The sequence below is a fragment of the Triticum aestivum genome, chromosome 2B (assembly GCF_018294505.1).
Source record: "Triticum aestivum cultivar Chinese Spring chromosome 2B, IWGSC CS RefSeq v2.1, whole genome shotgun sequence".
Lineage (NCBI taxonomy): Eukaryota > Viridiplantae > Streptophyta > Magnoliopsida > Poales > Poaceae > Triticum > Triticum aestivum.
This window is the reverse complement of record NC_057798.1, coordinates 255,812,103-255,883,889: the sequence shown is the minus strand read 5'-3', so window position 1 is coordinate 255,883,889 and position 71,787 is coordinate 255,812,103. Positions and strand designations below refer to the sequence as shown.

The 71,787-nt window shown below is 44.8% G+C and overlaps 3 protein-coding genes across 4 annotated transcripts; 2 read left to right on the top strand and 1 right to left on the bottom strand.

The window, feature by feature from the left end:
* Positions 1–24,454: 24,454 nt before the first annotated feature.
* On the top strand, positions 24,455–25,402 carry LOC123041179 (NDR1/HIN1-like protein 26). Its single transcript, XM_044463866.1, has one exon. It carries the CDS (start codon positions 24,539–24,541, stop codon positions 25,133–25,135), a length of 597 nt encoding a protein of 198 aa, XP_044319801.1. The 5' UTR covers positions 24,455–24,538; the 3' UTR covers positions 25,136–25,402.
* Positions 25,403–26,086: 684 nt separating this feature from the next.
* LOC123044639 (glycerol-3-phosphate acyltransferase 9) lies at positions 26,087–35,966 on the bottom strand. 2 transcript variants are annotated; one of them, XM_044467439.1, is made up of 13 exons: positions 35,736–35,966; positions 35,573–35,630; positions 32,364–32,482; positions 30,355–30,454; positions 28,477–28,572; positions 28,019–28,115; positions 27,840–27,927; positions 27,671–27,767; positions 27,224–27,309; positions 27,012–27,131; positions 26,825–26,923; positions 26,458–26,535; positions 26,087–26,348 (listed from the first exon to the last, which is right to left on the bottom strand). In XM_044467439.1, exons 1-12 carry the CDS (start codon positions 35,819–35,821, stop codon positions 26,487–26,489), a joined length of 1,095 nt encoding a protein of 364 aa, XP_044323374.1. In that variant the 5' UTR covers positions 35,822–35,966; the 3' UTR covers positions 26,087–26,348; positions 26,458–26,486. The 2 variants fall into 2 exon arrangements, with proteins under 2 accessions (XP_044323374.1, XP_044323373.1); XM_044467438.1 differs by having other exon boundaries at positions 26,282–26,535.
* A 158-nt stretch (positions 35,967–36,124) lies between these two features.
* LOC123044638 (pre-rRNA-processing protein ESF1) lies at positions 36,125–43,455 on the top strand. The gene is made up of 7 exons (XM_044467437.1): positions 36,125–36,839; positions 37,506–37,622; positions 40,358–40,725; positions 41,043–41,205; positions 41,384–41,512; positions 42,109–42,821; positions 42,930–43,455. The coding sequence occupies exons 1-7, from the start codon at positions 36,204–36,206 to the stop codon at positions 43,174–43,176; spliced, it is 2,373 nt and encodes a 790-aa protein (XP_044323372.1). The 5' UTR covers positions 36,125–36,203; the 3' UTR covers positions 43,177–43,455.
* The last annotated feature ends 28,332 nt before the right edge of the window (positions 43,456–71,787 follow it).

The following is a 71,787-nucleotide window of genomic DNA, read 5'->3' as shown; positions in this document are numbered from 1 at the left end:
TTACTTCGTCAGTGAAGCATAGTGGGTGTGCGGCGCCTCTGTATTGAGCAATATCGCGACGTAGCTCGAGAGAGCGTTGTCTGCTGTGTTCGGCCCGGCCGGAGTAGTTGTATCCGGCGCGACAGTATTCATCGTGGGTCTTGTGGTGCCCACGTGATCCATAGATAGATCTGGATTGTCTCGCCTTGTCCTCCAATATATCCTGCAAGTCTGGCGTGTTCCCCCGTGTCTTCATGCTTTTTGAGCGATGCCGGGGTACGGTTTTGGTGGAGGGCTTGCATGCCTCTCTGTCGCGGCCATGAGGTGGTCGGTCTGCCGTATTATGCGCTGGTGATGCAGGTTTGTACGCTTCCTCCTCTAGTCGGGGGAGCAACTTGCGTTTTGGGTAACTTTTGGAGGGGCGTTCGAGTTCATACTCTTCGGCCGCGAGGACCTCGGTCCATCTGTCGGCCAGTAGGTCTTGATCAGCTTGAAGCTGTTGCTGCTTTTTCTTTAGGCTGTTTGCCGTGGCCATTAGCCTGCGTCTGAAACGCTCTTGTTCGACGGGATCCTCAGGCACGACAAATTCGTCGTCGTCGAGGCTTGCCTCGTCTCCGGAGGGAGGTAAGTAATTATCATCCTCGACCTCTTCGTCTGCCGCCCTCTCGTGAGGGCTTGCTTCTGGTTCCTCCTCCGCTTGATCGTGCTGGAGGGGGTTGTCTTCGGCACTTTCTGGGGTGTTATTGTCTCCTGTGCCGGAATCTCTATTCTTGCTGTGGCGGGATTTAGAGCGGCGCCGCTGATGCCGGTGCTTGGGCTGTTTCTTTAAGGAATCGGCCTCCGTTGCTTCTTCGCCGTCCCCATCTTTTGGGGTGTCCACCATATATATGTCGTATGACGAGGTGGTCTTCCAGTGTCCTGTAGGCACTGGTTCTTGATAGTCTCCGGTATCGTCATCCATACCGTCGATGTCTTCGGAGTCGTAGTCGAGTATGTCGGTTAGATCGTCGACGGTGGCTACGAAGTGGGTGGTGGGTGGGCCCTGAATTTCTTCATCGTCCGCATCCCAACCATCCTGGCCGTAGTTCGGCCAGGGCTCTCCGGATAGCGAGAGATGCTTCAGCGAATTTAAGATATCGCCGAAGGTTGAGTGCTGAAAGATGTCCGCAGCGGTGAATTCCATGATCGGCGCCCAGTCGAATTCGACCGGCAGGGGCGCAGGAGGTTCGGAGTCCGACAGAGAGTCCGGCACCTCGGAGTCATGAGCTTTATGCGGGACAAGGTAAGTGTTCGGCTCCATTGCCGTAGAAGTTGCAGCTCCCGAGGCGGTGTCCAGCCATCCGTCCTCGATCTTAGTGATCGGCTCCGGACTATGGGTCGGAGCGGATTCATGTGCGGCCTCCAAGGTGTTGTCCGGTGGTAGAGTTAGGTCGTGCCCATCGTGACAGTGCGGCACGCTCGGCTGTGGCTCAGATCCATCGAAGATCAAGTCCCCGCGGATATCGGCCGTGAAGTTTAGGCTTCCAAACCTGACCTGACGGCCAGGGGCGTAGCTTTCGATCTGCTCCAGATGGCCAAGTGAGTTGGCCCGCAGTGCGAAGCCGCCGAATACGAAGATCTGTCCGGGGAGAAAAGTCTCACCCAGGACTGCATCGTTGTCGATTGAAGAGGCCATCAAGCCTATCGGTGACGACACAGAGGAACTCTCAATGAAAGCACCAATGTCGGTGTCAAAACCGGTGGATCTCGGGTAGGGGGTCCCGAACTGTGCATCTAGGCGGATGGTAACAGGAGACAAGGGACACTATGTTTTACCCAGGTTTGGGCCCTCTTGATGGAGGTAAAACCCTACGTCCTGCTTGATTGATATTGATATTGTGGATGTTTACAAGAGTGGATCTACCACGAGATCAAGGAGGCTAAACCCTAGAAGCTAGCCTATGGTATGATTGTAATGGTTGTTGTTGTTGTCTTACGGACTAGAGCCATCCGGTTTATATAGACACAGGAGAGGGCTAGGGTTACATAGAGTCGATTACAATAGTAGGAGATCTACATATCCGTATCGCCAAGCTTGCCTTCCACGCCAAGGAAAGTCCTATCCGGACACGGGGCGAAGTCTTCAATCTTGTATCTTCATAGTCTTGGAGTCCGGTCGATGATGATAGTCCGGCTGATGATAGTTCGGCTGATGATGGTAATCCGGCTATCCGGACACCCCCTAATCCAAGACTCCCTCAGTACCCAAGAGGAGCAAATTTCAAGCTTGAAGGTTTCACGGATTCCGATTGGGTGGGGGACAAAGTGGATAGGAAGTCCACTTCCAGAGGGTGCCAATTTCTTGGTTGCTCTTTGGTAAGTTGGTCTTCCAAGAAGCAAAGTTGTGTGTCTCTCTCGTCCACCGAAGCGGAGTATGTGGCGGCCGGTAGTTGTTGTGCTCAACTCCTATGGATGAGGCAAACTCTAAAGGAGTACGGTGTCATTTGTGACAAAGTGCCTCTTTGGTGTGATAATGAAAGTGCCATCAAGATTTCTCTCAACCCGGTACAACACTTCAAGACAAAGCACATTGAGATTCGGTATCACTTCATCCGGGATCACATTAGGCGAGGGGAGATCGAGCTCAAGTATGTCAACACTCATGATAACCTTGCAGATATTTTCACGAAGCCCTTGGATGAAGCAAGGTTTCACGAGTTAAGGCATGAGCTAAATATCATTGATTTGAGCAATGTGACTTGAACCCGTACACCCCCCCACACCCAACGTGTTGTCTAGTTTAGGTGTAGGCATGGACATAGGGGGAGTGTTGTTCTCTCAATGAACACTCCCTCCCCCCATCATGCATAAATCGATCACCTCTTTCACATTAGCCATTTTTGATGGTACTTGTGCTTCAAAGACGAGTTTTGGTCATGGGCCCAAGGATAATTCTTTGCGGCGCCATACCATCCAACTCAAACATAGGTGGCTTCGGCCACCGCCCTCTCTCCTCGAGAGGTTTTGTCTCTTGGTGGTTTCTTGTTGTCTCTCTGCCTCTGGTTTGTGCTTGTTCTTGAGGTTTGTTGTGTGTGATCAGTTTCCGTGCAAAGGCTTTTTCCTCGTGTTGAAACTTGCGGTGACTTGAGTTCATGGTACTACCGTGGCCAGCTACGGTTCTACCGCAGCCTGCCACGGTACTACCGCTTGCGGGAGCACGGTACTACCGTCACCATGCGGCAGTAATTTTTTACTACCACCTGGTTGAGCGGTAATACCGCCTCGGTGTGGTACTTCCGCTCGAGCGGTACTACCGCGATGATACGCGGTACTACCGCGTCGGTTTGGGACCGTGGGGATAAGGACGGGCAGGGGGAGTTCTAACTCCCCATACCCATTCGCAGTTCTTCCCCCACATCGCCTCTTTCTCTCCCTCGCTCAAGAACGGAGCCGGCGTTCGTCGCCGGATCTCCTCCACCGGCTACCCTCCCGTGATTCCGCCCGGTGGGATCGTTCCCCACCTCGTGCTCTTGCTATGGACCAAGGTTTTTCCCCAACTCCCTTTCCTGTTCTTTGGGTTTGGTGTTTCTAGGTTTTGGGGAGGCTTGTGAGTTCTTGAGATTCTTAGGCTTAATCTCTGCAAGAGTAGGATGAAGGAGCGTGGTATTGCGTAGGATTTATACTTGTATTGTTGTCTTGCGCTCGATTTGATCACCGTAGCACCGCCATTGTTTCGCGGTTCTTTTCAGATTCAAACCGCCGGTTGGATCTGACGCGACGCGGTACTACCGCCCGTATTGCGTGGTACTACCGCTTGCACGGTACTACCGCCCTTCGGGAGCGGTACTACCGCGCTCTGTGCGGTACTAAAATTTTACTTTCGCTCCAACCACGGTACTACCGTGACCTCGCACGGTACTACCGCGTTTGGAGCGGTACTAATATTTTAGTACCGCAGGCAGTGGCAGTTCTACCGTGGCTCACATCTATCGCATGCCAACTTTCTCGTATGCCTTCTATGTGTTTCATGTGCTTTTTCGTGGCCTTTGCATTGATCTTCTTCGCGTCCTTGGTGTTTTGCGTGTGTGTCTCAGGTGGTGGCTCTCGCCGGTCCAATCCCAGTCGTGACACTGGCTCCAAACGTCTGCGCAACCCAGGTGATGTACCAGAGGGCTCGTCTGCCTACAAGCGCAATGTCAAGACCTCAGCTAGCAAGCACAAGGAGCCCGCTAAGGGCATGGATGAGATTGCCCCAGCTGATTATGTTCGTCTCAGGAAGCTTCACCCTTATGTGCACCCGCGTTCCACTGTCAGAGGCTGTGAGTTGTTCTGGAACAAGCAACAGACCAACATCTATCTGGATGTCATCAAGAACAAGCAGAATACCTACGTGGAGGTGAAGTGGATTGATATGCATCACATGAGGAAGGACAAGTTCCGTGACTACTTTGGAGAGGCTCTGGACTTGGTGGAGCAGTTTGGCATTGAGCATGTGTTATGCTTCCACCTTGACTATGACCCTGAGATTATCTGTCAGTTCTTTGCCTCAGTCTACTTTCACTCCAATGAGGAATGGAGGATGACCTGGATGACCAATGGCCGTCAGCTGTCTGCTACCTGTAAGGAGTTCATGGATCTTCTCCAGGTTCCTGATGTTGGGCTCAACACTCTAGTGGGTGTTCTCCCCCATGCCAATGCTGAGTCTGCTAACAAGGACAGGCTTGCACCATTCATGGTTGAGAAGGTTCTCGCCAATGGCAAGACAACTTTGGTGCTCAACTCTTTTCTGGATATCATGTACCGCATCTTCCGCAACTCCTTGTTCCCTCGCATCGGTGACAAAGACAAGGTTCATGCCTATATGGTGGATATGATGCTCATTTGCGAGGAGGCTCGTTCGACTCAGTCTCAGCCACTTGATGTCTCACACATCATGTGGTGTGAGCTCCGGTTTGCAGTGTTCAATCGCAAGGTGCCTATCTATGGGCCCTATCTGTTTCTGCTGATTTCGAAGACTTGGGAGAAGATGTTCCCTGATGAGGAGTTCCTTGCTCCAGACTGGATTCGCCATGAGCCCATCTGTCTGCGTATCAAATCCAACTGGGCCAACACCACTACTCGTGCCGAGGCGACTACTACTAGGGCTGCTGCTGATGAGGAAGATGCTGGCGCCGAGGATGTTGCTGAGGGCCGTGCTGCTAGGCCTTCCCAAAGTGCCACTATGCCATCATGGGCCAAGAAGCTGAAGGACAAGATGAAGACTCTTTTCTGCATGCAAGCCAAGGGGCAGTACAGGACTCACGTGGCGTCCAAGGAGATTCGTCGCCGGGACAGCAAGATCATGCAGCTCTACGGTGAGGCAGTGTCTGGCGGGTCTGAGGAGCGCATCACTCCAGAGGCCGAGTGGATGGAGAAGCATGGCTACAGGTGGACTGATTCTGAGGAGGATGTCGAGGAGACCATCCCTGCTGCCGAGGAGACCGACGGAGAGGGTTGGGACGAGTTCCCTGCTTGAGCCACCTCTTGTGTGTAGGTGTCCTCTCTGCCTTTTTGGCGTCTCGATGCCAAAGGGGGAGAGAGTGTAGGGATTTGCGAGTGTGTCGTGTGTTTGCTGCTTCCTCGGTTGAACTATTTGCTGCTTTCTCGTTTGAACCTCGGTGGCTTTACTTCGTCTGGTGTAAGACGTTTGCACTCTATCTATCCTAGCGAGCTTGTGTTATATTGTGCTATATTTATGCTTTGCTATGTTATTTATCGTCCCTTGGTCTCTAAAATATAGGGGGAGTGTTGATCCTAGTCTGTGTGCTATGCAGTCCAAAGCATTCATCTAGAGTGCACACATCTAGGGGGAGCCCGTCTATATTTTAGAGAGGTGGGGTTTGCCCTTGCTCTAAATCATCTTATCTTTGTGCAAATCCCGTGTTGTCATCAATCCACCAAAAAGGGGGAGATTGTAAGGTCATTTTTATCCCTTAGGTGTTTTGGTGATCGATGACAATGCTTTTGCGGACTAATCGTGTGCCTTGAGTTTCTCGGATACTTCTTCACTAGGCACGAGACGATTCGGTGTCCCTCGGAGACTATTGAAGTCGGCATTGTTCTGCGTTTCTCTTTGGTGGATTTGAGTCGTAGGAGAGCCGTACTATTAAGAAGGGGTCCGCGTCGGAAAGGTTTGGGTGGAATCAACACGTACACTTGTCCTACCTTTCCTTGCACTTTGGAGCTTCCCTTCGTTATCTTGGTTGTGCTGAAATCTGACGACTACTGATGTACTTGCGGTAGTACCGCAAGTACCAGCGGTAGTACCGCAAGTAACAGCGGTAGTACCGCTGTGGGTCACGGTAGTACCGCTCCTCTTGAGCTGTAGTACCGCGGCTCCCAGGCCTAGTGCCACTTCGGTATGGTAGTAGGGGCGGATGTAATTTTTTACATCCGCGCCACCCACGGTAGTACCGCTCGTCTAGCGCGGTAGTACCGCGGGGACACACGGTAATACCGCTCCCCAGGAGTCGTAGTACCGTGGCCCTCCTACCTAGTACCGCAGCGTCACGGTAGTAGGCGCGGATGTAATTTTTTACACCCGCACCCGCAACAGTAGTACCGCGCCTCGCGAGCGGTAGTACTGCGTCGGATTTTTGTACCACCTCATTTCAGCGGAAGTAGGCACAGATGTAATTTATTTCATCCGCGCTCTTCGCAGGCCATGACTTCCCTGCCTTGCGGTAGTACCGCAAGGGGGAGCGGTAGTACCGCGCAAGCGGTAGTACTGCACCCTAGTCAGGCAAGTCCCGGCCTCTGCTGCTGTCACGGAAGTACCGTCGTCCACCACGGTAGTACCGCGCGGCCTCGCGGTAGTATCGCGCCCCTGGAGCGGTAGTACCGCGTGTCACGGGCTGAACTTGTGGATAACGGTTGGATTTTTTCCATGACTATATAAGGGGCGTCTTCTACCTCTAGTTGACTACCTCTTCACCTCTAAGCTCCATTGTTGCTCCAAGCTCCATTTTCACTCGATCTCTCTCCCTAGCCAATCAAACTTGTTGATTTGCTCGGGATTGGGTGACAAGGGCCCGATCTACACTTCCACCACAGGATATTTGATTCCCCCCACTTATCCCTAGCGGATCTTGTTACTCTTGGGTGTTGAGCACCCTAGACGGTTGAGGTCACCTCGAAGCCATACTCCATTGTGGTGAAGCTTCGTGGTGTTGTTGGGAGCCTTCAAGTGTTGTGGAGATTACCCCAATCTTGTTTGTAAAGGTCCGGTTGCCGCCTTCAAGGGCTTCAATAGTGGAATCACGGCATCTCGCATTGTGTGAGGGTGTGAGGAGATTACGGTGGCCCTAGTGGCTTCTTGGGGAGCATTGTGCCACCACACCGTTCTAACGGAGACGTACTTCCCCTCAAAAGGAAGGAACTTCGGTAACACATCCTCGTCTCCACCGGCTCCACTCTTGGTTATCTTGTCCCTTTACTTTTGCAAGCTTACTTGAGTTATATCCATTGCTTGCTTGTGTGCTTATTGTCTTTGCATCATATAGGTTGTCCACGTAGTTGCACTTCTAGACAACCTATTTCATTGCAAGTTTTTAATAGTTAAAGAAAAGTCTAAAAATTGTTAGTTGCCTATTCACCCCCCCCTCTAGTCAACCGTATCGATCCTTTCACATAGTTGCTTATCTTGCTTAGCATAAGTTGTTGGTGCACATAGGTGAGCCTAGTTGTTGTAGGTTTTGTGCTTGACAAATTAACCGCTAGGTTTATTCCGCATTTGTTCAAGCCTCTACCGTAATTATTTTAAAACGCTATTCACCCCCCTCTAGGCGACATCCACGATCTTTCACCCTTCGACTACGTCAGTGCCACACAGGTGTCGTGATGTTGTCTTGGCCTGGTGTGACCGTTCGAATGTACCCCATGACACAGGTGGTGTCGCGGCGTTGTGCAGTCCTGGTTGCCCAGTGTTTTCGATTGCGTCGATGGTGCAGTGTCATGGTTTAGTCTCGGCTCGCCGCTGCAGTTCAAGCACCTGTAGTGCCCCTTGTTGTGTTGTGTCCCCCCTCGCCATGTGTTGTTTTTGCTTTATTTCTTCCTCTTGTGCCCCCTTGTACTTTTGGTTCACTTGAACCCTATCTTGTATTAGGCTACAAAGCCTATAGGCAACAAATGAATACGATTCACATGGGGAGGAATACTTCTCCCCCACGGTGAAAATTCAAAATAAAAAAAAATTCTCCTCACACCAAAGGGAACTCGGGGCTCGTAGATCACTATTTTTCCATTGGTCTTTCCACACTTTTCACACCAAAGTTTCTTCGTAGTATGTTTTTTGAAGATATTGTATGATGTTGGTTGCGTTAGTCGCTCGGCTGGCTTGTGCCCGCATGGGCCATCCTTCTCCGGGCCTAGGCTCGTGTCAAACTGATGGCCCCCACCCATGTCATATGTGGTAACCCACTGGTTTTCGTCGAGAGCATCAAGCCAACAAAAATGGGCTGGCTCACTCCGCTCGTGAGTGGTTTTTAGTCGGGTTTTCATAAAAAAAACTCTGTAATGAATCGGTGCCGACTGCAAAGGTGTTTCACCACTATCACATGGCCATATACTTAGCCTGCTCATTTTGTTCCGTGGAAGATAGTTGGAAGCATGCTTTAATAGACTGTGTCACCCCAAATGTGTTTGGTCTCTATCATCTGAGGAGCTGGTGGAGGCAATGTGTGACAATCTGAGTTTGAATGCAAAAAAATTGGGTTTTCAAGATGCATGAAATACTATCCCACGACGACTTCACGCGTATGGTGGTAACATTGTGGGCAATCTGGAGAGCAAGGCGGAGAGCCATACATGAAGAAAAAAATTCTAGCCTGTTGCAAACCCATATATTCATCACTTCATTCCTGAGGGACATCGACATTCTCTCCCAACCGAGATAGACGACGAATAGAAGTACAACTAGCAAACCTTCATAGTGGATCCCACCACCTTCAGAGTATGTGAAAGTTAATGTTGATGCAACGGTTTGAACGATAGTTCTGGTGCAGTGGCAGTGGTTTGCCAGGGCAGTAACATCGTTTTTCTGGGTGCTTCTTCTATCACTTTCAAAAATATTCATAATCCTGTTACACTAGAGGCTTTGGCGGTAAGAGAGGCGCTGGCAACGGCGAAAGATCTTTATGTCCAGAAGATTCAAGTGGCTTCGGATTGCAAGAACGTGGTGGATGGTATAAAGCAGGAATCGTCATCGGATCATGCGGTTATTACTATGAAACCAGAGAGCGATCAATTTTTTTTTCTGCTCGTAATTTTATCCACGAGTTTAGGAGCTAGAATTTCAAGACTCACAATCTCACTAGGCATGCACTTTCACTTGGGTTTGACCGCCGTGTTTGATTAGGCCAACATGGAGACTTGAGTTTTATTCCTGTAAATGTTGTGACAATCTGAATAAAGTCTAGCGAGAATGTATATTTTTTTCCAAAAAATGTTGGTTGCTTTTTACGAGCTAGATATTTGCAAATATTTTACAGAAAAATAAAAAAATATTTTAGAAAATTGTTCAGTAAGTGATTTGAAGAAGTTTGGTTTATATCTTTTTTGCGGGGGAAGTTCAGTATATATTAAAAAAAGTTCATCATATAATTAAATTTTTTGTCATGTATTACAAAAATCTTAAGAGTGTATTAAAAGATGTTTGCTTTATTTCTCAGTGTGTATTCAAAAAATATTCATCATATAATATAAAATTGTTCACTTTATATTACCAAAATAAATTAAACATAAAATGGGCAAAAAAGAACAAAAAAATAAATCTCAAAAGGAAAAAATAAGAAAAAAAGGAAAAAAGGAAAATGAACAGAAAACCAAAAAATAAATAAAACGAAATAACCAAATTACAGTGAATGAATAAAAAGAAAAAAACTAACGAAAATGAGAAGCACGAAGTACGAGCAGCAGCAGTGCCGCATACTGGGCCGGCCAACCTGCTGGCGCTGACGATCGCTAGTTGCGTCGAACTGTTGCCGAATCGCACACGGGATCTACCAGGTTCCGTCTACCAGGTTCCGGTTTTGGGAACCTCCTGGAGCGTTCCCAGTCGGTTCTTACTAGTTTTGGGAACCATCTAGAAGGTTCCTGAACTGTTTTTTTTCTTTTTTTTCACTCTTTCTGTTTTTTCTTCTTCCTTTTCTGGTTCTTTTTCTTTTTTTTTGTTTTCTTTCAGTTTTCCTTTTCAAGTTAATTTCTCTTTTCAACAAATTTTTTTTCTTTGGGTTTTTACTTCTTTTTCTTTTATTCTCTTTTTATCAAACATTTTTCAAAATATTTAAGTTTTTATTCATGTTTCCAAAAAATGTTCAGTTTTAGAAAAATTGTTCTCAAATTTAGAATTTGTTCCAAACTTTTGAAATTTAGAAAGTGTACCAGATTTCAATTTTTTGTTCACGTATTCAAAAAAATTCACAGTTGCACATTTGTTCAGGATTTTCCAAAATTGTTTTCCCTTTCAGAATTTGTTCTCAAGATTCAACAAATGTTCATGCTTTAAAGAATTGTTCGTTGTTCGAAATTTGTTCTCCGTTTCTAAATTTGTTCTCAAGATTCAAAAAATGTTATTGCTTGAAAAAATTGTTCACAAATTCCAAAACATTATTGTTTTCAAAAACTGATCAGTTTTCAAAAACTGTTCTCATCACAAAAAAAAGTTCAACTTTTCAAAATTCAGAAAATGTACCAGATTTCAATTTTTTGTTCACCTATTAAAAACAAATTCACCCTTCCAAATTTGTTCAGGATTTTTCAAAATTATCCTCCATTTCAAAATTTGTTCACAAAATTCAAAAAACGTTTGTGCTTCAAAAAATTGTTCATGCTTCAAAATTTGTTCTCCAAATTTGTACACAAATTCAAAACTTTCCCATTTTGAAAATTTGTTCACAAATTCAGAATTTGTCGGAATTTTTAGAAAATGTCCATGTTGTTCAAGATTTGTTCACAAATTCATAGAATGTTCCTATCTTGAAAAATATGTTCACAAAGTCGAAAATTGTTCACTGTTTCTCAAACTTGTTCGTGGTTGTCATAAATTGATTGGTATTAAAGAAAAGGTTCCTGTTTTTCAAGATTTGTTCAGAAATTCAAAAAACGTTCTTGCTTCAAATTTTGTTCACAAATTCAAAACATTTCACATTTTAAAAGAAGGTTCCTCTTTTTCAAAATTACACATCTTCAAAAATCAATCCCATTTTACAAATAGTTTGAAATTGTTCAATTTTGAAATTGTTCAATTTTGAAATTGTTCATGCTTTGAAAAACAGTTCGTAATTTGAAAACAAATTGTCATTTGCTATTTCAAAAAATGATAATTGTTCAATTTTGTTTCTTTTTTTAAAAAAGCTTGCAAATACCCAAAAATGTCACATTTTCATGCAATGTTTGAGGCTATAGACACATATTCTTAGGAATTAGGGTCGCTAGTGACAATTTTTGCGAATGTTCAGTAGGAAGAGGTCTCTGTTCGATCCGTCAATTGTGCTTTAGTTTTCGGATTTTTTTTTGCGAATGTTTAACTTTTTACCGGTGAGCTTTAGTTCTTTTAGAATTGCGCTGCTACTTTAACACAGAAGCTAATATAGCGCAGTGGCTAGCCCAGCTTGTCACTTGCCAGGAAGTCAGGTGATCTAACTTCAGCGCTAGCACTGCTGTTTGGCATATCCTATTTAGCGCTGCAGGCGTCGGTTTCTTCGATTTCTGCAAATCGGCGCCTGCAGGCGCGGTAGCTGGGCTCGGCCCATTTGTGTTTTTTCTCTACCGTTCATAAAACGTTCAAAAATGATGCATCCGCCTGGGATCGAACCGGCACCCAGCTCCTTCGAGGCATCAAGCCTAACCACTAGGCCAAGGAAGGACGTGTGCGTTCTAAGCGTCTTTTTTCCTTTTACTCTACAGTCAGGGATCCCCTGGTTTGGGGAAGCTTCTAGAAGCTTCCCAACACCGGGTTTTCACTGTTTCGTTGCTCATTTTCAAGGACGATTTTATTCGAGTTTTTTTTCTTTCCTTTTATAATTTTTTTGTTAAAAAAACCGATGAACTGTTTCCCAAATTTCATGAACTTTTTTCGAAAATGATGAACTTTTTTAAAAAACGATGAACTTTTATTCAAAAACGATGAACTTTTTTGAATTCTCATGAACTTTTTTCAAATTCAATGAACTTTTTTCGAAAACCATGAACTTTTTTCAAAAACGATGAACTTTTTTCAAAGTGGTTTAAACCTTTTTTGAAATTTGATTTTAAATTTGGTGAACTCTTTTCAAATTTGGATGAACTTTTTCAAACTCCGTGAACATTTTGGAATTATCAAAATTTCCGATTTTTGTGATTTTTTTAAAATCAACGGCTGACCAGTCAACTAGTCAAGCGCTAGAGTGAGCGGGCGACTGTGCAGCGCGAGTCGAGCGCTAGGAGCAGGCGAGCGCCCAGCTCTTGTAGATGGGCCGGCCCAAAACTGAGCTGCTGCGGGCGCCAGTTCTAGATCTGGCGCATACAGCGCTGATTATGAGCTCCCCGAACCGACAAATCCTATTTGGCGCTTATGCGCCGGTTCGCCAACTGACGCCTGCAGGAGCTTCTAATTGGGCCGGCCTGTTCTGTTTTTTTCCTGGTTCGCCAACTGAGCTGCTGCGGGCGCCAGTTCTAGATCTGGCGCATACAGCGCTGATTATGAGCTCCCCGAACCGACAAATCCTATTTGGCGCTTATGCGCCGGTTCGCCAACTGACGCCTGCAGGAGCTTCTAATTGGGCCGGCCTGTTTTGTTTTTTTCCTGGTTTTCAAACGGAAAAGCAAAAGTTGGGAGGAGATGGGGAGTCGAACCCGCGACCTCTTCGTCGCAACTGCACGGCCGTAGTCACCAGGGCATCCGCCCGGAATGTACTAGATCGTTCTTTCTTTGCTATTTAAACGTTCTTCAGTTCGGTTTCTTTTCTTATTTTTTTTCTTTTTTCTTTTTGTCTCATCTTTCATTCTTTTATTCAGTGCGCGTTTTTTTAATTCGTAAGCCTATTTTTTAAAATTCAACGATTTTTTTTCAAATCCGATGATCTTTTTTTCAAATTTGTGAACCTTTTTCAAATCCAATGAACTTTTTGTCAAAAACGGGATGAACTCTTTTCAAAATCGATGAAAATTTTCCAGATTCAATGAACTTTTCTCAAATCCGATGAACTTTTTCTCAAAGTTGTGAACTTTTTTTAAGTTTGTGAACCTTTTTTCAAATGCGATGAACTTTTTTTCATAAACGGGATGAACTCTTTTCAAAATCCATGAACTTTTTCCAAATTCGATGAACTTTTTTAAAATCTATGAATTTTTTTCAAATTTGATGAACTTATTTTCAAATTCAATGAATTTTGTTCAAGCTATAAAGTAAAATGTAGAATATTTAAGAAATTCAAAAATACAAGTTATAGAGTAAACTGTATTATTTTGTGCAATAAATGGCGCGACTCTTATGGTTCTTATAGTGTTCGCGTTTGATTTGAATCACTAGTTATGTGATGCTGTAGTGGTTAGCTGAAAAATCACGCTACCTAGCTGCGTGAGTTCGAGTCGTGGTTCTACCACATTTCTGCTTTCTTTTTTCACGCGACCGTTTACTGCTCGCTCCATCTGTGGGCCGGCCCACTTAGCGCTGCCAGTAGGCGCCGGTTCGCTTCCCCGGCGCCGAACGCGCCGAATAGGAGCTCCCGTGCGAACCATCATCCTTTTGACGCAAAGAGCGTCGCACAGGATCCCCTCCTACTCTCTGCGGCAGGTTGTCGCTCGCACACACAGGGGGTCTACGCCTGGGCCGGCCCGATTGAGAACTATAGCTCCTACTTTCTTTTTTCACGCGACCGTTTACTGCTCGCTCCATCTGTGGGCCGGCCCACTTAGCGCTGCCAGTAGGCGCCGGTTCGCTTCCCCGGCGCCGAACGCGCCGAATAGGAGCTCCCGTGCGAACCATCATCCTTTTGACGCAAAGAGCGTCGCACAGGATCCCCTCCTACTCTCTGCGGCAGGTTGTCGCTCGCACACACAGGGGGTCTACGCCTGGGCCGGCCCGATTGAGAACTATAGCTCAAAAATAAAGGCTCGATCGAGAACTGTAGCATGAAAATAAAAGAGCCAAAGGCGGGGATCGAACCGAGGATCTCATCCTACCGTCAATGCGCTACAACCAGTGGAGCTAGCGAGCTTTAATGCTCAAAATACAGCACAAACCTTTAAGAACGAACTACCGAGTGCAAATCTGATTTTTTTCTCGAAATTTCAAACGCATTAAAAAAAACCCTGAATGTTTTGTATAATGCAACTACTTTTGAATACAGTGAACAAATTTTTCGAAAACAGCCACATTTCCGAAAATCATGAACAATGTTTTGATATGGGAACATTTTTGTAATTCCAGAACAAAATTTGTAAAGGTGAATTTTTTTATGAAACCGCGGACATTTTTTGAAATGTGAATAAATTTTGAAACCGCACATTTTTTGAAATGTGAACAAATTTTGAAACCACGAACATTTATTGAATTGTGATTTTTTTTGAAACATGAACAAATTTCAAATTCATGAACAAATTGTAAAATTGTGAATATTTTTCGAGTTGTGAACATATTTTGAAACATGAATAATTTTCAAATTTGAGAATAAAATTATAAAACTATGAACATTTTTCGAATCTGCAAACGAATTTTGAAACTGCAAACATTTTTTGAATTGTGAATTTTTTTGAAACTTCAACAAATTTCAAATTCATGAACAAAATTATAAAATTGTGAATATTTCTTGAATTCTGATTTTTTATTTTAAATTTTCCCACCCACCCAGATTCAAGGCACGGTACTTACAATTTAAATTTGTTGCACCAAATATACTATAGTGGGTTCCCTTACAGTCTTTCTGTCAATTTTTTATTGAAACCATGAACATTTTTTGAATTATGCGCAAACTTTAAAATCAATTTTGTTTGTAATTGTGCACAAATGTTAAATTAATAAATAACGGAAAAGAAACAAATGAAAAAAACAGAAAAAAGAAAATGAGATAAAAGACAAGAAAAAGAAAGTAGAAAATACAGAAGGAAAACCCGATTCAAGAAACCTTCTACAAGTTTTCCAAAACTAGAAAAAAAAACAGCTGGGAACCTCTAGAAGGTTCCCAAAACCGGGGGTGTTGGAACTGTTAAATGGGCCGGCTTGTTGCGTCGCTGCTCGGTCGCTCGCCTATGCGAAGCGCCGGCAGTTTGACGCAGCGAGCGGCAAATAGGATTTTTCCTACATGCCGCCTGCGGGCAGCATTGGATTGTTTTTATTTTAAGAAACACACGGGATTGGGTATTTTCTATTTGACTCAATTTGCGCCAACCAAGATCCTATTCAGCGCCTTAAGCAACCGTTATAGGTTTTCTTTAGGGGAGCGACCAGTTGGTTATAGGGTGTACCTTCAACCTGGCGAACCCCACCTTCCACCTTGGGCTCGGCCCATTTAACTTTTCTTTCCTGGTTTGCACCCCATTTCTGATTTGTACTTCTAGAAACTTCCATGGTTTTTATGGAGCGGTTTTCTCTTGGGTTTTTCTAGAACTAGTTTTGAATTATTTTTCTTGTTTTCACTTTTTTTACTTTTTTCCTTTTTTCATAATTAACAAACTTTTTTTCAAAAGCCTGAACTTTTCTGAAACTCACAAACTCTTCTAAAAAGTTGTGAAATCTCCTAAGTTCGCAATTGTTTTCTTAAAATAGTCCACGAACTTGTCGTTATATTTCATTTTTTAATATGTGATTTTTTTCAAATTCACACACTTATTCAAATGTACAATTATTTTTCAAATTTGTGAACTTTTTTCGAATAGATGAATTTTTTGAAATTCATGTTTTTTTTAAATTCATGATATTTTCTATTGTGTGGTTTAAAAAAAACAAATTGATGAAGTATTTGAAATTCATGAACATTGTTTAATTGCATAATCTTTTTTTCATATTCCTGAACTTATTTTATATACGTGAACAAGCCCTTAGAGAACTAAACCGGTGTTCTTTGAAGCATCGGTGCTTATCTATAGAGGGTAAACGCTTAATCAAGCATATCTCTTAAACCCAGGCATACGGCCGGCCTGGTCGGGTTTTGGGCCGGGCTTGTAAAAGCCCAACCTTCTTTTCTCAAACTCGAGCCCGGTCCGAAGCCCGAAATGCACTCTTTTCTCAAGCCCGAGCCTGACTCGAAATCAAGCCCGAAGCCCGATTGTTGTTTTCTAGTGTTCGCACGTGTAAGCCCGGCCCGAATCCCGAAAGCCCGGCACAAAATTCTGGAAAAGAGAATGAGTGAATCTACTATCGAACGAGTGGGTGGAAAAGAGAACGAGCCCGGCCCGAAGTACCTTTCGAGCTGCAAAATGATGCCCGAGCCCGGCCCGACTGTCAAGCCCGAAGCCCTGTTTTTTCGGACCGAGCTTGGGCCGGGTTGTCCATGCCTGGGTTTAATCTCTCTTGTAGAAATAGGCACTGGTGCTTCAAAAAACCCGGTTTATTTTCCTAAGCATTGTACAAGGCCTTAAAATCATACTGCTATGGCAGAAAGGATTGTCCATTTCATAGGCGATGATTTCATGAACTTTTTCCGATTTTTGAAAAGTCAATGGGTTAAACAGTCAGTGGTCAAGGTCAAAATGGACGAATGAGTGAAGCTACTATCGAACGAGGCCTGTCGAGCGACCTGTCTGTCGAGATCGACCGCTTGTGCTTCGAGGCATTTTCATCTGCCCTCTCCCAACGTAGGTGACGCGTGGCATTGTGAGACAGTTGTCCAAGAAAGTCCACCATAGATTCACATAAAGGCCCACTACAACTACGCCATCAACGCCTTATACACAAAAAATCATAGACATATCAACCGTTGGATGACCCAATGCGAGGCGTGGCTACAAGGCGATCGAGACAAGTTTCTTGGCATCGACGTCAAGTGCACGCCCGAAGATTCACCATGTACCCTCCTGATCTTCCAGTGAAGATCGAAGACGGAATCGCCGAACCAATGGTCCAAATACTGAAATCTTTGCCCTTGCAGGTAATGGAACTGACTGGTATTCATGCATGTATATTTTGGTTTACGGTTCGTTGAAGTTGCATACCATATCGTGTTTGTGTTCGACATGTGCTAATCAACACTTTGATGTGACGTTGTATTTAAAAACTTCCACTATGCCGATCAACCAAGTACTATCTCCATCCTAGTTTATTTGACCCCTTTATATTCTGTGCCAGTTTTTGACCTTAAATTGAACTAACAAAATGTTAATGCATGTCTGAAAAAGTAATATCATTAGAAACTATGTTTAAATATGAATTAAACGATATAATTTTTGGTGACATGCATTATCATTTTGTTAGTTTAATCAATGGTCAAAATTTGGCACAAAATGTGACGGGACCAATAAACGAGGACGAAGGTAGTATGTAGATCACCAGAGTGAATAGAATACCTTGCACCATTATTGTTCAAAAACTCTGATACTCGGTTCAGCTGTCAATTGCCCTTAGGCCTCGTTTGGTAGAAGCGGATCGGAGGGGTTTTCAACGGAATTTCCTCGCGTGTGGCCTAGAATCCTCCCAAATCCTGTTGGCCCATTTGATACGCAGGGTTTCCACGGCCCAATCCCTCCGAACCCCCTCCGAACCCCTCCTTTCCACGCGGCTCTCAGCCCTCCTCCTTTGGTTCAGTCTGTGGGAAAATCAGAATTCATCATTGAATCCTGTGGATCAGCTCCCTTACATAATAATATTTCACTGTATCAGCTACCAAGGAAAAATCTGGAAGACAGAGGATAGAGAGTGAGAGAAAGAGTGTGAGACTTGCGCCGCTCTCCATTTCGAGGGGATTTCGACGATTTTGGGGTGATTGAACTATTTCTTTACCTGTTCAATTTTTAACGAATCAAGATATCCTCTTGTTCCGGTATAAATAGTAACTATCTGCTCTTCCACTGAAAGAGGATTTGCCTGGGATTGTTTAAGCAATTCCCTTAATCGTTGATCCCTTGCCAATTGATTCTGACTTGTTTTATCGAGAGCAGAGGCGAATAATAGGCTAGGATTTGGAGGAGACACCGCCGCCCGACTCCTCAACACGCCGCCGACCGACTCCTCGACGCCGGCATACCTCCTCCGCCGTACTGGCCTTCTCCCCGGTGGTAAGCCCTCGCCTCGCGTCTCCTCCTTTCTCCTCGTTGTCTAGATTTCTTCCATCCGCCTGGCCATGGCTGCTGGCTCGTCCTCCCCGGCGAGCTCGCCGAGCACGCCGTCTCCCAGGGCACCAAGGCCGTCACCATGTTCACCTCCTCTTAGATTCAGTCTCTGGCAACTGTAGTTGGGTGCTGTTTACCTAGAATTGGTGTTGCTCAATGGGAATCGGTGGAATATTCTTTAGTTTGTAGTTAGGTTGCTGATGTTACCGTGTCTGATCGATCTGAAATAGCAATAATGTGGTGCATCTTTTGGGAAGCCTCTGTTCTGAACTAGTTACTCGTTGTATGGCTCGCAATGAAACATTGCCGCTGAAAACAAATTTCAGTGGAACTGTCGACGTAGGTCTTGATCCAATTTCATCGGCATGCTGTAGAAATTCTTTTGATTAGATGATTGGCTGCCAACTGAAGTCAGGAGATGTACCAGCTACAGATTGCTGTACCAATCAGTGGCAGAGCTAGCTAATCAATGGAGACGGGGCAAAATACAAAGGGATGTGGTTCATGGGCATTTTGCCCACTAAAACTGATGATTGGTTCTCCATCTTCTTCTATAATCAAATGGGAGTTTCTAGGCAGAGCCCGGGCAGCTGCCCAGGGTCGCCGGGAGGTGGCTCCGCCACTGGTACCAATGAAAAGTTTTTATTTGATCAGACTTGTTAAGTTTTTACTGAATTTTAATCAGATTGCTGTAACAGCTCCTTCTGTTCTTGTTATGTGCTGCTTTGTTTTGATTCGATCTGTTGCGCAAGCTCGCGTTTCTCTGTAAATCTCTGCAGACAATGACTGTGAGCCGGCTGAGATGTAAATTCAGTGTTGATAGTTGCCCTTTGTATGTGTCCGTACGTGGTGATAGCTTGATATATGGCTGTTGATTGCTCACCGTCTTCGATTCATTTTCCCGTAGTGATATGCATGGTGACATTTGGTCCCTTTATTTCCTTCACTTTGATTCCAAGATCACTTGCATATCTAGCCTGGCTTTGTATCCTTTCTCTGAAATATATACTCTGCCTGTGGTACTATAACAGGCAGCAAAATAACTCCTTAATTCGGTCAGAGTGCCAGTCCTAACAAGCTGCGCAGTAATCTGGTCATCTATGTTCCACCAAGTTAAATCCTGTTTTCGTCCATGTCACCTTAATAGAAGTTGTAGGAAATTTATGTAGATATCTCGGATGTATTTATTTGCTGCACTTGGTTAAGCGGTTAAAGAAATATGGACAGGACCGCAAGCAACTCAGATTATTTAGTAAAAAAATTCAGTTAAGTTGAAGACTGGTTATTTAGGATTTGACATACAGAAAGTTGTATTTGACATTATAGTTTTGACTTGAAGTGAATTTTTTGGGTGTTGTATCTACATTCTGCAAGTAGGAAATGCTTGATTAGGCTGTCAGACCGGCAGTTGCAACCATGTAATTCCATTGAGCCTTTTCCATCCGGTTGTTGAAACTGTAGAAGTTGTTAAGCATGAAACTACCAGGTCATGTACACTGCTACCATGGCTGTCAAGTCATACAGTTTGCATGATTACTTTATTCCTGTGTAATTTGGCCCTAGGGATGGTAGGTTTCAGAATGTGGTTAGTTTTGGGTCTGTCATGCTTGCCGCTGATACACATAATTGTAATTCTGTCTTTTATTGTTGCTTTCTCAAGTTCTTAGTGCTAGAAGCATTATTGTATCAGAATAGAGAGTACGGTGATCTGAATGGCTGATCGGCTTTCGGTTTGTGAAACGGAATTCGGTTCTTGCTGTGGCTATGTTTTGTCCCGAATGCTAGATGCAAGCCCGCTTGGTTAGAGCATGTCTAGCCATTCCCTCAAATCTTTATAACAGGAGGCAAATTGTGTTCTGAAATTTTCTGTGAGCGACCCATTTGCCTTCACCAGCCCGGTGTTGGGGACGTGTTCTTGTTGGTCAGTATCGATCATTGGTGTTTTACCTTGACACTGGTTTTGGTCCCGACCTGTTTTGCTCTGCTTTTGAAATATTTGCGAGCTGATCCGCCCCGTGGTGTCTGCTTCATTCTGTGTATTAAGTGATTTTCTTGATATTTATCAATCGTTATGCCTCATGTCACCACTTGTTGAGCTGGAGAATTGATTCGTTATACCGTATCATAATAAATGATATGCTACTATAACATAGTACTAACACTTGGATTAGTGAGAGAGAGAGAGAGAAACCTTGAAGTATTGCGTGAACTATTGTAGATGTCCTTATCACGTTGCTTAGTGGCGCCACACGTGTCCAGGTCCTCGCTATCCTCGCCAATGTTTCGTATATGAAGGGATAACCTTGGTAATTTTTTGGTGTGGGAATGCTCTTGCTGTGATGATGTGCGGTTTCAGTACTACTAGCTGTGAGGAGGAGGAGGTTAGCCTTGATGGCCAGGTGGTACCTCGGAAGGACACCTTTCGGTATTTGGGGTCAATGTTGCAGGAGGATGGGGGTATTGATGAAGATGTGAACCATCGAATCAAAGCCGGATGGATGAAGTGGCGCCAAGCTTCTGGCATTCTCTGTGACAAGAGAGTGCCACAAAAGCTAAAAGGCAAGTTCTACAGGACGGCGGTTCGACCCGCAATGTTGTATGGCGCGGAGTGTTGGCCGACTAAAAGGCGACATGTTCAACAGTTAGGTGTGGCGGAGATGCGTATGTTGAGATGGATGTGTGGCCACACGAGAAAGGATCGAGTGCGGAATGATGATATACGAGATAGAGTTGGGGTAGCACCAATTGAGGAGAAGCTTGTCCAACATCGTTTGAGATGGTTTGGGCATATTCAGCGCAGGCCTCCAGAAGCTCCAGTGCATAGCGGACGGCTAAAGCGTGCGGAGAATGTCAAGAGAGGGCGGGGTCGACCGATTTTGACATGGGAGGAGTCCGTTAAGAGAGACCTGAAGGATTGGAGTATCGACAAAGAGCTAGCTATGGACAGGGGTGCGTGGAAGCTTGCTATCCATGTGCCAGAGCCATGAGTTGGTTGCGAGATCTTATGGGTTTCACCTCTAGCCTACCCCAACTTGTTTGGGACTAAAGGCTTTGTTGTTGTTGTTGTTGTTGTTGTTGTTAATGCTCTTGCTGTGAACGATGACTTCTAGTCATTGCATCTGTGTGTATTTGTATGCTGTAATTCGCTGAGCGAACTATTGTGAGTACAGAGTACTAGAAGTCTAGAACATAGGTTGGCCTATTTAGCTTTCTTGTACTAGTCATCTGTCTGACTTGTTGGCCTATTTAAAAAGCTCATCTCCTTTTGTTTTAGCAGGCTCTTTAGCAACTAGAGAAGCAAGCTGGACAAAACTTTTGGCCATTCAAAAACTCGATGATCATGACATTGTAAGAGCAATTCATCTGTATGACAACATCATTCTCATCCTTGCTTGGTCTGTAAAAATATAATTGATTGTGAACTGTTGCACAAGTGCCCTGTATAACATTATGTTTGGTGTTGTGAAAGATCATGTTGCTATGAAGATATATATTATTGGTTTCAAGTCATGCTGCTATGAGAGATTATGTTCTTGATGTGAAGAACAATTGTCACATTTTTATTAGGTGTCATTCACAATTTTATAGCAAGTTTGTTAGCTATGATGCTATTTAACCTGTAAAAATTGGATTTTTAACTGTTTTACACCATTTTAACTCAATAGGGCAATCCCTGCCTACCAAATAGTGTTTTATATGAAGGGGATTGTGGCTGGAGAGGGAGTTGAGGTTTCAAGGGGATCTGAGGGGATTGGGTGGAAGAGGGGGATTCACCAAATCCCCCGAAATCCCCTCCTTCCCAAACCTCTCAAATCCACTCCTACCAAACAAAGCCTTAGGGGTTATGGGGTGGAAAGATGGCCCTCGAGGGATCCAAGGATCCCATCAGGTCCTAATGTCTGTGCCATCCCCAACCCTCCAAATAATCAGAGTATTTGACAAAAAACTACCACATTAGGGGTTACCGTCCCACAGAACTACCACTTTCAAAAAAGTGACCGATAACTACCAAAAATTTCTATTTTTGTGACTAAAAACTACCGTTTTTGAAAAATGATCCGTTTAGATGATTTAAACACGTTTATGACATGCGGGACCCACCCATCAGGGCTGACATGGCGGCAAAGTCAATACTGTTTATTTTGACCGTTACGTTGACTGTTATTACAAGTGGGGCCCACATGTCAGCATCACTCTTCTTCTTCCTCCTCCTCCTTTCTCTCTTTGCCATTTCCTCAAACACCTTGTATGCACCCGCGAGCTACCTCCACCGTCCTCCACTGCCGGCGCTCACCTCTCCCCATGCCTCGATCCTGTCTGGAAAGGGAGAGCCCGAGCTGCCCAACCACTCCGGCGACCATCTCTCCCCCTCGCGTCACTCCGACGAGGTCACCTCTGCTGGCGACAACCGCCACCGGCATGCACGAACCAACCTAGCTAATACTCGCCTTGGTTCGAGCTCCCACATGAGATCCTGGGGCGCTTCATCGCCCGCCTCCTGCTCCTCCGTGCAGGTGCAGCCGGCCCGCACGGCCACGGTGTCGGACGCCGCCGAACTCATGCGCCTCGTCGAGGAGCCGGAGGAGGCTTTGCCTTGGTCCGAGCTCCCACATGAGCTCCTGGGGCTCCTCGTCGCCCACCTCCCGTACTCCGCGCAGGTGTAGCCGGCGCGCGCGGCCACGGCGCCGGGCGCCGCCAAGCTTGCGCGCCTCGTCAAGGAGATGCAGGAGCGTGAGTCCCGCCTGCACACCGAGTTGCTCAAGCACAAGATCCTCAAGGAGGTCGCCGTCGAGGAGCTGTGTCCGGTGGTGGCGCCGACGGCCTCGGAGGAAATTCCGTCAGCTTCGGCAGCCGCTTCCATAGTTCCAACCGCCGTGGTTGCAGCGCCGTTCCAGTCCCCAACCAACGCCAGGGAGGTGCTGCGCCGGGGCGTCGTCATGGAGGAGTTCGGAGCTCAAGCCCGGGTGCACAACAAGTGTTCAACGAAATGCCAAAGAGAGAGAGGAGGAGGAGGAAGAAGAAGATTGATGCTGACAGGTGGGCCCCACTTGTAATGACAGTCAACGTAACGGTCAAAATAAACGGAGTTGACTTTGCCGCCACATCAGCTCTGACGGGTGGGCCCCGCATGTCATAAACATGTTTAAATCGTCTAAACTGGCCTTTTTTCAAAAGTGGTAGTTTTTAGTCACAAAATTAGAAATTTTTGGTAGTTATCAGTCACTTTTTGAAAGTGGTAGTTCTGTGGGACGGTAACCCCTAATGTGGTAGGTTTTTTGTCAAATACTTAGATAATCACCTTCTTGAGAAGCTCTAAACCATAGAGCACACCTTTCTATATTTCAAAAGAATTGCCAGTGAAAACAGCGTCCAACAAACTACCATTTGGGCACGTAAATTATCAGGGTACTGTATATGCTTGCCTTGTCAACCACCACTCGCCAATTAGTTGGGACCGCTCCTTGTTGGACTGGCGCATCTCACCATGGTCTTGCTTCCTTGGGAAGTCGTAGTGCCAGGTTCACGAGGATGGATATGCAATACCTGAGATATTTTCTTTAGAAAGATATACTACATATACAAAAAAAAAAACTCGTACGAAAATGGTTGAAGTTGTACTAAAGCAACGGCAATCAACATGGATGGGAGGGAGTACCAGATTACCAGTGACATCCTCATAGACCATAGTAAATTTAGGTGCTTTTAGCTAACGAATCCAAGGAACGGTGTTGCCATCTCGGGTCTGCAGCATTTCCCTTTGCGTCTGCCCGAGGGCGAAGCTTCGGCAACTGTTCTTCCCATATCCGCAGGAAACCTCAAGCAAAGAATTCAAGAATAAGTTAGTCAGAGCCGCAGAATATGTACTACTTTTACAGGCAAGGGAGCTTGCTTTACAACATGTACATCATACGTTTACAGAGAAACGATGCGGCAGAACCATACCACGACAGAGAAAAATATCTTATTGTAAACAAACAGGAGAACGTATGCTCGCCCATCCGCTTAAACAGAGCTCGCCCTTTCGAGTTATTCGGCTTCACTTTCCAGCAGTCCAGCTCTGTCAAAGCCAGCCTCACGGGAATCAACATCCAGTACGTTCGTCATCAACAGTTTTGCGTGCTAGCGTGTGCCATCTTTGGCGCACGGCAAGAATATTACTGCCTTGCACACCGTGGCATGCATGGCGCATGTGGACCTATAAATCGTCAAACGCAAGCATACGCATCACGTACACCAACCAGCGTCACGAACTGCACACGTACAGGTACAGCGCCGGCGCCGGTCGATCGATCGAGCAGCCATGCCGCGGAACTACCGCCTGCCGTCGTACCACCGGCAGAGCCCGGCGATCCGGTGCCTCAACTTCCTCTGCGCGGTGCTGCTCACGCTCGTCCTCATCGCCGGCATCATCCTCTTCGTGCTCTGGCTCAGCCTCCGCCCGCACCGCCCCAAGTTCACGCTCACCGACTTCAGCATCCCCAACGTCAACCGCCAGTCCGGCGCCGCCAACCTGCCCGTCAAGTTCGCCGTCAACGAGCACAACCCCAACCAGAAGATCGGCATCCACTTCGAGGCCGTCTACTACGACGACGAGCTCATCGCGTCCGGCCCCGTCATGTACCCCTTCTACCAGCCGCCCAAGGGCGACACGCTAGTGCAGGGCGAGCTCGCCGCCTCCGGCCCGACGCCGACCGACCCCGCGTGGCAGCGCTTCGCCAGCGAGGTGGGCGCCGGCAGCGTGGGGCTGCGCCTGGTACTCAACTCCACGGTGAGGTTCCAGGTGAAGGTGTGGGACACCAAGGAGCACCACATGAAGGCGGACTGCGGGTTCAAGATCAGCGGGGACGGCAGCCTCCACCAGGAGGACAGGAACACGCCCTGCACGCTCTACTTCTAGACTTCTAGTGGATCATTCACAGCTGCTCTTCTATTAGTTTTCCTTCCCTCTTGATTTATTTCTCTTTCTTCTTGAACATAACTGCTTGTCATTTGGGTTTGGGGTGGTAATGGTGATTCCTTTGTTTTAATTCATGTGCTTGACGTACATGTATTGGTGACTACATTTTATAGACTGCGATCCTTCTAATGCAAAAAGAATGATGTGAGCATCAAAGGGCGCTGAAATTTCGTTCCAGATGTCTACATGTCATGAAATTTGTGATCATTGTAAATTTGTAATTAAGTGTGAATGCATGTGAGGATCGGAAGGTTTCAAATGTCTTGCAAGATAAAAAGATAACATATTTAACAATGCAACATCTGATTAAAAACATAAAAGAAGACAACAAATTTAACAGCTGGCGATCCAATGCAAAAACATACGAAATATAGTAAGATAGAAGCTACTCCCTCCGTTTCTAAATAGAAGTCTTTCTCGAGATTTCAATATGGACTATATACGGATGTAAGTAGACATGGTTTAGAGCGTAGATTCATTCATTTTGCTCTTAATCAAATCTCTAAAAGAAACTTATATTTAGGAACGGACGGAGTAGAATATAGTTAACCATGGTCTGAAAGGGCACGCTGCTGGTTCTGTTTTAGTGCAAGCATCTATTTATATATATATATGCTTAACCTTTCACCATATGTATTTTTCGAAAGTCATGCAGCCGTATCTCTCGTTTCTTCTAACTTCGTTAGAGCATCTAATTGTGCAAATACCGATGCTTTACCTCTTAACCAATTTGTTTTTTCGGAGATGCAATCCAGTTGTATCTCTCGCATTTACACAGAACATCAAACAAATAATCACATGATTAAGGATATAAGAATGATCAGGACTGACTGTCCACATGAAACAGAGGTCAAATACCAATACAGCATCTACTGATAAGAACACCAATGCTTACGTGTTAACACTAACCAATCATAAGATATTAAAAGATCTATAGGCACGCATCCATTCAATAGCGGAACCACTATGCGTACAATGCTTCATGGTTCAATTTGTGTACCACGCAAAATCTGATGTCCACTGCAGTTTTGTTCAGCGCATCAACGGCTTGATCTAATGCGTCGTACACAAATCGGACAAGCAGTGTCGTATGTATAGCAAGGTTGATTCAATAGTTCTTTCTTGCCAAGCACATGCTACTGATTCTGTCAAACTGCAAACAAATTTACAGCAAAACTGCGGTGGTCATTTCCACATGTCCCAGGTCTCACTTGGGTGATTAACAGATTACAAGGCAACTAAGGGGAAATCCCTCAACTAACCAGGAGAGCCTGAGTTGATTGATAGCTATTTAGTTTTCCTCTAGTCTCCTCAGCACAGATTCAGCAAACATGCGCTGCCTGAAAATTGAAAAGGCTTGTTAGATATTAAGTAAACTTAAAATGGTTAACTGGCTAGTTTGACCAAATCAACATCCTCTATTATAGTTTTTATATTAAGATATACTCCGTTTCTAAGTCTTTTTAGAAGATTTCAATATGACTATATACGGAGCGAAATGGGTGAATCTCACTCTAAAATCCGTCTATATGCATCCGTATCTAATCCACAATGAAATCTCTAAAAAGACTTGTATTTAGAAACGAAGGGAGCAAGAGGGAGAGGGGGAGAGAGAGAGATTTTACGCACTTTTCCTCGGTATGTTTGGGGCTAGGGCGGTTATGTTTCAGATAGCCATCCCATGGAACCTTCTTAAGACCAGCCCGAGCAGCTATCATATCCCTCACTCTGTACAAAGCATTGCATCAGGTATAAAAGATTACTCTGACCCTTGGTATTTTCTTAGAAAAAAGCATTATCAAAACTTTTGTGTTACCTTTCAGTAAATTCTATCGCTGTCTCCCCTTCCCTGAGATACTGAGGTTCCAAGAACCAAACATCACAAACAACAGCCCATGATGTCATAAGACGAACCAAATGCATTGTAAAAGATTGCCTGGTAAACATTTCAAGCGAGGTAATATGTGAAAAAAGGAAGGTATATAGGTGTGAACAAAGTAAATGCATATATTTGTTTGTATTCCATACTTCTTACTATTCCAGAAGGCGTCAACAAATATTTTATTATATTTGATAGCTATTGGACATACAGCACAGCCAAGCTCAAAAGCACCCTGAAAATATAAGCAAAGAAATAATTTAATCAATGCATAGTTGTGTGATCACGCTCAACAAGCAAAAATGACAAAGCACATGCCACGCAATAAGATGACTGGTTTCCAGTGTTTGTTTTAATCAGCTTGTGTACTGAGTGAAAAGAAAAGTATTTTTCTTTCGTTTTCTTTTCTCCAAACTCATTTACAAGTCTTAATGATTTGCATGCAGAGAACTCCGAGACAGATAAACAAGATGCTATACTGATACCATACATATGATCACTTAAGTCCCTGCAAAGAATGGAATTATGAATTCTCTCTTGCATAAACTTTGTACTGTCGTAGAATATTCAAAGAGATTTCAGGTGTACAACTTTACCTTCTTGAACATCACAGTGTACTGATTATTAACACAAGTTCCTTCTGGGAAAATCAAGAGAGGATTGTTGTCTGGATGCTGAACATGATCACGTAACCTGGTAAGAAAAAAAAAATCATTGAATAAACAGATCTTCAAACAGAAAAGAGTTGCAAAGGAAAAAACTTACTTTCTTCCAACTACTTCACGATCCTTGAGATCATTACGGTTAAACCAGATGCAACCCACACTTTCCAGAATAGTCTTCTGAATAAATCCTGAGAGGGGAAATAATAAATAAATCAAAATTCTAGCATTGAGAACTAAACAAAAACTAGAAGAGAAGTTTCTGAAGAATAGGAAACTGACCAACCCATCCAGGATGCTTTTGCATGATGACAGCAAATGCTGTCATCTGCTCCAGAATAATAAAATCTATCATCGATGTATGGTTTGCAACAAATACCTGTTGTAATAATTAGAAGATTAATACAAGGGTATTAATTATACTGAGAAGTTTATAGTGATAAAGAAATGAATGTTATTTATAAGAACAACGTGGACCTGTAGATAGGATTTTAAACAAAAAAATTATGTATTCATGGCACAGAGCACACACATGTTCCACAATTAAAATTTAGAAGTATGCGATAGAAAAATATCTTGTGGCTTGTGCTACCTTTCCGTGTGGTATTTCATGGGAACAAGCCTTTAATTTAACAGCTGTTATGTTTATACACCTCAAAAGTGAAGGTGGTCACACTTCTCTTGTGTTCACAACCACACATGTACCTCAGATATTAGTAAACAAAGCAAACAAAGTTAACCTGATAAGGGCGTGAGCTTGGGCGTGGTCCATGGTACTTGATCACTCCAGTCCAAGAAGCAACAAAAACACTGCACATCATTTCAACCAGCTTTCTCTGCACAAAGCTCGAAACAAATTAATGAACTCGGAACCCAAGAAGTTTTAAAGAAAAACCACACTAATGTGAACAAAGTTGGCAAAACAAACATGAAGGTGCAAGACCAAAAGAAGTAATGGTGTCAGGCAGGACCAAACAGCTGACCTATATCTCAGTTTATATGACTCCAGAGTCTACACTAATGTGAACAAAGTTGGCAAAACAAACATGAAGGTGCAAGACCAAAAGAAGTAATGGTGTCAGGCAGGACCAAACAGCTGACCTATATCTCAGTTTATATGACTCCAGAGTCTAAATGCAATAGCAACAGTTTATGTGTACAAGTACATGTGAGTGCATAAGCCTAGTTAACTCAATAAGCTTTAAGGGTTATCTAACAAATAAACTTACTAGGATTCAAAGATACAATCACAATAAACTAACTTACAGTACAACATACGATATAACTGGATTGCTTGTAGGGGCTAAACCCCTAAAAGATGTCAAAAAGGGATTAACTGATGGAGTGCCAATTATCGTTATGTATTGGTATTCACTGGGAAAAGGGAAAGATCTTGATCCCCACGATTCAGCACCGGAAAAAGCGGAAACAAACTTGCCATAGTTTGTTATTAATTCATTCTTCCATTGAAATTCGAAGCAACACAGAAAGGTGCACTGATTTACCGCATTCACCCAACCACAAACCCAAAGAACCACGGACATGAATGCACACACACAGACATATAATTGACATTGAAACCAAGAGTACAGTTAAAGCTCCACGCCAGACCGCTCATGAGCTAGAAAGCATGGACACGGCAGGAATTGCCGATCTGCCGTTCTGATACGGCGGGATACGGCAGGATACGCGTGTCCCCCAGTATCCCCTGATTTTCGATTAAAAAGAAAGAAAAAAAATGAGGGGATACGGTGGGATACGTCCGTGACACGGTTGGGATACGGCCTGGCCCAATACCAGGCCCAAAACGAAACCCTATGTTTTACATGAGTCGCACGCATCTCTTCCACACAAAAGCGATGTGCTCCCAGGTCGCAGCCTCTCCTGGATCGAAGTCACCGCCGCCTGGACTCAACGCCGCCGCCGGCGGCGACACCTGCACTCGACCGGCAACTGCTACCCCACAGCACCAGCAGGCAGCAGCCTCTCCTCACAACGGCAGGTAACCCTCCCCAATCTCCAAACCCAGTAGCCTCTCCTCAACTTCTTCATTTCTTTTATTCGGATTCCTTCCATTGAACTAATGGATGGTGTGCTTGCTGCTCTTTGAATGATTGTAGTAATCATGCTGCTATTTGAATGCTTGTGCTGCCGGCCTGCTGCCGCTGCTGCTGACTTGCTGTTGCCTGTTGCTACCCATGTCATGTTTGCTAGTTGCTAGTTGAATGCTTGTGCTGCTGTTGAACTTGAATGATGATTGATGAATACTTGCTCCTTGTACTGCTTGATGTTAGGTTGCATGGCATGGGAGGACGAGGATCAATCAAGGACTTGATAAAAAGAGACACCAAATGGAGCAGGATTCTCTATTTTGATTTCCTTCTCATTAATTTTCTGTCTTAACTCTATTACATGGCATATTTTTATTTTATTTTATATATACTTGCTGTATCCCCGAATGGCTGTTTCTGAAAAATGCCGTATCCCGTATCCCCGTATGCGTATCCCCGTCTTTCTGTCCTCGTGTCCGTGCTTTTTAGCTCATGAGGTCATATACACTGAATATGGACATATCCACAATAAGAGATAAACTGATTCATGAAAATAAAATAGCTCACCTCTATTTTACTTTTTAGCCTATTTTTCCCGTTCATTAGGAAACGCACAGGAAAAAAGGCAGTAAAGAAGGCCATCCATCCTAGTATAAGTGTTAAGAACCTGATACACAATTAACTTATCAGATGACTAGATTAGATATTTACGAAGAAATCAATGAAAGCAGAAGATACACTGGATGAATTAATTAGTAGTAGTAAACACTAGCATACAAAGAAAAGTACAGAGAAGACAAATGTTTCTCTTCAAAAATTTACATAAAATTCAATTATTTTCCAGTACATTACTTGTATTGAATTATTTTACAAGTTTTGGAGAAGAAAACTTACAGCCTCAAAGGGAACATGAAAAACATTCTAGGCATGAAAGGAACAAATGTAATTGCACACGTAACAATTTTACACCAATGGGGTTATGATCATTGTTTTCAAGACGTCCCTAAGGCGTCGCCTAGGCGACGCTTTGGCGTCAGGGTGCGCTCCCTGATGGCAAGACGTCGTCCTCGCCTTAGACTATTGAGTAAGGCATCCGCCTTGGCCTGTATGGCGTCTGAGTCGTCCGCTTTAGGGCCGCCTCACATGCCTTGGACCAAATCAGACGCTCTGGTCTGACAGGCAGGGAACAGAGATTCCAGGCAGGAAAAACTGAGCTGCGCGGGAACATTGGCTCACGAGCAAAACAGTTATGAGGAGGGGAAAGATACAGAGAGAATCAAACCAGAGCGTGCAAATCTCCAGGATTCCAGCGAGAGCTATAGAGCGAGAGGGTCTCTCCTCTGGCGACGGCTTCCTCCTCCCTGGCCACAACTCCCCACCCCTGTCCAGCTGCAGCTCCTCCCAATCCTCCTCCAGTGAAACCTCTTCCACAAGATCAACACCACAGCAAGGTATGGCTCCCGCCCTCTCTCCTCCCCCTTCCTCTCCTCTGCTCTTTCTTCCATCCAGCACCAAAGCTTGCCATGCTTTCCTGCTCTGCTCTGCTCTTTCTCCTCTGCATCTGTTTCCTCCCAAATCTGCTTCTCCATCCACAAGGCAGCAGCCCCACCACCGCTTCTCTCCTTCCCCATGCTTAATCTAGTTGCTCTAGTTATTTGACTCTTCTCTCTTTTTTTCTGGCCAGGTGTCCCTGCTCTGATGGATCCTTTGGCTGGTAATGCTTATGATCTATCCAATGACCCAGCTTGGAAGTATGGGTTCTGGCCAGATTTAGAGAGGAAAGATTTAATACATTGTGTGGCAAGATAGTCCATGCTGGAGTTAAAAGGCTGAAGCAGCACCTTTCTGGGGGTTTCAGTGATGCGGATAAGTGCCCTGAGGCATCCATAGAGATTAGGATAGAGATACGCAATTCCTTGAACACTGGAAAGTTTAAAGCTATGGAGCGATATATTGATGAGGAGGATGCATCTTAAGTTCAAAGGCACCGTTCTGTCATATACACAAGATGATGCCTATTCTTTGGTAACAGCTTATTATATCAATGCTAGTTGTTAAATCTCCAAATTGGCTGCCATTTATGTACACTCAATTATGTTAATGCTAGTTGTTGAATCTCCTAATTGTCTGCCATATATTATATATGTATGTGTCTAAGGCGTCGCCTCACCTTACGCTTTAGCGCTTAGGCAGTGAGGCGCCCCCCCAGCGCCTTGCCTCGCCTTACCACCTTAAAAACAATGGTTATGATAGGCTAAATAATACTTGCAGAAGGGCACAAAATGTGCAAACTGCAAAGCCTGGTTTAGTGCAGGTTGTACGACACACAGCACTCAAAAAGAAAAGGGCAAAGATTGAAACATCATTTGAAAGAGCTATAGCATGTAAACCTATTATTATTCTACTGCATTATCCTAGAACCAAACCAAATATATTTTCACAATAAATCAAGAAGGCAGAATAACAGAAGTGCTGATATCAAATCAAAAGAGGAAAAAGAAGTACAAATATTACATATGAGAATAAGCAATATCCCAAAAGCTCAGTATAAAATTCAGGTCATAGGACATAAGTACCTTAGCGGAAACAGTAGTCCATATCTTATGACTGCTCCCAAGCACCATAATGGGAACAAATAGATGTTCCAGTTCCATGGCTCCGGAGAATTTGACTTAAAGCAACGTGTGAATGAATCCTGCATAAGTGCAAACACAAGCAAGGTCATAACTAGGCACCTAACGCATAAAAAAGAATCATAGCACAGCTAAGACACATATACTTGGTGGTCAATGAGACATGGCATAAAGATGTCAGAACTTAAACTTTCAGAACAAGGTTTAGGCTAGGGTTGAAGATTCAGTGATTGGGCGCCCAAGGGAGATTCTGCGGTTAGGGCTAGAGACTAGAGAGCCCTACGCTCAGGAGAGAGAGTTGAGCAAGTAAAAGGATAATTTCATTCTAATTCTTTGCTGGTCTCATATCACGGGTCCCTCCCTCATTACATAGGCCCTGTTTGGTTCGGCTGTGGATTTCTAAAAGTAGCTGTGAAGAATCTGCTGTGGAAAAACAGCTGTGGAAAATCTGATGTGAAAAAGATGTAGGTCATTTGGCAAACCAACTGATACAGCTTTTTCGGATTTTGGCCCGCAGCGGAATCAGATTTTGGAAAGCACGTCCTGGGCTGCTTCCGCTTTTGGTTCAGATTTTGGCAGCGGATTTCTGAAATCGTATTCTGCTGGGTTCGCCCTTTGGTTCAGATTCTGCTGCGCGGAAGCGGAATCCGTCGATAAAAGCTGAACCAAACAGGGCCATAAAGGGGCTGCCTTACAAGTGAGAATCAAACTGAAAGAATAGGACTCTTTAACCTATTTGAACACAAACTGGACCCTGATAGACTTATAGTAATATACTAGGACAATGCCCGTGCGTCGCAACGTGATATAAATATTCTAGTATGTTAGCTTGTGATCAACCTGCCAATAAATGCGATTGTGTAAATAAATGTTTATCAAATCCTGCCCGTGATTTACCTTATATTTTGCTGAGAAGTTTGGTAAGTAAATTAAAGTGAATTCGTTCAAAAAGTAAGTAAATTAAGGTGATTGATTATCATATAAAGAAGGTTACACGAAGGGGTGGTGAGAAGAAAAGTGAAACATGGAACCTCACATTCTTTTTAAGCAGTAGAGATAATCCTCTCCCCGCCTCCACCTCCCCAAATATGAATAACCACTATTATTTTCTAATTTACAACCTGCTCAGACTTGCAGGTTTGGCTTCCTCTTATATTGGATAAGGCGAATATTATGCCATAAGACAGAAAACACAACACATTCAAATTATGTGCACCTCAAACAACAGGTATTTCATGTTCAAAATATAGAGGCTATGAACATATACATACACGAAAGATGCTCAAGTTCATATCCATGAAGGATGACAAAATGTTCAATGTTCTATTTTATACCTCCATTAAGGGGTTGCTTGGATACCTAGATTATAGAGAAGTAGTTTTTCTTAAACCTGATTTCTGGTGTAACAACCAGAAAATTGTTTGGATTATCTAACGAACTCGTGGATACACTAAACTGAGTATTCCAAAAGCCCCAAAACCCAGTTTATACAAAACGACTAATAGACGTTTTTATATAAATGACTTTTCTGTATGCATCAGGAGATCAATGAAGTCCGACGCGCTGATCATGGTACACTCCGACGGCCTTGACAGCAGCTTGACAAAGCCAAAAGCCGCCATTGCCGATCTCGGTCAGGCACCCAGGAGCAGGTTGCGATGCTCCACCTAGCCCAGCGCCTCCATGGTGGACGAGGACTGCGGCCAGCTGCCATTGTGTCCATCGGCAGCTTCACAATTACCGTCGTTGTCCATATGCTCCAGCTTGTGCGTCGTCGTCGCGCCTCCCTAGCATGTGCGTTGTGCTCTGCTGTTACCGGCGAATCAATCCAGCAGCTAGGTGGAACATGCGTGCCTGGCCTGAGAATCAATCAAGGTGCTTTACGCCATGTGCTTGTGTCTTGTCATATGTGAGCTGTATGTACGTGCATCTTCATGGCGGAAAGAATTCGTCACCGGAGCGACGTATGGGGACCTGGACCAGCATTCATGACACCGGCGAACGAAGCAGAGCACAACCAGGCGAGCAGCGCTACCACCCCGGCGGCCACGGTGATGGCCGCGCAACCCCGCCGGAGAGCCGTTTACGGTGTGGTTGTCCGCTGCTGTGCGTGTAGGTGCCAAGAGCGAGCCGAAGCACCGCACCTCCATGAATTGTTTTTCTATTCCCCCAAAAACGAAGAACTCAAAATCGTGTTTTTCTATTTTCCCATCCAAACAAGGTATTGTATGTACTTACCTTAACAGAATAACAAACCAAAACTGGTTTTCCTACAAATCCTCCAAAAACTCGTTTTCTAAAATCTCACATATAATTCCCTATATCCGAACAGCCACTAAGGGAGAGCTGTGACAGTACTAACTACTGACTTATCATCACTTCCTAAAAAGTTGACTTTATCGAGCAAAACAAAATGATCAGCAGTTAGACAATTTTTCATCCGATCAAAAAGTTGAACTTAAAAATGGCAAGAACTTCTGTAATCTATAATGCAGTCACTATATCGAAGGAATACTCATCCAAGCACCACTCGTTCTAGCAAGAGAAACATGTTAGCCCTTTCAATTGGGTGTTCGCATAAGCTAAGTTAGTCTCAGCCAGACCGAAGCCTTCATAACAATATTTCAAAATTACATAATGGTGAATACTAACCACACAATTCCAAGAGTCAAAAAATTGGAAATTATAACAAAACCCCTCCTAAATAAACAGAAAAAACAAAAACAGTCTTTCGACTGACTGACCGTATTGCTTTCATCTAATCCAGGATCATTCACTATTTTAAGCCAAATATGTAAACTACAGCTGGAGATGTGTTGAATAGAATAGCCATATAGAGATAATAGTGGCAGTAAACAACAAGCTAACCCTCAAAAGTTCAAGAGGTCTTAAATCAAGGTGGCCAATGACAGGACATCCAGCTAATAGCAACATGCTAGAATCCTACACGAACTGAACCAAAAGCACACAAATTAAACATTTGTAAATCAAAATAATAATTCTTACACACCTTTCCACCAAATAGAAAAGCTGAAAGAGGCTCGTTTCCCCTTATCCTAAACCTTGCAGACCATAAGCCTAGAAACGACTACTGACCTCATACATTCCCACAGGAAACGAGAGAAGGTAAAAGGATCAGAAAAGGTACTCACATCGACGATGGCGCCCGCGGCCTCGGTGAGCACTGGCGAGATGTCCAGCAGATCGCGCCTGTAAAACCACATCAAACGCCTCAACAATCTAGCTGGAATCGATAATCAAGCGAGCGAGATCGAGAAGCAAGCAAGACGCAGCGGCAGGTGTTAGGGCTATTACAGGGTGAGACTCCTCGGGGGTTCCTGCGGGAGCGAGTCCGCGGTGAGGTAATCGTCGAGGTTGGGCGCGTCCAGCGACGACGCCATCTCCTCCCAGCGGCCGACGCCGGCGAGACGACGGCGACGGCGATAACGCCGAGGAAGGCTTGGCGATGGGGCAACGGGCGTGAGATTGGGCGCAATGAGTCGTGGTACGTCCAGCGAATTGATGATGCGTGGATCAGACGTACAGCGAGGGAGCGGCTCATAAACAAGTGGACACCACCGTTCTGCTGACATGTGGGGCCTGTATGCGAACATGGGCCAAAGTGCCGGTCATTTAGCGGCCAGGTCTTTTTGTAGTCCATCTCGGCCCACGTAGGATCCATATAGTCCAGGTCGTTCGTTACTCCGGCTACCCTCCATACCCTTCCTTGCACACCCTCGCCGCCCGCCGCCCGCCGCCACTGCACCCCTAGCAGCAGCCGCCATGGCGCCGACGGCCGACTCCGTCGACCTCAAGGGTCAAAAGAAGGCCAAGAAATCCAACTCCAAAGATGAGAGAAAGCACCGGAAGGATAAGTATGAGCGTCCCGCCGCGGACGAAGCGTCTCCCCGCAACGAGGCCAAGCGCAAGCACAAGGGCGGGCAGGAGGGTAAGGAGCACGGGAAGAAGCCCAAGAAGGAGAAGAAGGCTGGGGCTGAGGCCGAGGCTACGGGGGCGGGGGCTGCGGAGGTGAAGCGGGGAGACGAGAAGATGAAGCGGGCGATGGAGGACGAGAGGTTCGCGGCGGCGCGGACTGACCCGAGGTTCAGGCCGATGCGGCGGAAGGAGGCGAAGGTCGCCCTGGACTCGAGGTTCAACGGCATGCTGACCAACCCGATGTTCGCTTCGTCGGAGGCGCCGGTGGACAAGCGCGGCAGGCGCCGCAAGAAGGGCGCCAAGGAGAACCCCATGCTGCATTACTATCTCAAACAAGAGGAGGGGGATGAAAAGGAGAAAGAGAAGGAGAAAGTGAAGCTGGTCCAAAAAGATGATGACGATGAGGTGGAAGAAGAGGATGAGCAAGTTGAAGAAGAAAGTTCTAGTAGCGATGACGAAGAGGAGGAGGAGGAGGATGACGAGGTGACGTTTCCCATCCAATTCTATGATGTTTCGTTTGATTACCTTTCTCTGCTATTGTAAAGGTTGCATGCTTCTCCATTTTCGCCTATGCTCTCGCTTGTGAATTGGGAGAGAATAAAACTATAAAAGCACGTCCTTATGTTGATACGTATGTGCGATGTATGGTCTGGTTGGTAGTTAGTAATTATTTGATATGTGCTGCTTAATTCCATCTTCCATGTCGATAGCACAGATGCTGTTTTAATCCCAACTATGAAGGCTACAGACTTAACAGTTATGGGGATTTCTTCAACTTGTGGTGTATGTTTGTGCTTGCTGTAGTCTTCTTTTTTTCTTGTAGAACGTGGAGCTTATTGAGAGATGCTTATCAGAAACAGAAAAATGTGTGTTTCTGTAATCCACGCATCTCAATATGTGACTGCAAGAACCATTTCAAACTGCGCCTCTAGATCTTATATACTGATTTTTTTCTGCAACTTACTGCATAGTTGGTTTTATTGCCTGCCAATACGGGTCTCTTAGGTAGGTCATGTGTTTTTATTTCTAGGATTTCCATATGGTTACTAAATTATCTTGATGGGACACTTTACTAGCTGTTTTTTTTTTGTCGTCAAGAGAGACATGTTTCTTGCATTCCTTATAATTCCTGCTGTCTTTTTTCTGCAGTGCTCTGTCGGCAGTGACATTGCTCATTACTTGATGGCGAGGCATGATGATACACCTATGATTGATAAGGAAACTCATAGGCTTGCTGTTGTTAACATGGACTGGGATCACATTAAGGTGTGCGCACAAATTCATTAATTCTATTATCCTGATAAGTAATCCTCTGCACCTAAATTATTTTAGCCATGCTTTTGGTTATTTCCGTTGCTTGAGAATCCACCTCGAAAGTATTTTTTTAGGCCACTTGCATTTCTTTTCAGCTTTTGTATTTGCTTAATAAACCTCTTAAGGGCTCTGTGGATGGCAATTTTAAAAAATAGATGATGGTAAACAGGACTTCTGGAAAGAAAAAAACATGTTCTTTTGCTGGTTTGTTAGTTCTTTTAGATGGAATGCAAAAGCCTTGTGTCTCAATGCATTGATAGAAGAAGTTGTATGTACAAGCCTACGAGAGGCCACACCCCAAAGTACAACGCAACACACTAGGTGGTAGGCACTGCAGGCAAAATTGTCTAAGGTCCGTCACCACTGTCCCTGCGCACAATCTGACCTCAGCTTTGATTCTGTCAAGCAAACTGGCGACGCTAGGGATGGTTTCATTGTGCTGCTTCCAGTCCACCTATTTTGGGACTGCCCTTTTGATCAAAACTGTTGACAGATGATCATTCCTAATAAGAACAGAGGAATATCATTCTTTGATGAGGCTCTTCTAGCCATTCAAGACTTGCCTAATACCTATGTTTTTAAGGCGGTAAGGCGATCTAAGGCGCTGGGGGGGCGCCTTATCGCCTAGGCGACGCCTAAGCGCCTAAGGCGGACGCCTAAGCGCCTAAGGCGGGCATATTTGTAAGGCGCTGGCGGGGCGCCTTATCGCCTAAGCGTCGCCTAAGCGTCCAAGGCGGGACGCCTTAAAAACAGAGCCTAATACAATTGCTCTTGAACTAGTAATCATGCGCTGCTGGAGCATATGTACTCTTATGGAATGACAAAAAAATCATAATGCTGCCCCACATGTTCAAGGGTGGTGCAACATCCTCAAGAAAGACCTCAAGATCAGAGCTAAGAGCAAATCATCACAATGCTGCAGAAATCAGGAATTGTATAGATGTATATCTTTAGGGATGTGTTCGGTTTCAGTAACGAAGTAGAATGTAATGGGTCTGTGATGTCCCTGACCTCGGTTCCTGCGTTTGGCTCGAGAGGAAAACAGAACGCATATACCCCCGAGATGCGGAACACACTCATTCCTCTCACCCTCTCTCGTCTCACCCCAACAAGCAGCCACTACCGGGGGAGATGCGCCCGATCCCGCGCGCTCAGCTGCCGGTTGGCCTCCCAACCACCGCCGGCGAAGCCAGCCGGCCTACGAGCCGCCCGTCCATCGCCCTCCTCCCTGCAGGCTCCCTCACAGGAGCTCCCAAACCCACTTCTACCTTGCTGCCCGGTCGCCATGGACGTCGCCCGCAGCGCCGTGCAGCAAAGCCGCCATCTCCTCGCGCCCGGCCGGCGTTGTGGCCTCCCTGCCCGCATCTACTTCCTCTCGATTGTGCCTCCATGCACTCTGCGCACCTGACAGCCAATCCTCCATGACCTCGCCTCTGCACAGCTCTATCACCGGCTTCCGCAGGCGCCTCCTCCCTCACTGTCATTGCCATGCCAGCCTCCGCCACCGCCTCTTTCTGCACTACGGTTGACCCCAACAGCCACTGTCGTCAACCTCTGACCTACGCCCACCCGAGCTCTGACAAGCTGCTCCTCCACCTCCACCACGCCATGACCCGATGACCCCGCCTCCCGAGCACAGCTCTCCGTCGTCACCACCTACGCTGGTGCTGCCCACCAAGGAAGGCTGATTTGGACAGCGGGTTGACCAGGCGACGCCTTGACCTGAGTGAAGGTGCAAGGAATCAAATCCTCGGCGCTTCCTTCTATCCTGCTCGAAGATGTGTGTAGATGCACACGGTGATTTATTACTTTTAGAAATGATGCTTAGTACCAGTACTAGTTGATATGAATTTAATACTAGTAGTTGCTAAATGATGTCTACTGTCAGCATTAGCATTGAATTTACAGGAAACCAAACACCGAGACGGAACCGTTCCATTCCATCTCATTAGCTCTATGAAACAAGGAGATGGAACCATTACATTGCATTCTACTTTGTTCTACAACCAAACACACCCTAGGTTTCTTTAGTTCTTTTCGTTACCTTTACTTGTACATATTTGAACTTTTCTTTAATAGAAAATTACCATAGAACAATTCCGGAGTAAAAAAAAACAAAAAAGAACACGACGTAAACATGATTGCCAATTAAGCCCCCTTACGTGTGGCAATGGGCATCTGGAGGATGGTTTGCTACCACCACTCCACAAAGTCATCCTGGGAATGGCCGACGAGCAGTCAGTCAGATTCAGTAGAGGACGTCGTGCCACGAAGTGTGTGACTGGTTTGTTAGGTTGAAGTACGATACATAGATTCTGTTTGTTTGGCTTAAAGATGTTTATGTTTCTATTCTTTTTTTTTGTTGAGAACAGGTGAAATATCTAGCAGTAAAACATCCCAAAGAAATCCCTAATCCCCATCACTCAAATGCACTTGTAATGATTGTATTTTCATTTAAAATATGTCCAATATTTAGTTAAGTATTAAAGCACTTCCTGTGATTTTTATGGCAACCCAACAAATGTCTTTGATACTTAATATTCTGATAACTGAATGAAATCCTGCTTTTACTAGAACTGAGGATACAAACGACCCATTGGGATTTACCTTTTTTTTTGCTCGTAGCAATTTCTGTTTTGCTTCTTGAGTTCAGTGATATTATCCCTTTGTTTTGCCCCTTCCAACAGGCGGTGGACTTGTATATGGTGATGACATCTTGCATCCCAAAAGGTGGACGAGTTCTATCAGTCTCAATATATCCGTCAGAATTTGGACTGGAGTGCATGAACATTGAGACAACTCAAGGCCCGTCTACTCTTCTTGGTATTCATGGTGATAGTGATGGTGATGGTGGGGAAGATGACAATGATAATGGCAATGACAGTGACAGTGATGAAGAGGATGACGAAGAAGATCGTGAGCATGACTCTGAAGATGACAATGACGGTGATGAAGATGATGACAATGACAGTGATGAAGACAATGACGAAGAAGATGAGCATGACTCTGATTCTGAGAACAACAAGCTGCGTACTTATGAGCTAAACAGACTGAGGTTAGGAATAAAACATAGATATTTTTTGCTGATTGTCATCATGTTTATTTATCTGTTTGTCTGGGACTAACTGAGATGGGTTCGAACATGTATTTTAAAACCATGATCTGAATCTCCATATTATTAACTGAAATATTAAAATGTTCAAATCCTAATGTAATTGTAACTACGGCGGCTTCTACTTCACATGTTTGGGATTGTGTGCATATGTCCAAATAGCCTTGTCTGTCCATCTTTTATATGAACTATAGTCCATATACAGTTACTTTCCAATAGTTTCTTATTGTGTTCTCTTGTGATTATGTTTCTTGCTGCAGGTACTACTATGCAGTTGTGGTGTGTGATTCCAGTACAACTGCAAATCACCTATACACCACTCTTGATGGTACCGAGTTCTTGAAAACAGCAAATGTGTTCGATTTGCAGTTTATTTCGGACTCTATGGAGTTCAAACATCCTGCTCGCGATGTGGCTACAGAGGTATCTTGTAGCTGCACCCATATTTGTTGGTACTCATATTAAACTGTTCGCACTTGGCAGCATAAATGTTACCCTTTCCAGAAGTGGCTGAATAAGTTATGATGTTATTTAAGCACAACTTGCCTTCCCCTCGCGCTAAGTGGTATTTTCAGTTCATAATTTGTTTGACTCCATGCAGGCACCTCCGAATTACAAGGAGCCTGATTTTGAGACTCGTGCTTTGCAACACAGCAAAGTTAAGCTCACATGGGATGATGATGAGCCAGAGCGTAAGAAGAAACTGAGGCGGAAGTTCAACGATGAACAGGTTAGCTCTATTACTTAGCTCTTGTATTTTTTTTAATCTTCTTGGAACAGTTGTGAATTATGTTGATGACATGCATTTTCTACCCTTTCCTTCTCATGAAAACTTTCAATCTACTCCCTCCGTTCCAGAATATAAGGTGTATAGGTTTCCGTGCAAGTCAACCATTTGAAAGTTTGACCAAGATTATAGAACAAAATAGAAACATCTGCAATACCTAATAGATAAAATATGAAACTACCTTTCATGATCGATCAAATGATATAAATTTCATATTGTGGATATTGATATATTTTTCTAAAAACTTGGTCAAACTTGCACTCGTTTGACTTTTGTAAAAACAAATACACCTTATATAAAGGAACAGAGGGAGTATAAGTCTTTTTAGAGATTTCAAATGGACTACCACATACGGATGTATATAGACATATTTTAAAGTGTAGATTCACTCATTTTGCTCTGTATGTAGTCACTTGTTGAAATCTCTAGAAAGACCTATATTTAGGAACGGAGGGAGTATATGTCATTGTTTCTTGTCCTTCTATTTTTTTTCTTTGGTTTGACATCTTATAACGTCTTCTCTTTTTTTTTTGACGCAGTTAGATGACCTTGGTGTATTTTTAGCGAGTGATAGTGAGTCAGATGATGATGTAGATGATTCTGGTGACGAGCCTCGACCAAATGGAGTAGCAAAAAGGAAGTTAACAAATAAGGAACGGTTGGCTCTTTTACTAGAAGGAGATAAATCGGATGAGGAACAAAGTGATGATCAGGACATGGAGATAACATTCAACACGGAACTTGAGGACCTTAGCAAACGTATCCTTGAGAGGAAGAGCAGCGAGAAGAAGACTGTCTGGGAGATGCACCAAGAAAAAATGAAGGAAAAGCGGAAAGCTAGGAAGAGGTCGTCGAAGGATGATGATGATGATGACGATAGCAACGAAGATGGTGCTGATGAAGATGATGATTTCTTTGAGGATGAAAAGTCTGATGAAGACGTTAAGCCAATGAAGAAGGAGAAGGTGAAGGCCAAAGGTAAAGAAAAAGGGAAAGGAAAGGACAAGCTTCCAGAGGAACATTTCGAACCAGAAGCAACTAAAGAAGAGTTGGAGCTCTTGGTTGCTGATCAGGATGCAGGCAATGGTGCAAAGGGCTTTAACATAAAACGCAAGAGTAAAAAGGGAAAGAAGGGCAAGGATTCTGTCGAGGACAAACATCCTCATATAGATCTTAGCAATGACAAGAGGTTTGATCCCATGTTCACGTCTCATCTGTTTGCGCTGGATCCTACTGATCCCCAGTACAAAAGGTACTACCAGCATCCATTACCTTGATTTACCCATCTTACTAATGTACAGTATAATATGCTTGATCTGAACTAGTGTAATTCATGCTGAATTTGAATGGTTTTGTACAGGAGTGCCGACTTCAAACGAAAGCAAGCTGGGAAGAAAGGCGTGCATGCAGGCACATTGGATAGTGAACCTCCTGTGGAGGAGTCAGCTCCGGGGAGTACATTGCCACCTGATGATGCATCGACTAGGAACATCAAGCAGAAACATGCCGGGGCGTCCACGGAGAAGCTACAAATGTTATCTGCTGTTAAGTCTCTCAAAAGGAACCTTACAGCGTTCAAGAAAGGAAGCAGCACGAGTGAACGATAGAGAAGATGATCGTCTTGGCCTGATATATTCCTATAGCTTTCCTGATGAAAGTGCCTCTGGAGCCTTCAGAATAGTTTGAAGGTTTGATGATATGCCATTTTTGGACTTTGATAGAACAATGATCCAGCTGGACAAAAAATCCCTGTTAGGCTAGATAAATACCCTGAAGATTTTCTCAGCCGTTCTTGTGCAACAGGCATGTTTGCAAGGGTCGTGTTTACTGACTGTTACGGTACTCAACTATAGTGAATGTTGGCTTTTTGCTAAAAAGATTATTTATCTTGTGGCACTCGCACGTGTTACAGCCGTGTGCACGCTGGAATCCAGAGATAGTCGAGTCCAAATATCTTCCAAGGTGGAAGCGTCTGTAAGGGTTAAATTGTCATGCCCGTGGACCGCAACCGCAATCCGTTTTAAACCCACCTTCCTGCCGATATCCACCTTTCATTCGCCGTCCAGCACTGGCATCTTGCCATGCCCGCGGCTGCTGACGCTATTGCGCCGGCCATCTCCTATGACGTTTGACGTGCCTCCTTTTTCCTACCCTAGTCTACGGCCCGGCGAGGTCACTGTCCTCGACCGGCCTCCATTGTCTGTCTCTTTGTAGCTCCTAGCACTAGCAGCCCCTAGCGCAAATCAACGTTCGCCAATTCTGAAGCCAAAGCCATTGCAGAATATCCTATGCGCTCCAAATACACTAGTTTTCTGAATCACCATAAAAATCTGGGCGCACTCGACGAACGAGTCGGACAAAACAAAAATGTTCTTATTGTTGACGTGATGCATAGCCCATCTTTCTCATCAGATTAAGCTTTTGGATGAATTTTTCTCTCTAAGAGAGTATGACTAGACGTACTCTAGGTTTATAGAAGGCAGAATTGCAAGTACAAAAATACTACCACTCGTTATGAACAATGAGGGTAGCACGAACAACACACTCAGATAAGACCAATACAACCACCAACAGCTAAACAAAACTACAAAGCAAAGGCACCTGCTCTAACTAAGACCAACGCCGCGTCTCGACCAACGCCAGGCTCCTCTGAAGACCACCAGCTCCCACTGAACTTTGCTTGTCAATGCACCATACCCTGAATGCCTAAGAGGAGATGGCAAGTGAATGGCAGGACTTGATCAGCTCCGAGGAAGTCACCGTCTTGGACACACTGGCGATGGGCGTACATAGCGCCACCGAAGATCAAAACAGGACCACGGCGAACACCGGAGGAAAGCAATGAGGAACCGAGCCGTGTATCCAAACACGATGCTCCCAACAGAGGAGTGACGTCGAGGACGCCGCCATCATGTCGGTCCTACCGAATCGAGGCTTTTGCCCGGAGACAACAACCAACTCCAGCCGAGCAAGGGAAATGTCAAACACATCGCGACAATGCCTCCAAGGAGGAAAACGACACCCACGGGTGGCATCACCGTCGGCCCGGCAAAAGCCATGCACGATTTTCATCCGATCATCGCACATCTCCGCACCTTGAAGAAATTGGGAAGTTGTAGGACTGAAAGTATGTCTAGAGGGGGGTGATTAGACTACTTGACCAAATAAAAATCTAGGATTTTCCCAATTTTAAGTCTTGGCAGATTTTAGCAACTTAAAACAAGTCAAGCAATCAACCTACACATGCAATTCTAAGAGTATAGCAACTGAATGTAAATCATTACATATGAGGGTAAGTGGAGGAGATTGGAGGGAGCAAATGCAATGTAGACACGGAGATGTTTGTCGCATTCCGATAGGTGGTGCTATCGTACATCCATGTGTTGGGGAACGTAGTAATTTCAAAAAATTTCCTACGCACATGCAAGATCATGGTGATGCATAGCAACGAGAGGGGAGAGTGTTGTTCACGTACCCTCGTAGACCGAAAGCGGAAGCGTTAGCACAACATGGTTGATGTAGTCGTACGTCTTCACGATCCGACCGATCCAAGTACCGAACGTACGGCACCTCCGAGTTCAGCACACGTTCAGCTCGATGACGTCCCACGAACTCCGATCCAGCAGAGCTTTGCGGGAGAGTTCCGTCAGCATAACGACATGATGACGGTGTTGATGATGCTACCAACGCAGGGCTTCGCCTAAGCACCGCTACGATATTACCGAGGTGGAATATGGTGGGGGGGGGGCACCGCACACGGTTGGGAGAGATCAACAGATCAACTTGTGTGTCTAGAGGTGCCCCCTGCCCCCGTATATAAAGGAGCAAGGGGGGAGAGGCGACCGGTCAAGGAGGGCGCGCCAAGGGGGGAGTCCTACTCCCACCGGGAGTAGGACTCTCCTTTCCTTGTTGGAGTAGGAGAAGGGAAGGAAGGGAGAGAGGAGGAGAAGGAAAGAAGGAGGCCCCCCCTTCCTTGTCCAATTCGGACTAGAGGGGGAGAGGGCGCGCGGCTGCCCTGGTCGCCCCTCCTCTTCTCCCACCAAGGCCATTAGGCCCAATATACTCCCTGAGGGGTTCCGGTAACCCCCCGGTACTCCGGTAAATGTCCGAAACCCTCGGAAACACTTCTAGTGTTCGAACATAGTCATCCAATATATCAATCTTTATGTCTCGACCATTTCGAGACTCCTCTTCATGTCCATGATCATATCCGATACTCCGAACTACCTTCGGTGCATCAAAACACAAAAACTCATAATATCGATCGTCACCGAACTTTAAGCGTGCAGACCCTACGGGTTCGAGAACTATGTAGACATGACCGAGACACGTCTCCGGTCAATAACCAATAGTGGAACCTGGATGCTCATATTGGTTCCCACATATTCTACGAAGATCTTTATCGGTCAAACTGCATAACTATATACGTTGTTCCCTTTGTCATCGGTATGTTACTTGCCTGAGATTCGATCGTCGGTATCTCAATACCTAGTTCAATCTCGTTACCGGCAAGTCTCTTTACTTGTTATGTGATGCATCATCCCGCAACTAAGTCATTAGTCACATTGCTTGCAAGGCTTATAGTGATGTGCATTACCGAGAGGGCCCAGAGATACCTCTCCGACAATCGGAGTGACAAATCCTAATCTTGAAATACGTCAACTCAACAAGTACCTTCGGAGACACCTGTAGAGCACCTTTATAATCACCTAGTTACGTTGTGACGTTTGGTAGCACACAAAGTGTTCCTCCGGTAAGCGGGAGTTACATAATCTCATAGTCATAGGAACATGTATAAGTCATGAAGAAAGCAATAGCAACATACTAAACGATCAAGTGCTAAGCTAACAGAATGGGTCAAGTCAATCACATCATTCTTCTAATGATGTGATCCCATTGATCAAATGATAACTCATATCTATGGTTAGGAAACTCAACAATCTTTAATCAATGAGCTAGTCAAGTAGAGGCATACTAGTGACACTATGTTTGTCTATGTATTCACACATGTATTATGTTTCCGGTTAATACAATTCTAGCATGAATAATAAACATTTATCATGATATAAGGAAATAAATAATAACTTTATTATTGCCTCTAGGGCATATTTCCTTCAGTCTCCCACTTGCACTAGTGTCAATAATCTAGATTACAAAGTAATGATTCTAAAACCCATGGAGTCTTGGTGCTGATCATTTTTTGCTCGTGGAAGAGGCTTAGTCAACGGGTCTGCAACATTCAGATCCGTATGTATCTTGCAAATCTCTATGTCTCCCACCTGGACTTGGTCCCGGATGGAATTGAAGCGTCTCTTTGATGTGCTTGGTTCTCTTGTGAAATCTGGATTCCTTTGCCAAGGCAATTGCATCAGTATTGTCACAAAAGATTTTCATTGGACCCGATGCACTAGGTATGACACCTAGATCGGATATGAACTCCTTCAGCCAGACTCCTTCATTTGCTACTTCCGAAGCAGCTATGTACTCCGCTTCACACGTAGATCCCGCCATGACGCTTTGTTTAGAACTGCACCAAATGACAGCTCCACCGTTCAATATAAACACGTATCCGGTTTGCAATTTAGAATCGTCCGGATCAGTGTCAAAGCTTGCATCGACGTAACCATTTACGACTAGCTCTTTGTCACCTCCATAAATAAGAAACATATCCTTAGTCCTTTTCAGGTATTTTAGGATGTTCTTGACTGATGTCCAGTGATCCACTCCTGGATTACTTTGGTACCTCCTCGCTAAACTAGTAGCAAGGCACACATTAGGTCTGGTACACAGCATTGCATACATGATAGAGCCTATGGCTGAAGCATAGGGAACATCTTTCATTTCTATCTATCTTCTGCAGTGGTCGGGCATTGAGTCTGACTCAACTTCACACCTTGTAATACATGCAAGAGCCCTTTCTTTGCTTGATCCATTTTGAACTTCTTCAAAACTTTATCAAGGTATGTGCTTTGTGAAAGTCCAATTAAGCGTCTTGATCTATCTCTATAGATCTTGATGCCCAATATATAAGCAGCTTCATTGAGGTCTTTCATTTAAAAACTTTTATTTAAGTATCCTTTTATGCTATCCAGAAATTCTATATCATTTCCAATCAACAATATGTCGTCCACATATAATATCAGAAATGCTACAGAGCTCCCACTCACTTTCTTGTAAATACAGGCTTCTCCAAAAGTCTGTATAAAACCATATGCTTTGATCACACTATCAAAACGTTTATTCCAACTCTGAGAGGCTTGCACCAGTCCATAAATGGATCGCTGGAGCTTGCACACTTTGTTAGCACCTTTCGGATCGACAAAACCTTTTGGTTGCATCATATACAACTCTTCTTCCAGAAATCCATTCAGGAATGCAGTTTTTACATCCATTTGCCAAATTTCATAATCATAAAATGCAGCAATTGCTAACATGATTCGGATAGACTTAAGCATCGCTACGGGTGAGAAAGTCTCATCGTAGTCAACCCCTTGAACCTTTCAAAAACCTTTGGCAACAAGTTGAGCTTTATAGACAGTAACATTACCATCAGCGTCAGTCTTCTTCTTGAAGATCCATTTATTCTCGATGGCTTGCCAATCATCGGGCAAGTCAACCAAAGTCCACACTTTGTTCTCATACATGGATCCCATCTCCGATTTCATGGCCTCTAGCCATTTTGCGGAATCTAGGCTCATCATCGCTTCCTCATAGTTCGTACGTTCGCCATGGTCAAGTAACATGACCTCCAGAATAGGATTACCGTACCACTCTGGTGCGGATCTTACTCTAGTTGACCTACGAGGTTCGATAGTAACTTGATCTGAAGTTTCATGATCAATATCATTAGCTTCCTCACTAATTTGTGTAGGCGTCATAGGAACCGGTTTCTGTGATGAACTGCTTTCCAATAAGGGAGCAGGTATAGTTACCTCGTCAAGTTCTACTTTCCTCCCACTCACTTCTTTCGAGAGAAACTCCTTCTCTAGAAAGGATCCATTCTTAGCAACGAATGTCTTGCCTTCAGATTTGTGATAGAAGGTGTACCCAACAGTTTCCTTTGGGTATCCTATGAAGACACATTTCCCCGATTTGAGTTCGAGCTTATCAGGTTGAAGCTTTTTCACATAAGCATCGCAACACCAAACTTTAAGAAACGACAACTTTGGTTTCTTACCAAACCATAGTTCATAAGGCGTCGTCTCAAAGGATTTTGATGGTGCCCTATTTAACATGAACGCAGTCGTCTCTAAAGCATAACCCCAAAACAATAGCGGTAAATCAGTAAGAGACATCATAGATCGCGCCATATCTAGTAAAGTACGATTACGACGTTCGGACACACCATTACGTTGTCGTGTTCCGGGTGGCGTGAGTTGTGAAACTATTCCGCATTGTTTCAAATGTAGACCAAACTCGTAACTCAAATATTCTCCTCCACGATCAGATCGTAGAAACTTTATTTTCTTGTTATGATGATTTTCCACTTCACTCTGAAATTCTTTGAACTTTTCAAATGTTTCAGACTTATGTTTCATTAAGTAGATATACCCATATCTGCTCAAATCATCTGTGAAGGTGAGAAAATAATGATACCCGCCGCGAGCCTCAATATTCATCGGACCACATACATTAGTATGTATGATTTCCAATAAATCTGTTGCTCGCTCCATTGTTCCGGAGAACGGCGTTTTAGTCATCTTGCCCATAAGGCATGGTTCGCAAGTACCAATTGATTCATAATCAAGTGATTCCAAAAGTCCATCAGTATGGAGTTTCTTCATGCGCTTTACACCAATATGACCCAAACGGCAGTGCCACAAATAAGTTGCACTATCATTATCAACTCTGCATCTTTTGGCTTCAACATTATGAATATGTGTATCACTACTATCGAGATTCAACAAAAATAGACCACTCTTCAAGGGTGCATGACCATAAATGATATTACTCATATAAATAGAACAACCATTATTCTCAGATTTAAATGAATAACCGTCTCACATTAAACAAGATCCAGATATAATGTTCATGCTCAACGCTGGCACCAAATAACAATTATTTAGGTCTAAAACTAATCCCGAAGGTAGATGTAGAGGTAGCGCGCCGACGGCGATCACATCGACTTTGGAACCATTTCCCACATGCATCGTCACCTCGTCCTTAGCCAGTCTTCGCTTAATTCGTAGTCCCTATTTCGAGTTGCAAATATTAGCAACAGATCCAGTATCAAATACCCAGGTGCTACTGCGAGCTCTGGTAAGGTACACAACAATAACATGTATATCACATATACCTTTGTTCACCTTGCCATCCTTCTTATCCACCAAATACTTGGGGCAGTTCCGTTTCCAGTGACCAGTCTGCTTGCAGTAGAAGCCCTCAGTCTCAGGCTTAGGTCCAGACTTGGGTTTCTTCTCTTGAGCAACAACTTGTTTGCCGTTCTTCTTGAAGTTCCCCTTCTTCTTCCCTTTACCCTTTTTCTTGAAACTGGTGGTCTTGTTAACCATCAACACTTGATGCTCCTTCTTGATTTCTACCTCTACAGTCTTTAGCATTGCGGAGAGCTCGGGAATTGTCTTATTCATCCCTTGCATATTATAGTTCATCACGAAGCTCTCGTAGCTTGGTGGCAGTGATTGAAGAATTCTGCCAATAACACTATCATCCGGAAGATTAACTCCTAGTTGAATCAAGTGATTGTTATACCCAGACATTTTGAGTATATGTTCACCGATAGAACTATTCTCCTCCATCTTACAACTGTAGAACTTATTGGAGACTTCATATCTCTCAGTCCGGGCATTTGCTTGAAATATTAACTTCAACTCCTGGAACATCTCATATGCTCCATGACATTCAAAACGTCGTTGAAGTCCCGGTTCTAAGCCGTAAAGCATGGCACACTGAACTATCGAGTAGTCATCAGCTTTGCTCTACCAAACGTTCACAACGTGTGCAGTTGCATCTGCAGCAGGCCTGGCAGCAGTGCTTCCAGGACGTAATTCTTCTGTGCAGCAATGAGGATAATCCTCAAGTTACGGACCCAGTCCGTGTAATTGCTACCATCATCTTTCAACTTTTCTTTCTCAAGGAACACATTAAAATTCAATGGAACAGCAGCACGGGCCATCTATCTACAACAACATAGACAAGCAAAATACTATCAGGTACTAAGTTCATGATACATTTAAGTTCAATTAATCATATTACTTAAGAACTCCCACATAGATAGACATCTCTCTAATCATCTAAGTGATCACGTGATCCAAATCAACTAAATCATAACCGATCATCACGTGAAATGGAGTAGTTTTCAATGGTGAACATCACTATGTTGATCATATCTACTATATGATTCACGCTCGACCTTTCGGTCTCAGTGTTTCGAGGCCATATCTGCGTATGCTAGGCTCGTCAAGTTTAACCCCGAGTATTCTACGTGTGCAAAACTAGCTTGCACCCGTTGTAGATGAACGTAGAGCTTATCACACCCAATCATCACGTGGTGTCTCGGCACGACGAACTTTGGCAACGGTGCATACTCAGGGAAAACACTTTTACCTTGAAATTTAGTGAGAGATCATCTTATAATGCTACCGTCAATCAAAGCAAAATAAGATGCATAAAGGATAAACATCACATGCAATCAATATAAGTGATATGATATGGCCATCATCATCTTGTGCTTGTGATCTCCATCTCCGAAGCACCGTCATGATCACCATCGTCACCGGCGCGACACCTTGATCTCCATCGTAGCATCGTTGTCATCTCGCCAACTATTGCTTCTACGACTATCGCTATCGTTTAGTGATAAAGTAAAGCAATTACAGGGTGATTGCATTGCATACAATAAAGCGACAACCATATGGCTCCTGCCAGTTGCCGATAACTCTGTTACAAAACATGATCATATCATACAATAAAATTTAGCATCATGTCTTGACCATATCACATCACAACATGCCCTGCAAAAACAAGTTAGACGTCCTCTACTTTGTTCTTGCAAGTTTTACGTGGCTGCTACGGGCTAAGAAAGAACCGTTCTTACCTACGCATCAAAACCACAACGATATTTCATCAAGTTACTGCTGTTTTAACCTTCTCAAGGACCGGGCGTAGCCATACTCGGTTCAACTAAAGTTGGAGAAACTGACACCCGCCAACCACCTATGTGCAAAGCACGTCGGTAGAACCAGTCTCGTGTAAGAGTACATGTAATATCGGTCCGGGCCGCTTCATCCAACAATACCGCCGAACCAAAGTATGACATGCTGGTAAGCAGTATGACTTGTATCGCCCACAACTGACTTGTGTTCTACTCGTGGATATAACATCTACGCATAAACCTGGCTCGGATGCCACTGTTGGGGAACGTAGTAATTTCAAAAAAATTCCTACGCACACGCAAGATCATGGTGATGCATAGCAACGAGAGGGGAGAGTGTTGCCCACGTACCCTCGTAGACCGAAAGCGGAAGCTTTAGCACAACGCGGTTGATGTAGTCGTACGTCTTCATGATCCAATCGATCCAAGTACCGAACGTACGACACCTCCGAGTTCAGCACACGTTCAGCTCGATGATGTCCCACGAACCCCGATCCAGTAGAGCTTTGCAAGAGAGTTCCGTCAGCACAACGACGTGATGACGGCGTTGATGATGCTATCGACGCAGGGCTTCGCCTAAGCACCGCTACGATATTACCGAGGTGGAATATGGTGGAGGGGGCACCGCACGCGGCTGGGAGAGATCAACATATCAACTTGTGCGTCTAGAGGTGCCCCCTGCCCCCGTATATAAAGGAGCAAGGGGGGAGATGCGGCGGGCCAAGGAGGGCGCGCAAAGGGGGGAGTCCTACTCCCACCGGGAGTTGGACTCCTCCTTTCCTTGTTGGAGTAGGAGAAGGGACGGAAGGGAGAGAGGAGGAGAAGGAAAGAAGGGGGGCGCCACCCCCCTTCCTTGTGCAATTCGGACTAGAGGGGGAGGGGGCGCGCGGCTGCCCTGGCCGCCCCTCCTCTTCTCCCACCAAGGCCCATTAGGCCCAATATACTCCCCGGGGGGTTCCGGTAACCCCCCGATACTCCGGTAAATGTCTGAAACCCTCGGAAACACTTTTGGTGTTTGAACATAGTCATCCAATATATCGATCTTTACGTCTCGACTATTTTAAGACTCCTCGTCATGTTCGTGATCATATCCGAGACTCCGAACTACCTTCGGTGCATCAAAACACAAAAACTCTTAATATCGATCGTCACCAAACTTTAAGCGTGCGGACCCTACGGGTTCGAGAATTATGTAGACATGACGGAGACACGTCTTAGGTCAATAACCAATAGCGGAACCTGGATGCTCATATTGGTTCCCACATATTCTACGAAGATCTTTATCGGTCAAACCGCATAACTACATACGTTGTTCCCTTTGTCATCGGTATGTTACTTGCCCGAGATTCGATCGTCGATATCTCAATACCTAGTTCAATCTCGTTACTGGCAAGTCTCTTTACTCGTTATGTGATGCATCATCCCGCAACTAACTCATTAGTCACATTGCTTGCAAGGCTTATAGTGATGTGCATTACCGAGAGGGCCCAGAGATACCTCTCCGACAATCGGAGTGACAAATCCTAATCTCAAAATACGTCAACTCAACAAGTACCTTCGGAGACACCTGTAGAGCACCTTTATAATCACCCAGTTACATTATGACGTTTGGTAGCACACAAAGTGTTCCTTCGGTAAGCGGGAGTTACATAATCTCATAGTCATGGGAACATGTATAAGTCATGAAGAAAGCAATAGCAACATACTAAATGATCAAGTGCTAAGCTAACGGAATGGGTCAAGTCAATCACATCATTCTTCTAATGATGTAATCCCATTGATCAAATGATATCTCATATCTATGGTTAGGAAACTCAACCATCTTTGATCAATGAGCTAGTCAAGTAGAGGCATACTAGTGACACTATGTTTGTCTATGTATTCACACATGTATTATGTTTCCGGTTAATACAATTCTAGCATGAATAATAAACATTTATCATGATATAAGAAAATAAATAATAACTTTATTATTGCCTCTAGGGCATATTTCCTTCACCACGTTGATGGAGACTTCAACCCACGAAGGGTAACGGTTGCGCGAGTCCACAGAGGGATCCACCCATGAAGGGTCCACGAAGAAGCAACCTTGTTTATCCCATCATGGCCATCGCCCATGAAGGACTTGCCTCACTTGGGTAGATCTTGACGAAGTAGGCGATCTCCTTGCCCTTGCAAATTCCTTGGTTCAGGTCCACAATCTTGACGGAGGCTCCAAGTGACACCTAACCAATCTAGGAGACACCACTCTCCAAATGGTAATAGGTGGTGTGTTGATGATGAACTCCTTGCTCTTATGCTTCAAATGATAGTCTCCCCAACACTCAACTCTCTCACACAGATTTGGATATGGTGGAAAGATGATTTGAGTGGAAAGCAACTTGGGGAAGGCTAGAGATCAAGATTCTTGGTGTAGGATTGGAATGTCTTGGTCTCAACACATGAGTAGGTTCTCTCTCAAAAAATGAGTAGTAGAAGTGTAGGCACGTTCTGATGGCTCTCTCTCGAATGGAGAAGGGGGTGGAGGGGTATATATAGCCTCCACACAAAATCTAACTATTACAAACAATTTACCAAACTCAGTGGGACCGAATAGTGAAACTCGGTCAGACCGATCTGGTTCAAAATGTGAACGTTAGGCTTTTCAGTGGGACCAACAATATCAACTCGGTGGGACCGATGCGCTAGGGTTACGACAAAACCTCATCTCGGTGAGACCAATCACATGAACTCGGTGAGACCGATTTTAGTAATAAGCAAACAGAGACTTGGTCAAGAAAACTCGGTGGGACCGATCGCTCATTTCGGTGAAACCGAAACATTACGAAAAGGAAACAGAGAGTTTGCATTGAAACTCGGTGGGACCGATCACTCATCTCGGTAAGACCGAAACATTATGAAGGGAAACAGAGATTTTGCAATCCCATCTCGGTGACCGAGATCCCTATCGGTGAGACCAAATTGATTAGGGTTTCTAGCTATGGCTATGTCAAGTGAACTCGGTGGCGCCGGATAGATCAAATCGGTGAGGCCGAGTTTGACTTTAGGTTTAGGACATATGCGGAAATGAGAAAGTGGTTGAGGGCTTTTGGAGCATATCACTAAGCATTTTGAGCAAGCAAGCCATTAAGCAACACCTCATCCCCTTTTAATAGTATTGGCTTTTCCTATGGACTCAATGTGATCTTTGATCACTAAAATAGAAATGAAGAGTCTTGAGCTTTTGCCAATCTGTGTCCTTAGCATTTTGAGGGGTCCACATCTCTAGTCCATGTCATACCCATCATTGAACTTTCTGAAACATTAATCTTGAATGGATATTAGTTCAATGAGCTATATGTTGTTATGAATTACCAAAACCACCCGGGGAATAGTTGCACTTGCAATCTCCCCCTTTTTGGTAATTGATGACAACATATAGATCAAAGCTTCGACAAATAATGATATAAATTAAGTACATCATCGCTTTGAGAAGTATGTGATAAGCAAGAGCTCCCCCTAAATTTGTGCATTATTTAAAATTTGCTTTTGAATACAAATGCACAATCGATTAGGATCATGGGTTACTCTTCCATGTCACATACATCTTGGTGGGCGCTCAAAATGATAGAATATGAAATATACACTCATCACCAAGGCAAGATATGAATGATCATACATAAGAGATAGAATATCATCATTCAAGCACGCATAAAAGCATAATATTTTCAAACATATGATCATAGGAGTATCTCACACACAAGCACAAATAGTGTATCAACCAAACAAGCAAGCAAAACAAGTAGCAAGAGAGACAAAATAAGCAAAACACTCTCTCTCGAAGCCTATGATCTATACACTTTCTCCCCCTTTGGCAACAAGTTACCAAAAATCTCGAAAATGCATAGTGCTATGCGACTCTCTAAGCACGATCTCCGGGAGCTCCAGTGTGCGAAGGTGGCGTGGAGAGGAGTCCTGCAACAAATGCAGAGGTCTGTGGAGCTGGTGGAGTTGCAACTGGAGGAACAGCAGAGGCTGTAGCTACTGGTGCTGAAATAGTAGCCCTAGTGTTAATGACTGGCACAACTGCAGACCTTTGTGTTGGGAAACGTAGCATGCAATTTCAAAAAAATTCCTACGCTCATGCAAGATCTATCTAGGAGATGCATAGCAACGAGAGGGGGAGAGTGTATCTGCGTACCCTCGTAGACCGAAAGCGAAAGCGTTAGCTTAACACGGTTGATGTAGTCGAACGTCTTCTCGATTTAACCGATCAAGCACCGTGTTGGAAATATGGCCTAGAGGCAATAATAAATTAGTTATTATTATATTTCCTTGTTCATGATAATCGTTTATTATCCATGCTATAATTGTATTGATAGGAAACTCAGATACATGTGTGGATACATAGACAACACCATGTCCCTAGTAAGCCTCTAGTTGACTAGCTCGTTGATCAACAGATGGTTACGGTTTCCTGACCATGGACATTAGATGTCGTTGATAACGGGATCACATCATTAGGAGAATGATGTGATGGACAAGACCCAATCCTAAGCCTAGCACAAAGATCGTGTAGTTCGTATGCTAAAGCTTTTCTAATGTCAAGTATCTTTTCCTTAGACCATGAGATTGTGCAACTCCCGGATACCGTAGGAATGCTTTGGGTGTACCAAACGCCACAACGTAAGTGGGTGGCTATAAAGGTGCACTACAGGTATCTCCGAAAGTGTCTGTTGTGTTGGCACGAATCGAGACTGGGATTTGTCACTCCGTGTAAACGGAGAGGTATCTCTGGGCCCACTCGGTAGGACATCATCATAATGTGCACAATGTGACCAAGGGGTTGATCACGGGATGATGTGTTACGGAACGAGTAAAGAGACTTGCCGGTAACGAGATTGAACAAGGTATCGGTATACCGACGATCGAATCTCGGGCAAGTACAATACCGTTAGACAAAGGGAATTGTATACGGGATCGATTGAGTCCTTGACATCGTGGTTCATCCGATGAGATCATCGTGGAACATGTGGGAGCCAACATGGGTATCCAGATCCCGCTGTTGGTTATTGACCGGAGAACGTCTCGGTCATGTCTACATGTCTCCCGAACCCGTAGGGTCTACACACTTAAGGTTCGATGACGCTAGGGTTATAAAGGAAGTTTGTATGTGGTTACCGAATGTTGTTCGGAGTCCCGGATGAGATCCCGGACGTCACGAGGAGTTCCAGAATGGTCCGGAGGTAAAGATTTATATATGGGAAGTCCTATTTTGGCCACCGGAAAATGTTCGGGATTTTTCGGTATTGTACCGGGAAGGTTCTAGAAGGTTCCGGAGTGGGGCCCACCTGCATGGGGGGACCCACATGAACGTGGGTAGTGGGGGCAAGGCCCCACACCCCTGGTCAAGGTGCACCAAGATCCCCCCTTAGAAGGAATAAGATCATATCCCGAAGGGATAAGATCAAGATCCCTAAAAAGGGGGGATAACAATCGGTGGGGAAGGAAATGATGGGATTTCTTTCCTCCCACCTTGGCCAACGCCCCAATGGACTTGGAGGGCAAGAAACCAGCCCCTCCACCCCTATATATAGTGGAGAGGCGCATGGGAGCTTCACACGAAGTTCTGGCACAGCCCTCCCCCTCTCCCAAGTCCTCCTCCTCTCCCGCGGTGCTTGGCGAAGCCCTGCAGGATTGCCACGCTCCTCCACCACCACCACGCCATCGTGCTGCTGCTGGATAGAGTCTTCCTCAACCTATCCCTCTCTCCTTGCTGGATCAAGGCATGGGAGACGTCACCGGGCTGTACGTGTGTTGAACGCAGAGGTGCCGTCCGTTCGGCACTAGGATCTCCGGTGATTTGGATCACGACGAGTACGACTCCTTCAACCCCGTTCTCTTGAACGCTTCCGCTTAGCGATCTACAAGGGTATGTAGATGCACTCTCCTTCCCTCTTTGCTAGTTTCTCCATAGATAGATCTTGGTGACACGTAGGAAAATTTTGAATTTCTGCTATGTTCCCCAACAGTGGCATCAGAGCTAGGTCTATTGCGTAGATTCTTTGCACGAGTAGAACACAAAGTAGTTGTGGGCGTTGATTTTGTTCAATATGCTTACCGTTACTAGTCCAATCTTGTTTCGACGGTATTGTGGGATGAAGCGGCCCGGACCGACCTTACACGTACTCTTACGTGAGACAGGTTCCACCGATTGACATGCACTTGGTGCATAAGGTGGCTAGCGGGTGCCAGTCTCTCCCACTTTAGTCGGAACGGATTCGATGAAAAGGGTCCTTATGAAGGGTAAATAGCAATTGGCATATCACGTTGTGGTTTTGCGTAGGTAAGAAACGTTCTTGCTAGAAACCCATAGCAGCCACGTAAAACATGCAACAACAATTAGAGGACGTCTAACTTGTTTTTGCAGGGTATGCTATGTGATGTGATATGGCCAAGAAGAATGTGATGAATGATATGTGATGTATGAGATTGATCATGTTCTTGTAATAGGAATCACGACTTGCATGTCGATGAGTATGACAACCGGCAGGAGCCATAGGAGTTGTCTTAATTTATTGTATGACCTGCGTGTCATTGAACAACGCCATGTAATTACTTTACTTTATTGCTAACCGGTAGCCATAGTAGTAGAAGTAATAGTTGGCGAGACAACTTCACGAAGACACGATGATGGAGATCATGATGATGGAGATCATGGTGTCATGCCGGTGACGATGATGATCATGGAGCCCCGAAGATGGAGATCAAAAGGAGCAAAATGATATTGGCCATATCATGTCACTATTTGATTGCATGTGATGTTTATCATGTTTATGCATCTTGTTTACTTAGAACGACGGTAGTAAATAAGATGATCCCTTACAACAATTTCAAGAAGTGTTCTCCCCTAACTGTGCACCGTTGCTAAAGTTCGTCGCTTCTAAGCACCACGTGATGATCGGGTGTGATGGATTCTTACGTTCACATACAACGGGTGTAAGACAGATTTACACACGCGAAACACTTAGGGTTAACTTGACGAGCCTAGCATGTACAGACATGGCCTCGGAACACAGAGACCGAAAGGTCGAGCATGAGTCGTATAGTAGATACGATCAACATGAAGATGTTCACCGATGATGACTAGTCCGTCTCACGTGATGATCGGACACGGCCTAGTTGACTCGGATCATGTAATCACTTAGATGACTAGAGGGATGTCTATCTGAGTGGGAGTTCATAAGATGAACTTAATTATCCTGAACATAGTCAAAAGATCTTTGCAAATTATGTCGTAAGCTCGCGCTTTAGTTCCACTGTTTAGATATGTTCCTAGAGAAAATATAGTTGAAAGTTGACAGTAGCGATTATGCGGACAGTAGAAAGCTTATGTCCTTAATGCACCGCTCAGTGTGCTGAACCCCAAACGTCGTTTGTGGATGTTGCGAACATCGGACATACACGTTTTGATAACTACGTGATAGTTCAGTTAAACGGTTTAGAGTTGAGGCACCAAAGACGTTTTCGAAACGTCGCGGAACATATGAGATGTTTCGAGGGCTGAAATTGGGATTTCAGGCTCGTGCCCACGTCAAGAGGTATGAGACCTCCGACGATTTTCTTAGCCTGCAAACTAAGGGAGAAAAGCTCAATCGTTGAGCTTGTGCTCAGATTGTCTGAGTGCAACAATCACTTGAATCGAGTGGGAGTTGATCTTCCAGATGAGATAGTGATGTTTCTCCAAAGTCATTGCCACCAAGCTGCTAGAGCTTCGTGATGAACTATAACATATCAGGGATAGATATGATGATCCTTGAGGTATTCGCGATGTTTGACACCGCGAAAGTAGAAATCAAGAAGGAGCATCAATTGTTGATGGTTGGTGAAACCACTAGTTTCAAGAAGGGCAAGGGCAAGAAGGGATACTTCATGAAACGGCAAATCAGCTGCTGCTCCAGTGAAGAAACCCAAGGTTGAACCCAAAACCCGAGACTAAGTGCTTCTGTAATAAGGGGAACAACCACTAGAGCGGAATTACCCTAGATACTTGGTAGATGAGAAGGCTGGCAAGGTCGATAGAAGTATATTGGATATGCATTATGTTAATGTGTACTTTACTAAGTACTCCTAGTAGCACCAGGGTATTAGATACCGGTTCGGTTGCTAAGTGTTAGTAACTCGAAATAAAAGCTACGGAATATACGGAGACTAGCTAAAGGTGAGCTGACGATATGTGTTGGAAGTATTTCCAAGGTTGATGTGATCAAGCATCGCACACTCCCTCTACCATCGAGATTTGGTGTTTGCGTTGAGCATAGACATGATTGGATTATGTCTGTCGCAATACGGTTATTCATTTAAGGAGAATAATGGTTACTCTATTTATTTGAATAATACCTTCAATGGTCTTGCACCTAAAGGAATGGTTTATTGAATCTCGATCGTAGTGATACACATTTTCATGCCAAAAAGATATAAGATAGTAATGATAGTACCACTTACTTGTGGCACTGCCATGTAAGTCATATTGGTGTAAAACGCATGAAGAAGCTCCATGTTGATGGATCTTTGGACTCACTCGTTTTGAAAAGTTTGAGACATGCGAACCATGTCTATTGGTGTATACGCATGAAGAAACTCCATGCAGATGGATCGTTTGGACTCACTTGATTTTGAATCACTTGAGATATGCAAATCATACCACATGGGCAAGATGACTAAAAAGCCTCGTTTTTCAGTAAAATGGAACAAGATAGCAACTTGTTGGAAGTAACACATTTTGATGTGTGCAGTCCAATGAGTGCTGAGGCATGCAGTGAATATCGTTATGTTCTTACTTCACAGATGATTCGAGTAGATGTAGAGTATATTTACTTGATGAAACACAAGTCTGAATTATTGAATGGTTCAAGTAATTTCAGAGTGAAGTTGAAGATCATCGTGACAAGAGGATGAAATGTCTATGATATGATCATAGAGATGAGTATCTGAGTTACGAGCTTTGGCACGCAATTAAGACATTGTGGAAATTGTTTCACAATTAATACCGCCTGGAACACCATAGTTTGATGGTGTGTCCGAACATCATAGTTGCACCCTATTGGATATGGTGCGTACCATGATGTCTCTTATCGAATTACCACTATCGTTTATGGGTTAGGCATTAGAGACAACCACATTCACTTTAAATAGGGCACCACGTAATTCCGTTGAGATGACACCGTATGAACTATGGTTTAGAGAAACCTAAGCTGTCATTTCTTAAAGGTTTGGGGCTGCGACGCTTATGTGAAAAAGTTTCAGGTTGATAAGCTCGAACCCAAAGCGGATAAAATGCATCTTCATAGGACACCCAAAACAGTTGGGTATACCTCCTAATTCAGATCCGAAAGCAATAGGATTGTTTCTTGAATCGGGTCCTTTCTCGAGGAAAAGTTTGTCTCGAAAAGTTGAGTGGGAGGATGGTGGAGACTTGATGAGGTTATTGAACCGTCACTTCAACTAGTGTGTAGCAGGGCACAGGAAGTTGTTCCTGTGGCACCTACACCAATTGAAGTAGAAGCTTATGATAGTGATCATGAACTTTCGGATCAAGTCACTACCGTACCTCGTAGGGTGACAAGGATGCGTACTGCTTCAGAGTGGTACAGTAATCCTGTCTTGAAGGTCATGTTGCTAGACAACAATGAACCTACGAGCTATGGAGAAGCGATGGTGGGCCCAAATTCCGACAAATGGTTAGAAGCCATGAAATCCGAGATAGGATCCATGTATCAGAACAAAGCATGGACTTTGGTGGACTTGCCCGATGATCGGCAAGCCATTGAGATAAATGGATCTTTAAGAAGAAGACGGACGTGGATGGTAATGTCACCATCTATGAAGCTCGACTTGTGGCGAAGAGTTTTTCACAAGTTCAAGGAGTTGACTACGATGAGATTTTCTCATCCGTAGCGATGCTTAAGTCCGTCGGAATCATGTTAGCATTAGCTGCATTTATGAAATCTGGCAGATGGATGTCAAAACGAGTTTCCTTACCAGTCTTCGTAAGGAAAGGTTGTATGTGATACAATCCGAAAGTTTTTGTCGATCCTAAGGATGCTAAAAGGTATGCTGGCTCCAGCGATCCTTCTAAGGACTGGAGTAAGCATCTCGGAGTTGGAATGTACGTTTTGATGAGATGATCAAAGATTTTGGGTTTATACAAAAGTTTATGAGAAACTTGTATTTCCAAAGAAGTGAGTGGGAGCACTATAGAATTTCTGATGAGTATATGTTATTGACATATTGTTGATCAGAAATGATGTAGAATTTCTGGAAAGCATATAGGGTTATTTGAAAAGTGTTTTTCAATGGAAAACCTGGATTAGGCTACTTGAACAATAAGCATCAAGATCTATAAGATAGATCAAAATGCTTAATAGTACTTTCAAATGAGCACGTACCTTGACATGATCTTGAAGGTGTTCAAGATGGATCAGTCAAAGAAGGAGTTCTTGCCTGAGTTGCAAGGTATGAAGTCAAGACTTAAAGCTCGACCATGGCAGAAAATAGAGAAAGGACGAAGGTCGTCCCCTATGTTTCAGACGTAGGCTCTATAGTATGCTATGCTATGTACCGCACCGGAAGTGTGCCTTGCCATGAGTCAGTCAAGGGGTACAAGAATGATCCAGGAATGGATCATTGGACAGCGGTCAAAATTGTCCTTGGAGTAAATAAGGACATGTTTCTCGATTATGGAGGTGATAAAGAGTTCGGCGTAAAGGGTTACGTCGGTGCAAGCTTTAACACCTATCCGAGTGACTCTGAGTAGCAAACCGGATACGTATAGTGGAGCAACCATTTGGAATAGCTCCAAGTGGAGCGTGGAAGCAGCGTTTACAATATGACCTAGAGATTTGTGAAGTACATACGGATCTGAAATGTTGCAGACCCGTTGACTAAAACCTCTCTCACAAGCAAAACATGATCAAACCCCAGAACTCATTGAGTCTTAATCACATGATGATGTGAACTAGTTTAATGACACTAGTAAACTCTTTGGATGTTGGTCACATGGCGATGTGACCTGTGAGTGTTAATCACATGGCGATGTGAACTAGATTATTGACTCTAGTGCAAGTGGGAGACTGTTGGAAATATGCCCTAGAGGCAATAATAAATTAGTTATTATTATATTTCCTTGTTCATGATAATCGTTTATTATCCATGCTATAATTGTATTGATAGGAAACTCAGATACATGTGTGGATACATAGACAACACCATGTCCCTAGTAAGCCTCTAGTTGACTAGCTCGTTGATCAATAGATGGTTACGGTTTCCTGACCATGGACATTGGATGTCGTTGATAACGGGATCACATCATTAGGAGAATGATGTGATGGACAAGACCCAATCCTAAGCCTAGCACAAAGATCGTGTAGTTCGTATGCTAAAGCTTTTCTAATGTCAAGTATCTTTTCCTTAGACCATGAGATTGTGCAACTCCCGGATACCGTAGGAATGCTTTGGGTGTACCAAACGTCACAACGTAACTGGGTGGCTATAAAGGTGCACTACAGGTATCTCCGAAAGTGTCTGTTGGGTTGGCACGAATCGAGACTGGGATTTGTCACTCCGTGTAAACGGAGAGGTATCTCTGGGCCCACTCGGTAGGACATCATCATAATGTGCACAATGTGACCAAGGGGTTGATCACGGGATGATGTGTTACGGAACGAGTAAAGAGACTTGCCGGTAACGAGATTGAACAAGGTATCGGTATACCGACGATCGAATCTCGGGCAAGTACAATACCGTTAGACAAAGGGAATTGTATACGGGATCGATTGAGTCCTTGACATCGTGGTTCATCCGATGAGATCATCGTGGAACATGTGGGAGCCAACATGGGTATCCAGATCCCGCTGTTGGTTATTGACCGGAGAACGTCTCGGTCATGTCTACATGTCTCCCGAACCCGTAGGGTCTACACACTTAAGGTTCGATGACGCTAGGGTTATAAAGGAAGTTTGTATGTGGTTACCGAATGTTGTTCGGAGTCCCGGATGAGATCCCGGACGTCACGAGGAGTTCCGGAATGGTCCGGAGGTAAAGATTTATATATGGGAAGTCCTATTTTGGCCACCGGAAAATGTTCGGGATTTTTCGGTATTGTACCGGGAAGGTTCTAGAAGGTTCCGGAGTGGGGCCCACCTGCATGGGGGGACCCACATGAACGTGGGTAGTGGGGGCAAGGCCCCACACCCCTGGTCAAGGCGCACCAAGATCCCCCCTTAGAAGGAATAAGATCATATCCCGAAGGGATAAGATCAAGATCCCTAAAAAGGGGGGATAACAATCGGTGGGGAAGGAAATGATGGGATTTCTTTCCTCCCACCTTGGCCAACGCCCCAATGGACTTGGAGGGAAAGAAACCAGCCCCTCCACCCCTATATATAGTGGGGAGGCGCATGGGAGCTTCACACGAAGTTCTGGCGCAGCCCTCCCCCTCTCCCAAGTCCTCCTCCTCTCCCGCGGTGCTTGGTGAAGCCCTGCAGGATTGCCACGCTCCTCCACCACCACCACGCCATCGTGCTGCTGCTGGATGGAGTCTTCCTCAACCTCTCCCTCTCTCCTTGCTGGATCAAGGCATGGGAGATGTCACCGGGCTGTACGTGTGTTGAACGTGGAGGTGCCGTCCGTTCGGCACTAGGATCTCCGGTGATTTGGATCACGACAAGTACGACTCCTTCAACCCCGTTCTCTTGAATGCTTCCGCTTAGCGATCTACAAGGGTATGTAGATGCACTCTCCTTCCCTCTTTGCTAGTTTCTCCATAGATAGATCTTGGTGACACGTAGGAAAATTTTGAATTTCTGCTACGTTGCCCAACACACCGAACGTACGACACCTCCGAGTTCTACACACGTTCAGCTCGATGATGTCCCTCGAACTCTTGATCTGGTAGAGGTACGAAGGAGTAGATGCGTTCCGTCAGCACGACGGCATAGTGACGGTGATGGTGATGTGATCCGTGCAGGGCTTCGCCTAAGCACTACGACAATATGACCGGAGGAGTAAATGGTGGAGGGGGGCACTGCACACGGCTAAGAAACAATTGATGTGTCTTGAAGTGCCCCTGCCCCCGTATATAAAGGAGGAGAGGGGAGAGGGCCGACCAGGGCGTGCCCCCAAGGGGGGGAGTCCTACTAGGACTCCCAGTCCAATTCGGACTCCCCTTCCTTTCCGGAGGGGGAAAAGGGGGAAGGGAGAGAGAGGGAGAAGGAAAAAGGGGGGACCGCGCCCCTAGTCCAATTCAGAATCCCCATGGGGGGCACCTCCTATGGCCTGCCTCTTCCTCTCCCCTATGGCCTATGAGGCCCATTACTTCCCCCGGGAGGTTCCGGTAACCCCTCGGTACTCCGAAAAATACCAGAAAAACTGCGGAACCATTCCGGTGTCCGAATATAACCTTCCAATATATCAATCTTTACCTCTCGACCATTTCAAGACTCCTCGTCATGTCCTTGATCTCATCTGGGAGTTCATACAACCTTTGGTCATCAAAACACATAACTCATATAATACATATCATCATTGAACGTTAAGCGTGCGGACCCTACGGGTTCGAGAACTATGTAGACATGACCGAGACACCTCTCCGGTCAATGACCAATAGCGGAACATGGATGCTCATATTGGTTCCCACATATTCTACGAAGATCTTTATCGATCGAACCGCAATGTCAATATACGTTATTCCCTTTGTCATTGGTATGTTACTTGCCCGAGATTTGATCGTCGGTATCTTCATACCAAGTTCAATATCGTTACCGTCAAGTCTCTTTACTCGTTCCGTAGTGCATCATCCCGCAACTAACTCATTAGTCACATTGCTTGTAAGGCTTCATATGATGTGCATTACCGAGAGGGCCCAGAGATACCTCTCCGATACTCGGAGTGACAAATCCTAATCTTGATCTATGACAACCCAACAAACACCTTCGGAGATACCTGTAGAGCATCTTTATAATCACCGAGTTGTGTTGTGACATTTGATAGAACACAAGGCATTCCTCCGATGTCCGGGAGTTGCATAACCTCATAGTCGGAGGAATATATATTTGACATGAAGAAAGAAGTAGCAATAAAATGGAACGATCATTATGCTAAGGTAACGGATGGGTCTTTTCCGTTACATCATTCTCCTAATGATGTGACCCCGTTCATCAAATGACAACACATGTCCATGGCTAGGAAACTTAACCATCTTTAATTAACGAGATAGTCAAGTAGAGGCATACTAGGCACACAGTGTTTTGTCTATGTATTCACACATGTATCAAGTTTCCGGTTAATACAATTCTAGCATGAATAATAAACATTTATCATGATATAAGGAAATATAAAATAACAACTTTATTATTGCCTCTAGAGAAAATTTCCTTCAGTCTCCCACTTGCACTAGAGTCAATAATCTAGTTCACATCGTCATGTGATTTAACACCAATAGTTCACATTTGATGTGATTAACACCCATAGTTCACATCAGCATGTGATCAACAACCAAAGGGTTTACTAGAGTCAATAATCTAGTTCATATCGCTATGTGATTAACAACCAAAGAGTACTAAGGTGTGATCATGTTTTTCTTGTGAGAGAAGTTTAGTCAACGGGTCTGCCACATTCAGAGCCATATGTATTTTGCAAATTTTCTATGTCTACAATGCTCTGCATGGAGCTACTCTAGCTAATTGCTCCCACTTTCAATATGTATCCAGATTGAGATATAGAGTCATTTGGATCGGTATAAAAGCTTGCATCGACGTAACTCTTTACGACGAACTCCTTATCACCTCCATAACCGAGAAACATTTCCTTAGTCCTCTTAGGTAACTAAGGATAACTTTGACCACTGTCCAGTGATCCACTCCTGGATCACTATCGTACCCCCTTGCCAAACTCATGATAAGGTACACAATAGGTCTGGTACACAACATAGCATACTTTGTAGAACCTATGGTTGAGGCATAGGGAATGACTTTCATTCTCTTTCTATTTTCTATTGTGGTAGGGTTTTGAGTCTTACTCAACCTTACACCTTACAACATAGGCAAGAACTCCTTTGACTGTTCCATTTTGAACTACTTCAAAATCTTGTCAAGGTATGTACTCATTGAAAAATCTAATCAAGCGTCTTGATCTATCTCTATAGATCTTGATGCCCAATATGTAAGCAGCTTCACCGAGGTCTTTCTTTGAAAAACTCCTTTCAAACTCTCCTTTATGCTTTCCAGAAAATTCTACATCATTTCCGATCAACAATATGTCATTCACATATACTTATCAGAAAGGCTATAGAGCTCCCATTCACTTTCTTGTAAATACAGGCTTCACCGCAAGTCCGTATAAAACTATATGCTTTGATCACCTCATCAAAGCGTATATTCCAACTCCGAGATGCTTGCACCAGTCCATAAATGGATCGCTGGAGCTTGCACACTTTGTTAGCACCTTTAGGATCAACAAAACCTTCTGGTTGCATCATATACAACTCTTCTTAGAGATATCCATTGAAGGAATGCAGTTTTGACATCCATTTGCCAGATTTCATAAAATGCGACAATTGCTAACATGATTCAGACGGACTTAAGCATCGCTTCGGTTGAGAAAGTCTCATCATAGTCAACCCCTTGAACTTGTCGAAAACCTTTTGCGATAAGTCGAGCTTTGTAGACAGTAACATTACCATCAGCGTCAGTCTTCTTCTTGAAAATTCATTTATTTTATATGGATTGCCGATCATCGGGCAAATCCACCAAAGTCCATACTTTGTTCTTTATACATGGATCCTACATCAGATTTCGTGGCCTCAAGCCATTTATCGGAATCTGGATGTGACGCCCCCGATTCAATCGTACACTAATCATGCACGCAAACGTGTACGATCAAGATCAGGGACTCACGGGAAGATATCACAACACAACTCGAAAAGCATAATAAGTCATACAAGCATCATATTACAAGCCAGGGGCCTCGAGAGCTCGAATACAAGTGCTCGATCATAGATGAGTCAACGGAAGCAACAATATCTGAGTACAGACATAAGTTAAACAAGTTGCCATAAGATGCCTAGCACAAACTGGGATACAGATCGAAAGAGGCGCATGTCTACTGCCTGGGATCCTCCTATCTACTCCTGGTCGTCGTCAGTGGCCTGCACGTAGTAGTAGGCACCTCCAGTGTAGTAGAAGTCGTTGTCGACGGTGGCGTCTGGCTCCTGGGCTCCAGCATCTGGTTGCGACAACCAGGAAGAAGAGGAAAAGGGGGAAAAGGGGGAGGAAAGCAACCGTGAGTACTCATCCAAAGTACTCGCAAGCAAGGATCTACACTACATATGCTTGGGTATATGTGTAAGGAGGTAATATCAGTGGACTGAACTGCAGAATGCCAGAATAAGAGGGGGATAGCTAGTCCTATCGAAGACTACGCTTCTGGCAGCCTCCGTCTTACAACATGTAGAAGAGAGTAGATTGAAGTCCTCCAAGTAGCATCGCATAGCATAATCCTACCCGGCGATCCTCCCATCGTCGCCCTGTGGAAAAGCGATCACCGGGTTGTCTGTGGAACTTTTCTGGGTGTGTTTTATTAAGTATCCGGTTCTAGTTGTCATAAGGTCAAGGTACAACTCCGGGTTGTCCTTTTACCGAGGGACATGGCTATTCGAATAGATAAACTTCCCTGCAGGGGTGCACCACATAACCCAACACGCTCGATCCCATTTGGCCGGACACACTTTCCTGGGTCATGCCTGGCCTCGGAAGATCAACACGTCGCAGCCCCACCTAGGCACAGTAGAGAGGTCAACACGCCGGTCTAAATCCTATGGCGCAGGGGTCTGGGCCCATCGCCCTTTGCACACCTGCATGTTGCATGGGCGGCCGGAAGCAGAACTAGCCACCTTAATACAAGAGCAGGCTTACGTGCCAATCCGGCGTGCGCCGCTCAGTCGCTGATGTCTAGAAGGCTTCGACTGATACCACGACGTCGAGTGCCCATATCTTTCCCTCGTAGTTGGTTAGTGCGTATAGTCCAGTGGCCAGACTCAGATCAAATACCAAGATCTCGTTAAGCGTGTTATTATGAAGCAACTGCAAACGCCGACCAGGCCAGGCCCACCTCTCGCCTAGGTGGTCTCAACCTGCCTTATCGCTCCGCCACAAAGTAACAGTCGGGGGCCGTCGGGAACCCAGGCCCACCTCTACCAGGATGGAGCCACATGTCCTTCCAGCCCCCACATCGAAATCACTTTCGGGTACTCAACGAGCTGACCCGACTTTAGTCACCACTTGAATAATATGTATGTATAGTATATACCCGTGATCACCTCCCGAGTGATCACGGCCCGATAGTTTAGCATGGCAGACTGACAAGAATGTAGGGCCAATAATGATAAACTAGCATCCTATACTAAGCATTTAGGATTGCGAGTAAGGTATCAACGAATGTAGCAACAATGACAGGCTATGCAACAAAATAGGAGTAGCCAAACAGTAACATGCTACACTACTCTAATGCATGCAGTAGAGAGAAGAATAGGTCATATCTGGTGATCAAGGGGGGCTTGCCTGGTTGCTCTGGCAAGAAGGAGGGGTCGTCAACTCCGTAGTCGTACTGGGTAGCAGCGGCGTCGGTCTCGTAGTCTACCGGAGAGAAGAGGGAGAAGAAACAATAAATATAATGCAAACATAAGCATGACGATGTATGACATGACAATGAGCGGTGCTAGGTGTGCCCTAACGCGGTAGTAGGTGATACCTGTGAGAGCGGGAAACATCCGGGAAAGTATCCCCGGTGTTTCGCATTTTTGGACAGATGAACCGGAGGGGGAAATTTGTGTTCTTGCTATGCTAGGGATGTGTGGCGGTCGAACGGGCTGCATATCCGGATTCGTCTCGTCGTTCTGAGAACCTTTCATGTACAAAGCTTTTCCATCCGAGCTATGGTTTATTTTATATTAATTTTAAAAGATTTAATCATTTCTAGAATTTACTTAATTATTTTAAACCAACATTATCCAGAATACTGTATGCTGACGTCAGCAGTCAACATGGGTGTTGATTGGTCAAACTGACGTGTGGGTCCCGTTCGTCATTGACTAGTCGAACTAATCATGATTAATTAGTTTAATTAGTCGTTTAGTTTAATTAAGCAAAATTAATTAAGTTAATTAATTCTTTAATTAATTAACTAATTAAATTATTATTCATTTATTTTATTATTATTATTATTATTAATTTCCATTTTTTAAACGTTCTGGGCGTGGGGCCTGCTTGTCATAGGCCCCTGGGGCCAAACGGGCGCGGGCGAACGGGTTACGAGGCGGGCGGCGCCAGGCGCCCGAAGGGGCAGCCCCGGGCACGCGGGCGACGGCCGCCAGGGCGCGGCGCGGTGAGGCAACCGCGGCTGGGCGGGGCAAGGGGCAGGAGCAGGGCACCGGAGGTGGCCGTGGGCGTGGCGTCTTCGCCGACGCAGGGGGGTGCAGGAGCGGGGCAAGGTCAACACCGACGGTGGGCGGGGGGAGGCGAGGCGATGTAGGGGCGGGCGTGCAGAGCGCGGGCGCATCCAGCGCGGGGTGTCCGTTGTCACAGTGGGGCGCGCCGTGGGGTGGCGACGTGGGTCAGGCGACGCGGGCACGAGGGAGACGGATGAGGAGAAGGGCGCGTGCTCACATCGGGGATTAGGTACGGGGCAGTGGGGGTCGGGGTGGTCGACGGGGACGACGCGGCAGAGCGGGAGGCATGCCAGTGGGGAAGTCCGGCGAGGCGGCGTGGGCTCCGGGCGGCGGCGAACGATGACGAGGCGGCAGCGTACGGCGGCATCGGCGGCCTCCTCCTCTCGATCCCGATCCAATCGGGAGAGAGGGAGGATATATTTTGGGGAGAGGAGTGGGGGGTGTCGGTGGGACGAGTGGGGAGTGGGGGAAGTTTATGGTGGTGCGGGGGTGGGCCGGCCTGGTGGGTCATGGCCCAGTTGGGCCGGTGGCCTACTGGGTCGGAGCCCCGGGGCGGTTTCTTTTCCTTTTTTTGTTTGTTTTTCTCTTTTGTATTTTCTTTCTTTTATTTATTTTCTCTTCTGTTTTAATTCAATTTAAAATATTTATGCATTTTATAAAGCTGTGTCCTCTACACCATAATTATCTATGTAATATTAGTACAAATCGAACATTTTTATTTTAATGTTTGAAAACTTTTATTGTTTTCCTTTAATTAAATTTTGAATTTGTTTCAGTTTTGAATTATCTAGAGTTTATCAACAGTAACCGAGGTGACGGGCATCATTAGCGGGGGATCACTGTAGCTTAATTATCCGGGCGTCACAATTCTCCTCCACTACAAGAAATCTCGTCCTGAGATTTAAGAGGTGGTGAAAGGGGGAAGGTTTGGTAACGAATCTAGCGGGTCTTCTCATCCTGGCTTGCTCTTCTCGAAGAGGCCGGTCCAATATATTGATGTCTTCATTTCGCTGCTTTAGGTCATCATGATGAAGTCGGCGTCCTTTCTTCAGGAACTCCATCGTACTTACGAAAGAATAAAGAGTGGGCATTCCGGGAGAACAGACCTCTGCAAGGTCAACTATCTGGTCGATAACATCGGGGAGGGTGGCGGATAGCAACTCTCGAATTGAAACTTACGAAAATATCATGAGCAAAGTAAGAAGGTGCAAAATAGAAGTTTCAAGCGCATAGGCAATCATTCGTTGACTGTAACAAAGTGTGAAAGGGGTTCAGAGCAATGGGAATAAGTATTGCGTCTGATAGCAGAACTGATGATCTTTCAGAAGGTGGCTCGTAAATTACTTACGAGGCCATGCACGAGGAACAACCTTGGCAATAGGGGGTTTACCGGAGAGTCAGGTTTTGATCCTGTGGAACTGTGGGTTATGGGCCCACCATGTGGGTTAAAGTAAGAAGGGCGTTGACATCTTGCACGGTCATGATAGCAAGACATGTCAGAGGGTAGGCTATCAGTTATGTTGGCAACAATGTCGGTACCAAGGGCGAGGGACGAAGAGAACCATTTTCCTGCTCGTTGAACGAGGCGGACCATTAGGCAAAGTTCTCGTCCATCGGTGGCTACCA

What these genes read in the sequence shown, in the direction of transcription:
- LOC123044639 (XM_044467439.1), bottom strand. Translation starts at nt 35,821, where the DNA reads ATGGCGTCGTCGCTGGACGCGCCCAACCTCGACGATTACCTCACCGCG. An exon ending in AAAGCATCCTGGATGGGTTG is followed by an intron (nt 27,928 to 28,018) that starts GTCAGTTTCCTA and finishes TTCCCCTCTCAG; the next exon opens with GATTTATTCAGAAGACTATT. An exon ending in ACACTGTGATGTTCAAGAAG is followed by an intron (nt 27,310 to 27,670) that starts GTAAAGTTGTAC and finishes TTATATTTTCAG; the next exon opens with GGTGCTTTTGAGCTTGGCTG.
- LOC123041179 (XM_044463866.1), top strand. Translation starts at nt 24,539, where the DNA reads ATGCCGCGGAACTACCGCCTGCCGTCGTACCACCGGCAGAGCCCGGCG.
- LOC123044638 (XM_044467437.1), top strand. Translation starts at nt 36,204, where the DNA reads ATGGCGCCGACGGCCGACTCCGTCGACCTCAAGGGTCAAAAGAAGGCC. An exon ending in TGGACTGGGATCACATTAAG is followed by an intron (nt 37,623 to 40,357) that starts GTGTGCGCACAA and finishes CCCTTCCAACAG; the next exon opens with GCGGTGGACTTGTATATGGT. An exon ending in GGAAGTTCAACGATGAACAG is followed by an intron (nt 41,513 to 42,108) that starts GTTAGCTCTATT and finishes TTTTTGACGCAG; the next exon opens with TTAGATGACCTTGGTGTATT.